Consider the following 72,089-nt stretch of genomic DNA (forward strand, 5'->3'; position numbering starts at 1 on the left):
AAAGCCGTTTGTAGGCAATTTGCTAATGTTTTTCTAGGTGTATACGCTCAGAAATACACCTGAACAAACTATGCGTAAACACACCCATATACCATAGCATTTGTCAGTCAGTGTAAACCTGACAGAAAAGCTATTAGGCTGTGCCTTTGGCGCAGCCTAATAAGAATACAGCCACATTAGGCCCCCTGCTGCTATGCCAAACCATGTAGAAAGGGTTCTGATGGGATGCCCACAGTATCTAATCACTTAGATACTGCAGTTGCTATGGATTATGGCATCTTAGGCTGGGTTCACCCAACCTATTTTCAGGCGTAATGGAGGCGTTTTACACCTCGAATTACGCCTGAAAACACAGCTCCAATACATCTGCAAACATCTGCCCACGATGTACTGTGCCGACGACCTGTAATTTTATGCGCCGCTGTCAAAAGACAGCGCGTAAAAAAACAGCCTCGTCAAAGAAGTGCAGGACACTTCTTGGGACGTAATTGGAGCAGTTTTTCATTGAATCCAATGAAGAACAGCTCCAAATTACGTCCGTAATTGACGCGTTGCAAAACACGAGTACGAGCAATGACGTCTGAAATGCAGGAGCCGTTTTCTCTTGAAAACCATTCCGTAGTTTCAGCCGTAATTGACGTTATCGTGTGCACATACCCTTAGGGGTTAAACAGCCAGGTTCAGAGACAACTGATTTTGGTAGTTGCAACAGGATTTCAGCTGTATATTACAGTTGACATTAGCTGCAGATGGCCTGGGCACAGCTTCTGTGCCCGTGCCCATGCCATGGACGTAACGGTGCACAAACCACCACTAAAATGGACGTACAATTACACCCCTTTGCAGGAAGGGATTAATGGAGAGAGATAGATAGAATGAATAAATATATATATCTCAAAATAAAAACGTATATCGGTCAGCTCTAGTAAATATTTGTATTCCCCACGAAATAACAGTGAAGTAGTATATTATCTGTTTTATATATTTTGTTATTCCTCCTGGAAATGTATGACTAAATTGACAACTGTGTTATTCCCCTTGTAAAGAAGGTGTGGCCTTACAATTTCACACTGTCAGAACTGATTGAATACTTAAATTTTTTGATAAATTTCCAGGAGGCATAACAATACAGAATAAAAATGATCCTCCTTGACTGTTTTTATTTCATGGTGAATGCAAGTATTTCCTGAAATAGACATGTCACTGATGGCTCCTCTTAAAATAATACGTCCATCTACAACCAAGCTCTCTACAGACATTGAGCTAGCAAGGACCACTTCGAGATTGCTGCAGAACTGTGAATGCAGCTCTTGGCTAGAATACAGGTTGCAACTCAGAATCCGTACAAGATACGTAAAGGAATGCATTTACAAAGTTACTCTTCATAGAAAAGGCAGAAACGACAGAAAAAGTTACTCTGCTTTTCTTCAGATTAGGATCCACCGGTTAACAAGACGTAAAACCGTAATATTGAAAATATGTAGCTTAATAATGTTAAATTTACATCTAATATTAATGGCAGCAAAGAAAGCAACCATGAATCAATGGATACTAAAAGCTCCCCTGGCATATTCCCATTTAAAAACTATTTTGAGAAAACATATGATGGTGGAATATATTTCCGATAAAAACAAAAAAAAAATAGGCGTTTCTTTAGGAGGTGAAAGGAGTTAAAGAGGCTCTGTCACCAGATTTTGCAGCCCCTATCTGCTATTGCAGCAGATCGGCGCTGCAATGTAGATTACAGTAACGTTTTTATTTTTAAAAAACGAGCATTTTTGGCCAAGTTATGACCATTTTTGTAGTTATGCAAATGAGGCTTGCAAAAGTACAACTGGGCGTGTTGAAAAGTAAAAGTACAACTGGGCGTGTATTATGTGCGTACATCGGGGCGTGTTTACTACTTTTACTAGCTGGGCGCTCTGATGAGAAGTATCATCCACTTCTCTTCAGAACGCCCAGCTTCTGGCAGTGCAGATCTGTGACGTCACTCACAGGTCCTGCATCGTGTCGGCCACATCGGCACCAGAGGCTACAGTTGATTCTGCAGCATCAGCGTTTGCAGGTAAGTAGCTACATCGATTTACCTGCAAACGCCGATGCTGCTGCAGAATCAATCATCTGTAGCCTCTGGTGCCGATGTGTCCTCGCTCGTCTGACACGATGCAGGACCTGTGAGTGACGACACAGCGTGATCTCTCGAGAACACGGCTGTGTCTGCACTGCCAGAAGCTGGGCGTTCTGAAGAGAAGTGGATGATACTTCTCGTCAGAACGCCCAGCTAGTAAAAGTAGTAAACACGCCCTGATGTAACACACATAATACACACCCAGTTGTACTTTTACTTTTCAACACGCCCAGTTGTACTTTTGCAAGCCTCATTTGCATAAATACAAAAATGGTCATAACTTGGCCAAAAATGCTCGTTTTTTTTAAATAAAAACGTTACTGTAATATACATTGCAGCGCCGATCTACTGCAATAGAAGATATGGGTTGCAAAATCTGGTGACAGAGCCTCTTTAAGAGATGTTTTACCCTGAAGAAAGCAATACTATCTTTAGGTCCCAGTATTAAAAAGATTAATTATGTAGATTTGAATGAGACCACGGGGAGTGTTGGGGTAGGGGCTTCTCTTTTGTTAGATCCCTATACTTAAATACATAGAGAACAGAGAAGCTGAAGAAACCTTGTAATGCTGTGTAAATGCAATACTTTGCAATATCTATGCTCAACTCATTTGTACAATCTCCATGAACTTCTGTTGAAAATAAAATGAAAACACAACAAGACCTATTAAAACAATTGACTATTGTTCACTTCCAAAGTTCCTATAAAGGATTGCCAATGTGTGCTCTCCTTTTTGATCAGCCTTCGGGTGCAATCACACATGGCAGATTTGGATGGAGAAAGTTCCATGCACCTGCTCCATTCAGGCTGCTCGTAAGTTTTCAGTCACCCCAGTGCTGGGCTCATCTACAGATTACAGGCTCATGCACACGGATGTAAAAACGCCCGTAATTACGGGCCCATAGACTTCTATTGGCCACGGATACCTTCCCGTTTGCTTACGGGAAGGTACCTGTGCCGTTGAAAAATATGGACCTTGTTCCATTTCAGGCCGTAATAACGGCACGGGCAGGCCCATAGAAGTCTATGGGGCTCCCGTAATTACGGATGGCTACGTGTGTGCACCCGTAAGTACGAGAGCGTTGCTAGGCGACGTCAGGGGATAGTCACTGTCCCGGGTGCTAAAAGAGTTAACAGATCGCAGTAACTCTCAGGACCCAGGACAGTGACTATCGCTGGAGTTAAAAGTTAACTAACCCAGAACTCCGCTTCTTCCTCCAGTCCCGCCTCCCGGGATGACGTTTCATCCCATGTGACGGCTGCAGCGGTCACATGGACTGCCGCGTCATCCAGAGAGGTCGGACTGGATGTCAAAAGAGGGACGCATCACCAAGACAACAGTACGTATGAACTTTTTACTTACAATCGCTGCGGAAACTCTGCCCGAAAGGGCAGCCCCTTCTCTCTTTCCAGAGAGAAGGGGCTGCCGATTAGTGCAGAGAAACCAGGTCCATAAATACAGGTGGAATACTGGTGACACCGGACCCGTATTTACAGGCACAGGCCCGTACATACGTGTGACAAAAGACCCGTATTTACTGGAGGAAAAAGAATACGTTTGTGTGCATGAGGCCAATTCTGTATAATAATCTCCAAATTGCTGCGGTGTGTAGGTGTACACCAAGAGGGAGCACCACTCAAATTTCAATTCCACAATGGCGTAGAGTGCAAGCAGGTAATCCCGATCCAAGGGATGTAGATAAATATAGAAGAAAGTCTTACAGCACTCAGTGAGTGTAGGGGGGGAAAAAAATGGTGGTTTATTAAGCCAGCACAAGTTACCAGCTTGGGCTGGCTTAATAAACCATTTTTTTTTCCCACTATCAGAGTGTGGTGGAACTTTCTTCTGTGATATAAATATATAGCAAAACTGCATTCACAAGTGCAGTTTGTTGCGATTTATGCATTTTTATAAAGTTATAGTAAAATATTACTGTGCTTTATATATATATATAAAAAAAAAAAACTTTCAACTTTAGAAGTTTCCAATTAAACAAGGAAATCCATGAAAACATTTGGATAAAACAGTAAAATCATAACATTAAAAACAGCAATCCCACCGATAACATGTATAAAAACTGCTGAGTAAAGAATAGTACAGTGTATAAAGGTTTATTCGGACATACTAACGAAGTCTATACTTCATTAACATAAAGAAGTTACTTTAATACCATTGAATGGCTTATCCAAACTCAATGGAAGCAGAAATTGTACTAGGATTATTGATCACTAAATAAGGTATTAATGTCAAAATAAATAAATCAGTTAAAAGACTCCACCACAATTGAAGAAATGGTCATGTTCTTACAAAGAGTAGCAAAAAGATGTCATCCTACCATTTAGTCTCCTTAAAGGGAAGGTGTCATGAATTTATTTTTTTATCATATTGCTTTTAATATGATATTAACATAAATTTTTATTTATGTGTTCTCATGTTCTACTTTTTACTTTGTTCTTACTTTCACTTCTCTATGGGGGCTGCCATTTTTTTCATCTCTGTATGTGTCGATTAACGACACATACAGAGATGGAACACGGCACATACAACCCCATAGAGAATGCGAACGGGAGCCGTTCCATTCTCTGAAGCGTATGCCATCTGTGTGGGAACGGCGCATTCGGCGCTCCCACACAGACCAAAACGAAGCTCGTTCGCAGAGCGAAATCCGGCACCATTTTCATGTGGACCGGAAGCCGCTGTCGGACAGTAAGATGACAACTTCCGGCCATATGTTCAAGGAAGCGAAGGCGCAAGGAATAGGAGCGGAGGCAGCGGGAGAAGGTAATTTATGTTCGTGTATGTGATGTGTGTATTATGTTCGTGTTATACTGTCTACTGAGCCCTGTATCTAATCCTCCTACACTGCGCAGTCGCTCAGAAAATGGCGGCACACAGTGTAGGAGGTTTGAAGATTCAAACCCCCTCCTTCTCCTGGCACTAGCTAGAAGAAGGGAGGGGGGATTGTGTGAGGACACTAGAGAGAGTGTCTACCGAAAATTTGCAGCATAAATCAATGAGGTTGCTTTACCACATTGACAATGCTGCAATTTTGGGAACTGCTCCCTCTAGTGGCCAGCACATGGAAATGTTATAAATTAGAATCTAATTTATAATATTTCCGGACTTGTGAAAAAATTAAAAACAATGTGTAATCACTCAAATAATAATTGTTTAAAAATTTCTAGCGACACATTCCCTTTAAACGACAAATTTTGCTGTAGCAGCAGTACCATGTTTTTCATGGATAATGATGAAAACAAAAACTGCCATTGTTTCAATGCTGCTAATGCATATCCACTGCCTAGCGGCTACAATGTAACAGCTGCATGTGTATATATTGCAAGATCAGCAGGTGGCCATCTATACATGCATCTATAATTTGAGGGAGATTCCTTGTACAGGTATCCGTTCTTGTTATTACATTTTAACTAGAGCAACAGAGTATTCGGCATGCCTCTATATATAAACATGAAACAATAACATTTATACCATGAGAGATAGGGGGGAGGGGAAGAGAAGAAAAAAAAAAAAAACCTTTAGGTGTAATAGAGCAGGACTAAACACACCAAGCTGAATAGGATCCCGATCCTTGTATAATTTGCAGGGACTCGATAAGATGCCACTAAATAAAAAGCACCAATCTACGTTGTTTACATCAGGTATGAACGTAATCATCTGAATGTGTATATTTCTAATCTTACAAATGCATTTAATTGTATAGATATACTTTGACTCTTCATAAGTTCCAGCAAAGACTGTTCAGTTATGTGCAAGAAAAAACAGTTTCCTGAATGTCAGCGGAAGAACCCCATTGTAGGTGAAGTTAATCAGGTTACAAGCAGGTTTAGATAGGCGAAAGGCATGAGATACAAGATACAAGTCATTTTATCTATCAGCCTATTACAGATGACAACTCATTGCAGCTGCATTTTACAACATTTACAACTTCACTATACCTATTACAGTGTACCAAAAGTAAAATAGACCTCAACAACCTTACAGAGTAATTACAAATCCTATATACACCATGGGTATCAATTTACATATTGACAATAAAAAAATGCTGTTGGTACTAAAGCCTTTACTGTAGGAAAACAAATATATTTACATTTTATACAAAAACTTGACCTTCAACAAAAAAAAAAAAAATACAAGAAAAAAAAAGAAAAAAAAAAGGCCAACATTTTAGGACATACAGGAGCTCGTATTTCAAGAAACTGGTAAATCACCTATCCTCAGGATCTGTGCCTCAGCACGAGTCACATTAAAAAAGGACATTAAGAACAAAAAAAATAAAAAATTCAGCAGACACATTAAGACATTTGATGTCCATCTTCTCTTGGTTTAAAATTGTTCCAAGCCGTTACTGAACCCACAATATATATGGATGCAAGTTCCTTTGTACGCTCTGTATACACAGGTATAGAGTTTAATATCCATGTTAAAAAGCCCATTCCTCTTTTCTTTTAGACACAAACAGATTTGGCCCAGATAGTCTTTCCAAAAACACAAATTCAGTCACTTTCAGTAGATCACTTCATAGACTGTGGCCTTCTTGTCCCCAGATCCAGTGACAATGTATTTGTCATCCACAGAGATGTCACAGCTCAGCACAGATGAGGATTCTTTGGACTGTGCAAAGGAATTAAGAAATGAATGAATACCCCTTTAAGATATTTTAGTGTTAAAGGATATGTAAAGCTTTGAGCACATTTTTCAATAAAACGTATTAGAGGATTTAAAGACCACTTTAATTGCTTTTTATAGAATAAAAATAGAGAAAAAGGCTTACATAACCTTTAAGTCGATCATCAATGTAAAAACACCTACCTGGAAAATACTGGCTCCATAAGGAGTTCTCCAAGCATTAAGGAGGTTGTCTTTTCCTGTACTTACAAACCATTTACCTGTATTAATAAAGAATAGCTAAATCAATACAAATCAGCAATGTAACATCTGTGAAATAGTTCTTTATTGCAAAACTGAAACTAGGATTTTTATTTGCCTATAAGCAGCACTTGGCATCAATGCAGAAAACTGATAAGAGCTGCAAAGATCATTCATATAGGATGTTTGTAAATTAATCTGGAGGATCTTTACCCCGTGATCCTTATTTTATCTTGGTCTGACATTTTTCTAGACTTCCCGAGAGCAATATCATTGAACACAGGTTTGTTCCTCTAATAGGTTGAAATGATTTGCTATATGTTAATCTATGGATTATAAGCAATGTCCGATGATGTAGTATGAAAGCAAGCTGGCAAAGGACCAAGAATACAATGCAAGCAACTTGACCAAGAAGGTTGGGCTGTTAGCCTGAACAAATGCCGTGTGAACATAGCCTGACAAATACGAGGCTGACAGAGAAAACAGCCTCTGAAAATTCAGCTCAAAAAGCCTGGATTCAAAGAGTTTTTGAAAGCGATTAAGAAAATTGTTAAATTTAATCCAAACCGTAATAAAATTAAATTTTTTTTTTAAAAAAAAAAAGGTACACTGTAATATCAGTAAGGCAAGCCAATAAAAGCAATTTTCGTAGGAGATATCTATGAAGCAAAATACAAAAACGTACTTCTGTTCTAAACAAGAAAAAGGAATACATAAGGAAAACTTGTGAGATCTAGTACAAGTCAGGTTCATTTACCTTTGTGTTGATAACTGAATACCTCTATGTTCATGAGTAAGTCATGCGATGTGCTCTGCCTATGGTGGTTCGAGAGTGTAAAAGTTGGGCAGATTCAGTGACTAAATTGTAAAATGCAGTTAAGTGTTTACAATATCATTGGAAGTTCCAGAACAATCACCATGGCTCCCAAATGGAAATAAAACTATTCCTTATGTGCGATTCCCAATGGGATATTTATTTGAATCTAAAGTTTTGATCTATTAAACCTATCCACACATCTACAGGGTGTGGGGGGGGGGGTAATTCTTCTGAAAGACAGTACCGTGGCAAGCGTAACCTGGCTGTATTCATCAGTGGTTGATAAAGGAGAGGTATTTTGTTCGAGCTATACTGGGTAAGAGAGAGTAGGAGCTATACAGGGTTAGAGAGAGTAGGAGCTATACAGGGTTAGAGAGAGTAGGAGCTATACAGGGTTAGAGAGAGTAGGAGCTATACAGAGTTAGAGAGAGTAGGAGCTATACAGAGTTAGAGAGAGTAGGAGCTATACAGGGTTAGAGAGAGTAGGAGCTATACAGGGTTAGAGAGAGTAGGAGCTATACAGGGTTAGAGAGAGTAGGAGCTATACAGGGTTAGAGAGAGTAGGAGCTATACAGGGTTAGAGAGAGTAGGAGCTATACAGGGTTAGAGAGAGTAGGAGCTATACAGGGTTAGAGAGAGTAGGAGCTATACAGGGTTAGAGAGAGTAGGAGCTATACAGGGTTAGAGAGAGTAGGAGCTATACAGGGTTAGAGAGAGTAGGAGCTATACAGGGTTAGAGAGAGTAGGAGCTATACTGGGTTAGAGAGAGTAGGAGCTATACTGGGTTAGAGAGAGTAGGAGCTATACTGGGTTAGAGAGAGTAGGAGCTATACTGGGTTAGAGAGAGTAGGAGCTATACTGGGTTAGAGAGAGTAGGAGCTATACTGGGTTAGAGAGAGTAGGAGCTATACTGGGTTAGAGAGAGTAGGAGCTATACTGGGTTAGAGAGTAGGAGCTATACTGGGTTAGAGAGTAGGAGCTATACTGGGTAAGAGAGAGTAGGAGCTATACTGGGTAAGAGAGAGTAGGAGCTATACTGGGTAAGAGAGAGTAGGAGCTATACTGGGTAAGAGAGAGTAGGAGCTATACTGGGTTGAGCTGAGGTTCTTGCAGACCAGTTACACCCATCAAAGACTTCTACCCACCAAGGCTGCAGTATCTTACAGGTCCACCAAATGTGAAAGTACCATCCTCCTCCAAACATCTCCAGCACCGTGTAGATTTTGCAAACAACGCTATTTTGGCCGTAGTTTTATACCACCGCATTGGGATTTTATAACCACTCTCCTGGATTCTAATGCATCTGGAGAACTTACGCAGGGCACGTTTACCATAGATCTTTTCTGTATAAGCAGGTTATTGTGGCAGTGTGCGCAGATAGTCAATTGGAGCATTGGTCTCCTGTAACACGTCCAGTTAGAGTAAAGTTCCAAACCATGAATGAACGGTTGAAAGAAGTTAATCTACTGAACACCTGCAAATGAAGAAATGTGAGGGGACCTGCTGGCTTGAGATGTTAAGCTTCTGTGCCAATTCTACAGAGGTCAGCAGGCAATGCTGCTCATCGACCATTTGAGTAATGGGTAGTTCTAGCATTCTCACCCGTTTAGGAGTAACTTTATTTCAATACCGTAGGGGCCCCTTCAATAACAACTCAAACCTGTGTTAAGGGGGAAGACTATGTGGGAGAGACATCATAGTCTACAAACCATCACCATGTGGCCAACGTGACTTTGGTTACAGAACTTACAAAGATCATGGGAGGGAATTGTTGCGGTGAAGTGAAAAGGGTAGCTCTTAAAATCAGAGTTTAGAGGGAGCACCTATTCTTCAATAGCAACCCTGGCTTTATAAACAAGCATTCTATACTATAGTCAACACAAGACAAATGAATAGCTCTTCAGTACAGTTCTGGCAGTTCAAAAGATATGCGTGGCATCAGCCTCCCAAATTTAGGTCTAGATAATGTGCTCTGTGCCATTGTAGCCCTTTTCTCTTGCCAGATAAATTAGGCAATAGATCTTCTTAAGAGTCTGCAAAAAGGATTTCGGTACAGGTATGGGAAGAACTTGTAATAAGTAGGTACGTATGGGAACTTTTAAGGACATAACCATATTTTTCCTGCCTAACCAGGAAAGAATAGGTATATCCAGTTTTTCAATGGAGTATTGTAGAGCTTGGAGCATAATTTAGGTCATATAGGTTGGATAAATTGCTACTAATCTCATCACCCAGGTATGTGAGCTGTTGTAATGTACAGTCACATGAGAAACTAGTAGTTGGTCTTATCCTACAATGCTAAGACAGGCCATAACCAACTGCTTGGGTTTGCTGGAATTCATTTTAAAATGGAGTACACCAAACTACTCTAGTAAGGTCAAAATTCCATGGAGAGCTACCTCTGGGTTCGATATCAAGATGAGCAAGTCATCAGAATATGCTACCAACTCGTAGCCTCTGCTGCCCGCTCAGACCCCATGGATAAGAGTATACTGCCTTATAGATTGCATTAGAGTTTCACTATTACAAAGTGCATTGGTGATAACGGGAAACCTTGTCTGGTCCCAGTGGAGATCAGGAATGGGACAGAAAAAAGGTTTTATCAACTTATTTTAAGGAGTATTTCCAAAGCAATTAGAAATGGGGAGAAAAAAAAAAAAGGCTTGTAAAACACAAGTGACTTATTTTTTACAAGGCTTTCTGGAATTCAGTAGCATAAAATTACACCTTGTAGGACCCTCTAAACAGCGATCAATGGTAGCAGTTTGCAGAAGTCTTTGAAGTTTTTTTTCAGAGCGTAATAAGTGTGTTTTATGCTTTGAAAAACACCTGAAAAACACTGTGTGAACATGGCTGTGCTAGACATGCATATTACACCAACGCTGTCTTTGGGGGAAATCCGCTCAGAAAAAAGTTGATAAAACAGAGATCCTTTCAAGTTAGGGTATGTTCACACGAGGGCGTCCGTAACGGCTGAAATTACGGGGATGTTTCAGCCTGAAAACATCCCCGTAATTTCAGCCGTACCGGCATGTGCAGGCGCTTGAACGCCGCGTCAATTACGGCCGTAATTGGCACTGCTATTCATTGGAGTGAATGAAGAACGGCTCCAATTACGGCCAAAGTAGTGACAGGTCACTTCTTTGACGCGGGCGTCTATTTACGCGCCGTCATTTGACAGCGGCGCGTAAATATACGCGTGTGAACAGACAAACGTCTGCCCATTGCTTTCAATGGGCAGATGTTTGTCAGCGCTATTGAGGCGCTATTTTCGGGCGTAATTCGGGGCAAAAACGCCCGAATTACGTCCGTAAATAGGCCGTGTGAACATACCCTTATAGTGACGGCTATAAATCCTCATACTGAACTGGCCAGCGAAACATACAGCCATGTGCAGGTAAATTCTCAACTTCAATATGGTTCACACAGCAGATCTTCATGTGGTTTTCAGCACAGGTAACACACGTATTCCACTTGAAAAACCGCTTGCAAACAGCATCAAATTAATTTTAATGGGAAACCACTCATTGTCCAGACGGGATGGATTTCGGCACGTTTAAAAGAAAAAACCATCTCGGTGAAAAAAAAAAAAAGTTGTAACATCAGAAAAGAGAAAAAAAAAAGTGGCTGTGCATGACCGTAGAAATCTCTTCCAAAAATGGATTATACAGCATTGGTTAGCCTCCCAACCTCACACGGAGAAAAAAAAAAGAAAGCGTGCTGGACGTTCTTCAGCAGAGGCTTAGCACAGGATTGTCCATGGCACTCATAGAATAACTTGCTAACATTAAAATGCGGTTGTTTGTGGCTTACAGCACACACTCATTGCGGCCTGTTTAACTAAAAATCAGCTAGGTCCTAAAAAGACAGTGTGGCCATGAGCTACAGTTTAAAGAGAAAGGCCATAAGGGAGGCACCATCAGACCTTCTGCTCTATAAGGCTGGACTCAAACGTGCAGCTTTTGTGACAGTTTGCGCCAAACACAGGAGTGGATGAAAAAAGAAGGAACTGTATAAAGAGCGAGGTATTCTCCCTTTTGTAAACACTCGCATGTTGGGTTGGAATCACATATGGTTTTTTTTTGAGCCAAAAGAAAACAACAAACTCCACACAAGCATGGAGAAACTGCCTTGTCATCTGCTGCTGCTGGGGAGATGCCCAAACTTATTCAGCTACTGTACTAAGCCTATGCCTCAGATGGAGTTCTAAGTTTCTCTTCCAATATACTTACCACAATAGGCAAACTTAAGAGACAACACACAGCTCTCGTGAAGGTGCAGCTGATATTTGTCAGGCTTATTAACATGCAGAACTTCCACATTACTGCTCTCCATTCCTACTGCAAGCCATTCACCAGTTGGACAGTATCCAAGAGAGAAGATCTAACCCCAAAAAATACAAACAAAAACGCATCAATATGTTAAATCAATTAAACAAATGTCTCAAAAGGGAATCTGTTGTAGGAACAGGCCACCTTGGGCATCTTATGTATTGATTAGCCCATACAGGGCCTAATAATCTGGAAAACCGATAACGTTTAGATGCACTTCCTCTGACAGCAGTCATTTAGTTCATGAAACCACATACCTAGCGATCAGCACCCTTAAAATGTTTTCCCCTAACTTTAATTTTAATACAGGACCATGAATGCATCACTACCTCCCCAATGAAACGAAAACCCAGATTATCTGGTTTTTCAAGTTCGTGAGTGTTCCAGATTCTAGACCGGTGCTGAAAAGTCCCCTTCCCAATTTCTTAACAGCGCCACATCTTCTCTCCTTGTTCCAGGTGTGGTGTTCATAGCACCTGGAGCAGTTTCTTTGGTGGTGGTTGTTCTATTTTAACCCCTTAATACTGAAAGCATTTTTAACCTTAATGACCAGCACCTTTAAGTTTTTCCAACATCACATTCAGAGCTAGAACTTATTTTTCCATCGACATAGCTGTAGGCGGACTTGCTATTAAGAAATACAACTTGTCCCGACAAAAAAACACAATTTAAGGCCTCATGCACACGACCGTATCCATGTGCAGGGCCGATTTCCAGGTCAGCCGGCCACAGAGTGACAGCCGCAAGCCGCCTGCAAATCGGGCTGTGCACATGGCCGCGGACATTATTTTGAATGAGCCCGGACCACAGAACACGGCCATAATAAGGCTTGCCCATTCTTTCTGCGGTCCGGGATCCGGGGCCATGCACGGACGAATAGGAATGAATGGGGCCGCAATACTCCCGAGGACTTTCGGCCGCAAAAGCACGTTCGTGTGCATGGGGCCTTAAGGTACATATAATTTATGGATTAACTCATGGTAACTTTTTTTTTTGGAAAAAGCACCTGAAATATTGCCATTCTTTGTGGGTCTTAAATTTTATGCCCGTTTAAGAGTGTGGTATAAACAGCTTTCTTCAGCGGGTTGTTACCAAATTCATATACTTTTTTTATGCTTTACTACTTTTATACTGTAAAAACACTTTTCTAAACGGTTTCTGTGTCGCCATATTTTAAGAGCTATAACTTTATTTTTCTGCTGACATAGCTGTATGATGGCTTTTTCTTTGCGGGACGACTTAGTCTTTATTGGTACCATTTTGGAGTACAACTTTTCGATCACTTATCACATATTTTGAAGGCAGAATTAACAGAAAACAGCAATTCTGGCATGGTTTATTTTATTTTTTACGGCGTTCACCGTGTGGGTTAAATAATGTAATAGTTTTACGGTTGGGGTCGTTACGGACAACGCGATACCAAACGTGTAACTTTTTTTGTTTTTTCCATAATAAAGTATTTTGTAAGGTGAAAAAGTGGGTTTTTCATATTTTGTTTTTTTACTTGGCATTACAAAGTTTATTCATTTTTTTTAGTCCCACTAGGGGACTTCACTATGCGATCATTTGATCGCTTTCATAATACAATGCAATACTTCTGTATTGCAGTGTATTGTGCCTGTCAGTGGAAAACTGACAGGCATCTGTTAAGGCATGGGTCTTTGTTAGACCCCTGGCTGCCATTAAAACCATCGGCACCCCGCGATCCCAACGTGGGGTGCGAGGTAGCCCGCTCCCTCTAAAACCACTCTGATGTGGCAGTCGCTATTGACTGCTGTTTGAGGGGTTAAACCATTGCTATTGAAGGCTCTTACCAATAGCCTGGACTCCAGGAGCACAGCACCCGATTTGGGAAAACATCTTCTGGAGTACCGCCGTGAAAAGGCAGAGCTTCAGAAGAACTACCCATAATAGCCACTGTAAAAACTCTACGTCGTTAAGGGGGTTAATGTACTTTCCCACAACAGAGTGGACAAGGGAGGTTGTAATAAGTTAGCCATGTCAACTAAAAGGGGAATGTAACAAAGCAAACAAGGCTTGCTCAGGTTGTAGAAGCCAATTGGAAAATTGTGTGTCAAATAAACACTATTAAACCAAGAATATTTGCCCAAAGCATGATTTGTAGGCCACGTTTAGCCGAAGCGGATTTGACCAGAAGTTGAACACACACAACAGTAGCACCAAGTATAAAAGCATAAATACAAGCAGAATAAAGGTATTTACCTGTGAAGTGAAATCATGTTGCTGGAGCTGTCGGCCTTCACGGAGATCCCAGGATCGTACTGTATTGTCCAAACCTCCAGTCCAGAGCTTGGTACCATCATTAGAAATGTCAATACAGCTGGCTCCATCTGTGTGGCCCTGGAATTGCCTGATAACACAAACAAGATTGAATAATGATTTCCTGCCAGTAGTCAAGGTAAACATTACTAGATTGTTAGCTTTGGACTTTCCCTACATGTGTCACCTCTTGTAAATCCAGTGAAATGGAACACCACTCCTCCCACTCTAACAAATCTAAACTACCGCAAGTTCAAACTACAGCCATTATTCTAGAAAGTTGAAAAGGCTACTAGTCTTAATACAGCACCTGACTGAGGCATTAGCTTTTGCCAGCAAGCCTCTAATATTAGTTCACAGAATTGGGAAAATACAGGAATTGTGGCTTAATTGAAAAGTTGATTCTACAACCATTTCCATAAACGCTTTGGCTATCCATCCCTTGGTAGAAAATGCCAGCCCATGCATAAAAAAAGGGTACATAAATGGATTTTTTAAAGAAAGAAGCTGCAAAAACGGAATATTAACCATTTTATGAGTTTGAAGTCTTCACTATAACAGTTCAAATTACTAATATTAATGGTTTTAATTTTTTTCTAAAGATTATCGAAGTTTGACATTTTAGGTCTCCCCCTTTTCTTCATGTAGGAGACACGTAAAAGTGTTGCAACCGATACACAGCACCCTGTAGGCCAGGGGGGGCGGGGTTGTGGTAAAGGAGGTTATGCCAAGAGGACACTGGCTGTGCTTTGCTTAAAATTACATCTGAAGGTTGGGAGGAGGATTATCAGTCCCAAATCTGTCATGTGCCTGCCAAACAGCCTGTAAAGCCTCATGGATTTATTCCAGACAGAATAGTTTGCTGGCCTTCTATACAAGCAGGTTTGCCAACCTAATAGGATTCAAAAAGATGTGAGCTACATACAACCTAGCTCTAAGAGCAATTAAATAAAAATCCCTGCTAAGCCTTGTTTAACCCTTTTGGCATTCACTGCTGGTATTAAGATACTCCAACTGCCAGGGTCATGGAACATAAAATACAAAAGGTCAGTTCAAGAACTGGGTGTCAGCATTTCTCTTTAAATAATGACAGATATATGTTGATGGCTTTCCTGGAGGGTAATGTCATTTTATTAAAGAGCTACCTGCCCTCCCTGGGAGTGATTCTACGTCTAACAAAAAACAACCACTGCAGATTCTTATCTAGCGATGCAATATATTACACGCTGGGTGTTAACAAGAGAATATCCCAACAAACCTCATAACACATATTGAGATTGATGTATGTGAAGCTTTTAAAACACTGGTCATATTGTACATACATCTAACGTCAGGAAGTTTAGTAGAACATTTCATTTTATGGAAGATTCAAGAATTTTCTCTTAACATTTTTATATTCAATGGTTAGCAAATACAAAAAAACAAACACAATTTGTAACTACTTCTGAAGAAAGGACATCTGGGAGGACCAAGTCATTCTCCATTACAAGTAAGAAACAGAACACTTGGCATCATCACCCATTGATGTCACTTACTAAGCAGTTACAAAATCAGTAATTGTTTAGAGAGTTCAACTGGCATTTTAACCCCTTCCCGACATTTGACATATCCATACACCAAAGTCGGGTAGGGGGAAGTATGGAGCGGGCTCACGCAGTAAGCTCGCTCCATACGATGCCGGTGTTGGCTGTATGTTACAGCCGACACTTCAGAGTAACTAGCGGCATCGCGGTTGAGCGAGATCCCGCTAGTTTAACTTGTTAAATGCTGCGGTCAATACTGACCATAGCATTTAAATAGTCAGAAAGAGGGGGCGACCCCCTCTAACAGCTCATCGCGCCCCCCGCGACGCAATCGCAGGGGGGGCGATGGTTGCTATGGCTGCCTGGGGGCTTAATGAACGTCCCCAGGTCCGCCATCTTTGTACACCTATTAAGCCCTGCCTCCGGCTTAATAGGTGCCTGTCAGAATCACGATATACTGCAATACATTAGTGCAAGCGCTCTAACGATTGCTGGTTGTAGTCCACTAGGGGGGATTAATAAAAAAAAAAAAGTAAAAATTAGTTAACGTTTTTTTTGTGTAAATAAAAAAAATTAAAAGTTCAAAAAAAAAAACCTTTTCCTATATCCCCCTAGAGCATAGTAAAAAAAAAAAAACAAACATAATTGGTATCGCCGCGTCCGTAAAAGTCTGAACTATTACAATATATCATTATTTAATCTGCACGGTGAACGCCGTAAAAAAAAAAAATTGTAAGCGCCAGAATCTCTATATTTTGGTCACCTAATCTCCCACAAAAAAATTTAATAAAAAGTGATCAAACCGTCGCATGTACACCAAAATGGTATTATTAAAATCTACAGCTTATCCCGCAAAAAATAAGCCCTCATACCACTTAATCGACGGAAAAATAAAAAACGTATGGCTCTCGGAATTTGGCGACGCAGAATAAATTCTTTTTTACACTTAGGTTTTTACTTGTAAAAGTAGTAAAATATAGAAAAAACTATATATATTTGGCATCACCGTAATCGTATTGACCCACAGAATAAAGTTAACATGTTGTTTTAATTGCACAGTGAATTCCGTAAAAACGGCACTCAAAAAAACATGGAGGAATCGCTGTTTTTTTCATTTTCTACCCCACAAATAATTTTCTTAGTACATTGTACTGCAAAATAAATGGTGCTACGAAAAACTACAACCTGTACCGCAAAAAAAATAATCAAGCCCTCATAGGACTATATAGACGGAAAAATAAAGACGTTACGGCTTCTGGAATGTGGGGAGCAAAAAACGAAGATGAAAATCTGAAAGTTGTTTACGACGGGAAGGGGTTAAAGAGTTTTCCCATGTTGCCTGCATTTTGTGTGCAGCGTCTCTATATAAATGCTGCAGAGTTAGCAGCCTCAGAACCGGGGAGCCAACTTCGTGAGTGCTGTATATACGTTACAGCAGGTGGCAGTGCTGTCGCCTGTTCTACATCTCAGTGATCATGCAACCACTGGAACTGGAAAAACCATGTGCCCAGTAACACGATCCATAGCTTGAACAATGAAACCAAAACAGGAGAAATCATTAGGATTAGATTTTAGCCCTATTAGGCCTCATTCACACGGCAGGGTTTCCCGGCCGGGTGCCGGCCGTTCATAAATCGGCCGGCACCCGGCTGCATTAGGAATAATAGACCCCTAATGGGGCTATTCACACGACAGATTTTTTTGACGGCCGGGAAATCCGGCCGTCAAAAAATAGGACATGCTCTATCTTTGCCCGGGTACCCGGCCGCCCGGCTCCCATAGAAGTCTATGGGGCCGGGTATTACACGGCCATCACCGGAATGTGTTCCGAGTGATGGCCGGGTTTCCCGGCGCTTGCGCTCTATCTCCTCCTCCTCACAGCGCAGAGTGCATGTGAGGAGGAGGAGTTGATGCCATTCTGACGAATGGCATCGCTGTACACGGTGTGGCAGGGCCGGGGTGTACAGCAGGTGGAAGGGAGCGCTGCGCTGGCTCCCGTCCCCTGCTTGTTTTCCTGGCCCGGCGACACCTTCGATGGCGCCGCTAGTAGCAGCAGCTGCTGCGGCTGCTACTACTACTGCAGCGACGCCACTATAGCAGAGCGGGGAGGTATCTCCCCGCTCTGCTATGTGCTAGCCGCACTTTAGCTCCTTGAAGGAGCGGAATCCCTGTGTTTTCGGGGATTCCGCTCCTGGACAGACACTTGATGTCTCTGTCAATATCTGGGCAGTGACATCAGGGGAAACTCCTGAAGCGGAATCCCCGAACACATGGGGATTCCCCTTCAGGAGTTGCCGCTGATGTCACTGTCCGGATCTGCCCGGCCCGGCACGGATGCAAAACTTTATGCAAACCGGCTGGGCAGAATGGCCGATTTTACCGGCCGGCACTCGGGCGCGACCTGTTCGTGTGAATCCCGCCTAAGAGAATTTTCTTTGTTATAACTTACCTTACAAGCGTCTGGTTGTGTAAGTCCCACACGGCGATGTTGCCATCGCTGCAGCAGGAGAAGCAGACTTTGGAATCGGGGCTGATGGCCAGAGCATAGCAGGCAGGAGCAGATGATGTCAGCTCCGCTTTTATACGTGGGGTAGGAGCTGCCAGGTCCCATATGGATAACGTGCTGGCTTCCCCTCCAACAATCAGAGTACATCCATCAGGAAGCAATTTACATGACCGGATATAGTTGTCTCTGTTCTATACGGGAAGAAAATAAAGTCTAAAATGATGATTTTTTCTTGTGTATTTATTCTACAAATACTATCTAAAGGGTGTATGACTATAGGGGACTTCAACTTGCGTAAAACCCTGGACTTCTAGACAAAACCTATACAGTAAAACGTGTGATGCAAAAAGAAAGTTAAACTGCTTATGATCAAGTTGACTAATATTTCTGAGATTATAAGAAAGTTAAATACTTTACTATGCTAATGTTATAAATAGTACATTATTATTTGCACCGGTACATTCCATCAAAACAATGACAAAGGCAGTCTGTATGAATGACTGGAGAAGCCTAGTTAAACACTCCTCATAGCAACGCCAAGTCCTACGATTATTTTTCATAACTGTCATCTAACAATTTCCAACCACCTACTTGGCAAACAGGCAGAGTAAACATACACACACAGTGGAGGCTCTGGCTACAAGGCATGAGAATCAATTCTTTCAACCATCACACAATGAAGTAGTACTTAGGTGGAGCTGAACATGAGATAGTGATCGTAAGCAGCTTGAATACGATACTTAGATGCCGGTGTGTGTATAAAGCGATGTACAGCGAAGCATACTATACTTTGTGGAGTATTTCAGGTATGGTCCTTGGGCAAAGAATTTTAAGAGGAAGCTCTGGCAAAAGCAATATTAACCAAGGGCATTACTTATAAAATACACATAACTGGAGGAAAAGCAACGTTAGCCTGTGCCAAAACAATTGTACTCTGACAACCCAGAGAACTTGTTCTGGCAGTATTCTAGGTATTGAGACAACACAGGCTAAAGACCAGAAAAGCATTTCCTTCTTCATCCTCCAAGGAGAAATTACCTAGAACACAAGTTCCTGTTCACTTACCAAGCAGTCCAGCTGAGACACAGGACTTTTGTTGCCCGGTTGGCTAATGTCCCAGACCTTGACACATCCCTTTCCACCCGTATACACGTGTCTTGTGGGGTTGCTGATGGTAACAGCACAAACCACTTCCCCGTGATTTAGTGTGTTTATCTGGCGCGCGTGCCGAGGGATTCCTGGGCCAATCAGAGCATCAGGAGGGAATGGAACCGGCTGCATCTGGCCATCTGCAGTAACGTGAAATGAATAAGCCCTGGGGGGGGATGGGAAATACATTAAACAATGATGCAAGGCAAGGAACACCTAGATTGCCGCACAAGCAGCGAGAATTGCATGATGCTTTTGAAGACAAACATGTAGTCGCTATGCAGCAGGCAGGAAAAACACTTAACATTGATTAAATATAGTTTCCGATTTGGCCTGAAGCATGGAAAACAATTAGAGGCTGAAACCTATAAACATCTAAGTATTTTCTCTCCTGACATACATCTTGTGTGACGACTAACAATGTAAATCAGAACATCTGTGCTTCCACTTATTGTACTTTAACCTGTGATACTGCAAGGACTTCTATCAGGATCGTCAGACAATTTACCCCCTCTACTGGGGAGCGATTTACATTGTACTCCAATACACTAAAGCAGTGCGCTTCTATCTAGTGTGGCATGATTTTAACTCACAGACTACATGTAGTAAGTATACTGGTAAAACTGAAAAAAACAACAAAAACAGCAAGTTCCTATGAGACCATTTCCATGTTTTACACTACAAAAGAATGTCAGTTGCACGAAAACATTCAATGAAATACATGGCAGAGAGAAACCATATAATCTGAACGCAGAGAGTAACCTTTGCAGCTCCAGTGAAGTAGACTCTGACCTGAGCATGGAGTCTTCCATGCTACAGTTTACTATGGTGGTTCATTTACTTGCAATGAGTACCCATCTTGGGTAACAAGATGCCTCAACACGATTTCTGATATTTCTCTTCTATGGAGACCCTACCACTTAAATGTGAACAAGACACATTCCCATAACCTATACTATAGAGGGTATGAATAGCACGACAATCCGACAACCAATGCAGCAAGGTAGAGTAATATCTCCAGGACCTTCATAAAACCTGCAGCATAGGGCAAAGCTGAGGTCTGACCACCAATCCCTGTCAAACATCAGATGCCAAGCAAATCAAGAAAAAGTACTCGGCAAATTTTGTACTGAACAGGTGGGGATGGAGTAGGAAACACCTTAGAAATTGCTCCAAACACTTCGCAAAACGGAGCAACAGTACCGGATTATAAAGTGTTCTTGAACCAGAAGAATGTGCTCAGGCAACAAGGACACTTTCTCCAAGGCCAGGATCACATGAAGCTTTGCCTGAGTTTTTGAGCCAAACGAGGGAGTGGACACAAAAGAACGGAGATGCATCAGTCTTTTCTTTAGACCTTTCATTTTTTTTGGATCCACTTCTGAAAACTCAGTCAAAAACTATACAGAAAACTGCATAAAAACAGTGTGTGATCCTGGCCTAAGCAACTAATTACGAGTTTAATTTTTGGATGCGCTATTAAAAGGCCTATCAAGAACAGATCCTAAAAAAGGGAGAACTATTAGGCATGGTATAGAAGTTTAATAAATGTATACATACGGCTTTCCTCCAGGGATTCCAGATAGGCTAGGAGGCATTCCTGGCACTCTCATATGAGGAGTATCAAAGCCAACCTGTACAAATTTAAAGAGGAAACTACAGTTAGCACTTTCACAAAAAGGAAAAACCCAGAGACTTTGTTAATGAGCATTTTCCTCTAAAATGTAGTCAGTTGCCTGGAAACTCTTAGCAGTCCTTGCATATAGTCTTTAAAGAGGCTCTGTCACCACATTATAAGTGGCCTATCTTCTACATAATGTGATTGGCGCTGTAATGTAGAATACAGCAGTGTTTTTTATTTAGAAAAACGATCATTTTTAACAGAGTTACGACCTATTTTAGCTTTATGCTAATGAGTTTCTTAATGGACAACTGGGCGTGTTTTAGTTTTTGACCAAGTGGGCGTTGTACAGAAGAGTGTATGACGCTGACCAATCAGTGACCAATCAGCGTTATACAATTCTCTCCATTCATTTACACAGCACTAGCGATATAGCTAAATCGCTATGTGCAGCCACAAACACTAACATTACTGCAGTGTCCTGATAATATACATTACCTCCACTCAGAGATGCTACAGAAGTGTCAGAATACACATCACGTCCTGAGTTACAGCATAGCAGGCGCAGTCTCACGAGATTACGATGTAACCTGTCATTTCAAACGAGATTACGCTTGCCTTGCTGTAAATATCAGAGACGCTACAGAAGGGTCAGGATTGTGAATAGACATCACGTCCTGGCTGGAGGTAATGTATATTCACTGTCAGGACACTTGAGTAACGTTATAGTGTGTTTATGTGGGAGCACATAGCGATATAGCAATATCGCTATGTGCTGTATAAATTAATGGAAAGAAGTGTATGATGCTGATTGGTCAGCGTCATACACTCTTCTGTACAACGCCCACTTGGTCAAAACCTAAAACACGCCCAGTTGTCCATTGAGAAACTCATTAGCATAAAGCGAATATAGGTCATAACGCCATCAAAAATGATAGTTTTTCTAAATAAAAAACACTGCTGTAATCTACATTACAGCGCCGATCAGATCATGTACAAGATAGGCCACTTATAATGTGGTGACAGAGCCTCTTTAATATTCATTCTTAGGAGTTATATTCATCTAACAAGATGCAACATTTACAAAGGTGACAACCACCACATTGGAAAAATTTGGCTTCCATAAAAAAAAAAAAAAAAAAAAAAAAAAAAAAAGCAGGCTGGCTGAACTCTTATACTTAGTATGGATTGCACACCAAAACCAAAAAACGGTTATAAGGCAATGCAAGTGAAACGGTTTTATAATAGCCATTCGCATGCAGGAGAAAATGTATCGGGTTGTAAGTATGCTTCAGATTTTCAAGTCTAACATTACGCATATGGGGCAGAATCTTAAAGGAGATTAGTATGCAGACTTCTCGCATTGCAATGCAAAGGGTGAAATCTGTGGCAAAATCTGCATTGAAAACAGTGGCAAAACTTGCATGGATTTTGCCAAGTATTTTCAGACTAGTTCCGCAGAGTGAACTGATTTTTGTAGGGTACCCCCTCCAACTTCCCAACAGCTCTACCCATGTACGTTTAAATGGCAGTTCTGTAGTTGGATCATTCTTTTCTACCCAGAAAGGTTAAGATGTACAGTGCTATATGCCTTTATTTAATAAAACGAGATCATAGATCAGTAGGAACTCTAGCATGTATAATATGGAGGTCTCCTTTTTATCTACTGTAAAATCAATGCAGGCCTTCCCAAATTATCTTTTAAGTAAACTAGAACAGTTTGCACTCACCATTGGTGACCTGCCATATGCCACCACGGCAGCTGCTGCAGCGGCTGCGCTCATCTGCGGGGACATATTGTGTAAACTTGCATACGCAGCTCCTGGACTGGTAAGTTCACCATTCATTCCAGCATGAGGTACCATTCCAAATGGAGTAGCATACGGGCCTGGAACTGCTAACGGTGTCCTCAAACCGGCAGCAGCTGGAAGAGAAGATCATATGCTTACTATAGGACGTAACAAATGACAAAACATAACAAACAGATTAATACTACATGTACTTCCAATATGGTGGCAATTTCTAGGCATGCATGGAGAAAAGAACGAGACCTGTAATACGGCAGCACTTCGTCTTTATTGCCATCCCCCTCTGCTAGGTTTTATAGATTTGCCTTTTACTGCAATGGAATTTCTCCCCTCTTACTTAAAAAAACAAAGCCTGATCTTTGTTTACAATATATTTGCCAGTGCCAAAGCTGAAAGATAAAGGCTGAGAGATCTGGAATTAATCTTATTCTAGGCCAGACTCCTGAATTTTAATAGTCGCTTCACAAAGGAAAATAGATTTCTTCAAGGATTTACATGAAAGGACTTGCCTGTGAAAGTAAACATTGCTGCGTTCATTTGCTGTATGCATATAGCAAATATTAACCAACTGGAACTGGGAATTATGGGTTTGAGAACAGCATTACACTGAGAATAAGTAGATGGATATCTTCTGCCTGCCTTTCTGAAAATTGGAGTATTTGGAATTAAAATAAAGCCAAGTGTAAACAGTCTGCCTGAAAGTGGTGCAGCTGCTGAAAATGGAGTGCAAACATCTGTTATACATCAGCCTTCTTTGATGGAAGGAAAGGGGAGAAAAACAGATTTAACATTCATAGGGTATTATGAACGTAACATATGCAATGTAAACAGCAAGGACGGAAAAGGGAATTCTTACCAGCTTGGTTAACCATCGGGTCCATGGAGGGAGGCTTGCCAAGTCCAGGACGAAGACCCGACGTAGCACTTGTGCCGGGAGTCGGTACATCACCACGAGGAGTTGGCGTGCTTGATTTCAGAACAGGCGTGCTGGCTTTTTCATGCTAGTATCGTTAAACAAATTAAATGAGTATTATTTTTAATCCAGGCCATATTATACAATTTATCACAATAGCAGCTGGGATACTGGGCATCTACTACCCGCTCCTTCAGCCAATTTTCATAAATCCACACAATGTTGACAGCATTAACTTGAGAAAGAAATGTTGACCTTTAATTCTACTGCCAAAACGAAATCTCAGATCTGTAGAAAGTGTTACTTTTTTTTTCCCGAGCTACAGCCGCATAGCGGAGATGGTTTAAAACTAATTTCTAAGCCTGCATATAATTTCCTCAATGTGGTCTTTTCACAGAGCTTGACAAATTAAGGACTATCTGGCACAAAATCATTCTACATCCAATACACTTACAATTGGCCTACTAAGCTCGTGGAAAATGTAGGTCTCATGAATTTGCCATCACTTAATGCAGGAAGCACAGCCAAACGCCATGTTCTGTGTGCGGTGTATTTCCACTGCAATGCTTTCAACGCACAAGCAGATTTCACACACATAAAATGTAAAGAGGATTTGTCAACTATCATTTCCCATACTAAACAATATAAAAGCTTGAAATAATGTATAACAAAACATTTAACAGTATTTTAGACGGTACAAATGTGACTGCTCTGAATGCTTGCCATAGCCTACTATTAGAAATCAAACTTGAACAAGAACCAAGGCCCTATCATGCTTATTCATTTGTGTATCAGAGTATTGAATAATCGATGCACATGTATATCTGGCTTGGTAGCGTTCCGATGAAATTGGGGAGATGCCTTGCAACAGGTCATGATCATGTTGGAGACTAGCCTGTTTACCTTCTATGTTACAGAAGTGTAGGTAGCGCATCCCGCTGGCCTTCCACCAGTACCGGTTGCTTGCATGTTGCCGGTAAAGATGGATTCTAGTAGTGGTCAGTATCAGTTAAGCATTTTGCGACATTTACTTACCATACTCATTTCTTTCGATTTTAATGACGTTGAGCTCCCTGATGATGCTGTAGATGCCGGACTGCTTGACGCATCTTTCTTCATTAATCTGTTTTTATCAATTCCATTTTCCCGAGGGGAATGAGCTGGACTTGCTCTTGGGGAAGAAGGGTCCTACAGATGTGCACAAATAAACGGTTTTACATTGTTGTAATATAATACAATGTTTACACGCTATAGCAAGCACTGTTGTATGTACACACATCAAACGGAGGCAACAAAAACTCTTAAGCCATCAGGGGCCAAGTAAAAATACAAAAAAAAAAAAAACCTCACCTCATTAGAAACATCCACAACCAAATTGTCATCACTTTTATCCCCATCACTATCCTGTAAAAGAAAAATAACTTGGGTAGTTAGTAGATTTCTATTTTCACAATAACAGAAATAAAACATAACAATCTGCTTAGTAGAAGTTGATAACTTCGTGACATCAGGAAAACATAACAGCTAGTCGAGTGAGTGGACAAACAAATTCTCACACACAAATTAAGTTTTTAACCACAGTGTGCGTTATTGACACGTAACAAGAAGAACTTGGACCATGCATAAGAGAGCGAATATTGAGGACATTTCAAAGGTTCCAGAAATGTGACCCTTATTGCTGCATGTTTTGTCATGTGCTAGACTTTGTGAAACTACTGGAAATGCTTTCCTTTCAAACCGGAAAACCAAGACGGTTAACGGTGTCTGGCTTTTTGAAAGACAAACAGGAAATAACTTTGCTTTGTGAGACAGGGTTATCAGAGGGTAGAGCACATCTCCTAAGTGCACACTATTTAGGTTTCCTTTTGCAGCTTTAGCTGGATTGCACAGTCAAACTTCTGCAGTGAAGAGCAACCAACTGCTTTCGGGATCTTATTACGAAGTAGAAATTAGGGTTTGCCTTACTTTAAAAGCAATAAAGTAGGTCCTAAAATTAGCAGTAAGGTCAACTTTATTTAAAAAAAAAGAAAAAAAAAAAAGTTTAAACAAACGGCTACATCTGGTATGCCATTTGTAAAAGTGGTTATTTAAAGAGGATTTTTATTTTTTTTGCAAAGTTTTGTGCATTTTTCTAAGTATGCTAGTGTGGCTCTAATACCCAAATAGGAGGTGACTTCACTCTGGGCAGTGTAATGTTTTGTGTATGGCGCTGTCCAATCAGCATACAGCTTCTCCCTCTCCCGTGCCCAGCAACACAGAGTGACCATAGAGTATACATCTTCCATTACCAACTGGCGATATCTCCAGTTGTGTCACAGCTAGTACTGCGATCCTGGTGTCATATGAAAGATTGGAATCTTAGATATGGGCGTTTGAAGGGATTCCCCTTCCCTCCAGTCTCTCACACTGTGTGAAGCAGCTTCATGCTGATAGGACAGCGTCCGAGGCTGTGAGGAAGCTCTACCTCAGGAGAGTCGCTGCTGTTGACACCCACTTTTGTAGTATAGCCTCATTTACATATTTAGAAAAAAAAAAAGCTTAGCTTAAAATAAACGTTTCAGGACGCAATTTTCACTAGTATTACGAGTGTGACAGCGCCTATTCGATTAGCTAGAAGATTGGGCATTACTAGACTAGTGACAGATCCTTTATGATTTTTCAAAGAATAATTCTACCACTACAGGATGGGATGGGTAATGGCTTGATGGGGCCAAGCTCCCACTCCTCTTCTGGAAGCACAATGCTAATTCAGCTATAATACGAACAGCTGAGACCAGGTCCAATAACCTGGCTAAAAGGCCTGCACACATTGCGGAATTTCCATGCAGAAGTTCGTTTTTTTTATTGTTTGTTTAAACAAATTGACATACTGCAGTTTCAGAATCCCCGCCGCAAGTCAATCGTTTGCCTTGTCTGGGCATTTCTTTCTGCAGTGTGTGAATGAGATTCGTTCAAATCTCATTCACTTTACGGCTACTATAATATGCTGCAGAATTTCTGCAATGAAAATCTAGATTGTATTTGCTATGGAAATCTTCAATGTGTGCAGGCGGTCTAAAAAAAAAAAAAAAAAAAAAAAAAAAAGTGGACACATACATTTAATAGCTGTCAGCCGACAGCTATTCCGCCCGATCTCCCCATGCACGCTTCGTGGCATTTTATCCCTCTTAAGAGCATAGAATCGGGAAAGATGAAATTCAACATGCATAATTTTTTTTGGGCTGAACATCTAATACACATTAGATGGTTGGCCCTGTGTGTTCAGCCAACGTTTGCCTAATATGCATGGCCACCTTTACAATCAGTCTTCTTATAGGAGTGGTCAGGTAGCACATGCCTAGCAACCAGCGAGTCACCCTTTTCTTTAGTTTATGGTAGAATAATCAGTGAACTAAGGGCAGAGATCAGCACATAGGCATGGGGATAGAGGCATAAATTTGTCTTTTGCCATATTTTTGTAAACTATAGTGAACTACTTTTATGAAGGAGTAATTGCTATATTAAATATGTCACATTTTCTTGTTTTTGGGATGTTTCTCATTGTCACATGGAAATGTAAGATCCATCAGGCACTCTCCAGTGGGAAAGGGTCATTAACTTACATAGTGGCTTGAATCCTTATCATCCACTTTCCTTTTTTTGTGGTCATTAGAATAATCTGGTCCATTTCTTCTTTTATCTGTTCCTCGCAGGCTATCAGAAACCAACAAAGAATTACTCTGTAAAAATAAGAAAAACATTTTTCTTAAGCGTTCAAAATAACTATTGCCATTATCTTTAAACTACAAATGTAATTTTGCACACAATTGACCAAATATTACAGCTTCCAAAACATGAAAATAAAAGTCAGCTGTGTTTATTCCAATTGGGTGGTAAATATTCAGAGATTGCATACCATGTTCATGAAGGGATACAGTGCAAGCCCACTACTAGAAATACAGAGCAGGCATTTCAACCATCTTCATACTCAAATACCAGATCATCCAGAGAAGACTGTCAAGAACCTAAACTGAAAATTGCAGTGCGACTGGCTGGGCTAAGCATCTAAACCGCAAGGTATTCAGCCATTAAACCAATAAGTCCAAAGGCACTTCCAAGATAGCGAGATCTTAATCACCAGAATAAAAGGAGTTCTAAAAACTAATTAAGTAGTGGTGGTTAAATGGTTCTACCTACAAAGCCATTTATCACTAGTTATGTGACACTGACCCGCTTTTAGGAGAAAGTCATAAAATAGTGTGATCAGCTACAAAATTAAGTAACCTCTGGAAAAGGGTTTTGTTCTTTGCAAGCATCTTTTTAATAGTGAATTAAACTGCACATGTATGTGATTAACACAGAGGCAACATTCGTTAAAAACTCTAGAAATCAATTTTTTACCGTTAGATTTAATTCCAAGCAGTAGCTTTTAATTTTATCTAATAGGTACAAGGAGGTAAAAGGTGTCCAAACAAATCTAACAAAAAAGGGTATTTCAGCCTGTCACCTATTCACTGGATATATGGATAGGATTTAGGTAAGCCTCAGACTATGTAGTGGCACCGCGCATGCCTGGCCTCCGCTGCATTCAAATTCCTCTTAGCTGCTTTCTTGTGGCTGACTATCAGTGGGGGTTCCAGCGGTCTGACCCATACAGATTTAGCATATTTCACCTGTCTAGTGGATAGGTGAAAAATGCCAACAGCAGGAATACCCCTTCAAGTCAGTGTTCGGCCAGATCAGTTTTGATGCAGTTTTTGTTTAGCCAAATCCAGAAGTGAATAAAAAAAAAAAAAAAAGTGTATAAAAGAACACTGATGAATCTCCCTTTTATGGCATCTATTCATGTTTGGCTCAAAAATCGTAGTCAAAAACTGAATAAAAACGGTGCGTGTGATCATGGCCTTAAGTGTATACCAACATTGCACACCAGAACACTACACTAAATAGTTTGACAGTACTCAATAGATTTTTTTTATTAAAATCTGAAAACACACACATTTAAACTTAGGCGGCCTTATAAAAAAATTTGTATGCCCAAGGGGGAACTAAAAAAAATAAAAAAAATTTATCAAGAACTTTATTGGGAACGTGGAGAGCAGAGTTTCCTATGAAGCTATGGAAGAATTTGTTCAATAAGTATCCAAGGGAAACCAGAACATTTACAACTATGAGGACAAACGGATAAAAGTTTACAACCCCTTTAAGTTTGAGGACTATCATCATAAAACAGGTGAATGAGTATCCCTAGTTTTCAGGCAACAGCAGTCTAAAATATGAAGGAAAACAAAGGAATCCCAAGTCAAAGGGAGACCAAATTCTGAAACCGGGACATGGGAGATCTATAAAAGTGTCAGCTTCCAAAAGCCCGCTTGCAAAGTATAATAAATTAAAAGTGCTATTCTGCAAGTCTTATTGTTCTGGCTTTCTCACCCATTTTTAACCCAATCTTTAAATCTCAGATTGATAATTCTTTAAAGGGAGCAGCTGTAACCTTTGAATGGAGCAGATAAAAAAAGAAAAAAAAAAAAAGAAAAAAAGGATATTTTTTTTTTTTTTTTTTTTTTTTTTTTTAAACATGGGAGTCTACGGGCTCCAGATGGCTGACTGATATCTGACAGAGGCAAACTTAACTTTTTTTTTTTTTTTTTTTTTTTTTGCGTTGAGAGTGAAAAAGTAAGGGAAGGTACATCTGTATAGAGAAAAAAAAATAATAAAACCAAACATTTATATGATAAGGAAAATGGCCTGTACAAGGCTGTGAAGTATTTGGAGCATGTTAGGTTGAAATCAGAGGAAGGAGACGTTTCTTTGATTTGTACAAAGTCTACACATGGTGGATGGTAGCAGACTACAATACATCCTGATAAGGCTGCAAGTCATTTTCCTAGTACTCTAAAATGTATTTTAGTTAAATAATGGTTGGACTATGGCAATTAAAATGCGTCTCAAGGCATTTTATATTGCTGGCCTATCCTTTGTATAGCCCATTAATATCAAAAGATGGGGGTCCGACTCCCGAAACCTCCGCCAATGGAATCACAGAGTTTGTCGCCACAGCCTTTTTACAGTTTACAGGTACAGCGTCAAATACTTCCATATCGGCTGTGCCTTGGATTGCAGTTCTGGTTCAATTTAAGCGAATGGGACCGATCTGCAATACCAGGCAAAGCCACTATGGATGTGTATGGTGTTGCACCTGGTGAACACTGTGGCCCCTTTAGTCAGCTGATTAGCAGTGGTGCCTGGAGTCCAATCCTTAAAATCATAAGTATAGGCCTTCAATTTAAAAATGTCCAGAGAACCCCTTTAAAAACCTTAGGGATGGAGGGGGTGAGAAGAAAATTGCAGTAAATGGGAGAATCCAGTTAGGCTGGATTCAGACTGCCCTAATGCGAAACTATCTGCACCCAGATGTAGTTCTACAGAATTGAACATGGTGATCTAATTTCTGTGCTGTAAAAGCCCAATGGGTCATGGTGTGGAGGCTGTAATATGGACATTGAAACGTGCCCGCATTACAGCTGCCTAAAACCAGCCCAATAATGTCCTGTGCTTTATTCCCAAGCTAGCAGTCCCTCCAATAATACGGATGTGTTGTATAAGTGTAATGTTAATGAAGCTATTATGACGTAGATACCCAGTTTAAATGACGAGGACTGGGCATGTAAGCATGAAGCACATTACTTACTGTTCCTGGCTCTCTCTCTGCTCATGAGGAAACCCAGAAATGCAGACATGTCCATTGTGGTAAAGAAGCAAAACGCAAACAAAAAGAAAATAAAAATGACAAATTAGAAGTCAGAAGTTTTTAAAGGGCGTTTTATTTTCCATTCATAATAAATCACATTTACATTTTACATAAACCAAAACAAGAATTAAAAGTGCAAATGTGCCAGTAAGCTGCAGACATGTTGTAGCCTTTGCTGCAGTTTAGATTGAAAAAGTTTGTATTACTTGTGATAGACAAAAACATTTTTTTTTATAAAGATTCAATGCAAACACATTTGCAGTTAAACAAATTTTGTTACAAGATTGATTATACAAACTGTTCATAGATCTATGGGAATACTACATTCTGTGTATATATATATCTTCCGGTCCAATTTTATCATTCTTATGGTAAAGCTACATGGCGCTTTACCTTTGAGTGCTATGGCATAATTAACTAGGATGGCATAGCTATAGACAATAATGGCAAAGCATGGTTACAGAGTGCTTATTAGGATTTTGCTTTTGAGCAATAACTTTCAAACATAAATAAATGGAAAAAAATGCAAATTGTAGTAGAAAAAAAAAAAAAAACGGATATATCCTACATCTGCTTGCCATGCCTCTCACCTCTATGGTGGTCGGAATCATGATGCTTCTTATCATCCTTTATGGCAAGGTGAGATTGCCCACCAAGTGCATTAGAGAGGGCAAGGAGGCCTGCACTGCTTCCTAGAGGTGGAATGCCAGGTGGCTGGAGTCCTGACGGGTGTGGAGTTAGAGGCACTGGTGGTCCATGACTATGTGACAAATGTTGAGCTTGTAACTGCTGCTGCTGTTGAGGATATTATAGTTGTCCAGAAAGGGTATTCCCAAGCAGAAATGGGGGAAGAGAGGAAAAAAAAAAAACATACAAGTTAGATGGAAAGGACAAAAATGCATTTATTTCAGTTTGTGGTCTATAATTTACACAAATTAAGAAGCAAGGTAGAACCTGTTAAATGTATTCCAAACACACTCTGCAGGTTATTTAACCCATAGTACTTAACTTATTTAAAGGGGTTATACGAGATTAGATAGACTTTGGTGCTTTCTTCCAGAAACCGTACTATTCTCATCCATCTTCTGTATCTGGCTTTGCAGCTGCAATACCAGATACAGCCCATGGACAAAAGCGGCACCGTTTCTGGAAGAAAGTAGCCATGTTTTTCTAATCTTGTACAAACCCTTTGACAGCAGAATAGCCGTTAGTTGCAATGGGTTACCATACTTTACACTCAACCAGAAAAGGAGGAGTGGGAATTGATATAACAAAGATAATTTAAAAAAAACAAAAAAAAACTACCAACTTGGCTGAGCCGGCTGAGATGTTGAGCAGACAGAACTTGTACATTTGCCACCTAAGTATACAGAAAAAAAAACCTATAAACCAGTGATTTGCTAAAAAAAAAAAAAAAATAAAGCTAAAAGTAGCAGGATAAAGTTGAACACGGTGTGCCTTAAAAATGTATAAACAAACATAGCAAACAGCACTAAACTCATGAGCACATACAACTTCAAACAGTGGAAATAAACACATACTCAAGAGGAGCAATATTAAATGATGGCAGCAAGCAGCAGCCATATATACTAAGTCTTCACACCAATAACCCTCTTGCAACACCTCCCGCCCACATACACCAGCAAGGCAGAGATCACATGGGAACTACAAGACGAAACATCCATATGCACCAGGGTACAGCATAGTTGCAGGGAGCAGATTATTGGGCTGAATTTAACACATGTAATACTACACCCAATATTGAGACAGCACTACGGAAGCAGTCTGCAGTGGATATTTGATACTAAATCTAGGGATTGGAAACTAAAGCCAACAGATTACAAACTGGAGAGGAGATCAAAGCAGACTAGGATTAATTTCAGATGACCACGACCATTTCAATCCTTCATTATTAATACAGACCTTCAAAAAAAAATACAAATCTGAGGAAAAGTCAATGCTAAAATTTGGGGAGAGTATTACTACACCTGCCATAAAATATGCCATGCCTCCTGCTGTATGACAATATACACAACCTCGTTATTTATAGGCTTTCCAAGGATTAACTAGATACTCACAAATAAGCCCTCAAGAGGTTAACCTCATCCTCTTAAGCTTCACACACTACCATCCAAAGATATAGCTGGCAACCACAGCCAAGGAGCAAAATAAACCAGCATCTTGCTAATCCTTTAGCCAATCACCTGATGCAAAGCGAGCCGGTTAGGAGACAGACAACTCAATCCACCGATGCTGGCTCAGAGCAGGCAAACAGACTTGAGAGAACGCTCAATCATAAAACACGATGTAAGAAATCAGAGCTGGTGTAAGGTCTTGTGCCAGCAAACCTATTCCACCCATTTGAAATGCAGATTGCCAGCTAACATGGTGAGACATGAGCATCTTATGTAAACAAACCACACAAAACCAGAATAAAAAAAAATTGGAACGAAAAAAAAAAAAAAACTAAAAAAACTCAAGCACCTTTTTATAATCATTTCTATTCCCCAAAAAAAAAAAAAAAGAAAAGATGAGCAGTGGAAGCCTTATTCACAAGAGCGGGTCCCGATGTCTGCAAAAAAAACCAGACCCTTTTTCACACAAAAAAGGTCTGTGTTGCATCATTGTGGTTTACGTGTTTTATCAGTTTTTCTCCTCTGCAAGCACTTAATGGTTTTACTTTTAGTGTGCCGTCATCCAATCGTGCGAATAAGGCCTTAAACGTCTCATAGCAACATTTATCTTAGTCCTATATAGGACATATGTTTGGGGGAGGAAGGATTACATTTAAAAAAACAAAACATGTTTAGTTTATTTCTTTACAGAAATATTTCACACACCGCCATCAGAAATGATCTGCTGCTGGGAAACGGAGCCAAACTTGATAGGGGGAGAATTAGGTCTGGCTTATTTGCATGAGAAAACGCATGATCTTTCACACTCCTAATAGGTGTCTAAACCGTTAAATTACTATTTCTTTTTGTCTGGTGTGAAAGACGCTGCTCCTCAGGAGCATGGCCCCCCTCCCTCTATTGTTCTGTCTACCAAGTCTGCCTGCTCAACAATACTGACAGCTGCTATCAAACCGGCCAGTGCATACTTCCAATGCAGCTGCCGCTCCTCAAATCTCCTCCCCTCCAGGGATACAGGTTGACACACTGCATTTTCAATGAAGGGGAGCAAAGGTCCAGCCAATTGTCAACTCAATTTTATGCTCCCGCGATTCCGCAGGATGCACAAAGGCTCTTTTAAGCAAGGAAAGAATATGCCGGAGAAGAGACTTATCGCACGGCTCTATATAGTTATTGATCACCCAAGGAAAAAACAAAAAACGACTGATACGATTTTTTTCAATTTGCATATGTTCAAAGAGGGCAAAGATGAAAAATGTACCCGTTTCAACAGCGGAAGATCAAAGACACCAATATACTAATGTTTGTGCACGACGACCTGTTTCATTTATCCTGCGTAGAGATTGGAGTACGTATATTGATTTACATTTGTTCAATTGCGGTTCAGATGTAAAATAAGCTCTCCATTTGGGGAGTGGGCGATGTAAATGAAGAGCCGTGTTTAGGGGGGAGGGTGGCAGAGTGAAGAAGGTTAGGGGAGGGAATGTTTATGCAAGGCTAAGCTGTCAAGTGTAATAAAGCGGCTTGAATAAAACGTAAGCTGAAAATCCACTGAAGCTCCCCATTTCAGGGAGGAAAAAGCTATTAAAAGGAAATGAAGGTCACCCTCCCAGTTTATTTCACCTAATTGACTGCCAATGGCTTACCACAGGCAAACCAACTGCAGATCTGCAATTGAGAAACTGATGAAAGGAGAGTTTTCAAGCTGAGACTCATTCTTTTATCAGCACTAATCCTCCCGCGTTTTTATGTTTTGTTTTTTTTCCCTCAGTCTCCAGTTGGGATGTAATTTTAAGCACAGATGGATTAACTGGTCCCATTGTCTGCAGACGTCACTGGACTATGGCACTGTTAATCCATACAGCAGCATGTCTAATTATCATTACAAAGTGTCTGAGGGAACCATAAAGACCAGCAGGGCATCTTCTCACAAGCAATTAACATAAATTGATAAATGAGTAATCTGAATCGGCTCAAGCCGCTCACATGAATAAAATCAGAAAGGACAGCTCCTTGACTCGGCTACTTCTGTCTGCCTGTGTTGGGAGGCCAGAAACCCGGCAGAAATACTCTAGACTTTATGTGGCGGGAATAATTAAATTCACACAGGGGGAGGAATGCACGGTTCAGCGAGTTCATTAATGCGTAACAAATAACTTGTGATTGACAGTCACACTGAGGCAGCATTAAGCAATAAACAGATTAAAGAGCATGGAGAGGGGAGGGGGCGATCCACTAAAACCTGCAAGACACCATCATGTCGAGCAATTAAGTATATAAGCCCAGACAAGCTGCTCAATCCAGCTCCATATTTCAGAAATGGACATTGATGAAATAGCCCCTTGGGGTATGGCAAACAATTTCTATCAGCAGTGAGGAACAATTTGCACCATGTCATTGAAAGGGGAGTTTTAACACCCTGCACCGTCACCTATACATAATAGGGTGCGCAAATGAGATGACAAAGATGTTTATTAGGTTCTTTGGATATCTCACTCAGTCACAACCCAGGAATTAGAACCAGGCTATTATAATCTGGTTCCCAGCGACTAGCAGTTATTATTCAAGCCAGTAATGGCCAGGATTTGAATGGTCTTACTATTAAACTTGTTCAGTAATAGTAAGATTCTTGACCAAAATACACATTTAGTAGAAATGTTTTAGGTTCATGAACAAATAGTAAAACCTAATGCCAAAACAAACCTAAAAATTCAGACGTTACAGCCATTGGCCCGAAAATCCCTCCCCCACGTCACTTGCAGCAAAGATATATAGAGTAGCTAGGAGGGGTCCCCACCCTGGAGAGCTGCATTAGCGGCCTTTGCTTGTGACTATGTTAGAGAGAATAGCGGTTACCAAGGCTTTCCTTGTGTATCAGCAGCCCGGCAGGGTAAATTATTATTATTTTTTTTAATAAATCCAAGACACGCCACTATGCACTTTATTTTTTTCTTTCTTTTGGGACTACCCACTGTTTCCCACGATTACTTTAATACTCAGCCAACCCCTTTAAAATATTTGTGTTTTTCACTGCCCATTGACTTGTCAATAACCGTTATTTCCAGGCTTTTTTGGGAGGCACTAAGAAGTCAGAGCTTATTCTCAGTGTCCACAGTATTGAAATAAAAAATAAAAATAGAAGAGTAGTCAAATAAAACGCATATGCAATAAATCATTTAAAATCACCAAAGCATTAATCTCTAACACATTGAAAAACAGTATGCAGTGCAAAATCTATCCAACACACAACCTAAAATGAGTTAACCTTCAGACCACTTAATTGTGCCACCCATTTAACCATAGGGGCCACTTAGCCAATTTGTGGGAGGTCTCAATTCTCCCATATTATCATCTACAAATTCCATTAATGGCCTTAATCCTCAGGCTCATTCATTAGCTCACTGCAATCCTCTTTGCCTCGCCACACAGTGCCGCCTTTGTAAACTAACCTACTGGATTCATCATTTAAGAAGCCGCCAAGCCTGGTACAAATCTTAAGGTGAAGCTGTGCAGCAAGAGGATAACTTAGAATTAGGTGACTACATCCCTATAATTACAGTTGGCACCCAATGTGAGTATGTGTTGAAGCCCAAGGAAGGAAACCAGTACATACAGGTAGGAAATAAAACCAATAAATTACAATTATTTACTGCTTTGGAATAACCTGGGAACAGCACAGGTCTTTATGGAAATTACAAAAATGTTCCTAAAAATTAAATTAAAATCTTTATCAGGTCTTGATATTTCAGTGCACAAATAAAGGCAGCGCAGTCTATTCCAGTAAGACTGGTGGGTTAGATAGTATAAAGGGTTAGGAAAGACAAACATTGAACATTATGTGAGACATTAAACAAGTAAAGAAAGCTGGTTATACACACTGTAGGAGGTAGACCTGGAAGGCCACGTACCCCGATGATGGCATTCAGCTCTGCCATTGTCACTTGTTTGGCACGCTCGACAGCTTGAGCCACTTGTTGTTGATGCTACAGGGGAAGAGAAATATTATTCATGCAGCTATTCTCAGAGAATAGACAAAAAAAAAAAAAGCATCCCTGAATGAAATGTCACATGTGGTAGTTCAGAGTGGTAACCCTGCTAACAAGGAGGCATTCTGAAAGCCTGTGTGTTCACCTTCCGAAATATACATGAATACCCTAGAAAGACGTCTAGTTCAGGCTCTTAAAAAAGGACTTTAGAATGAATAAAGATGGGGCACTTTGCAGAAAGAAAGGGTGTATCCAATGTGCTTCCATTAGAACCTTGACTGCTATAGTCTCCCTTTCTTCCCAACTGTATTATGTATAATCTAGTAGCTTCTGTTCAGTTGCGACCACCATCTTATATAAAAATTTTCCCATGTCCGGAGATTTGATGCCTGAACATTTGGGGCTAAAACATTGAGCGGTTTTGACCTATGGAGTCACAAATTGCTCTACCAGTTCTCCCAAGTGCCAAAGAGTAATCACAAAAGCTACAGTTGATATGGTCATTTCATTCAGATTTTAAAGAGATATAGGGGTTCTATAGAGATTATGGTTGTAAGAACTGCAGGTGGGTCAGAGTGATAAAAATCTGGTCTGTGGTGGTCTGACCACTGGGACTCCGACCAATCACAAGAACGGGCTTATCATGCCGTTCCTGGGAGTCTCATAGGAATGGTGCGCTAGTGCCCATGCTCTATTGCCACTTCATTCATTTCTATGGTGCTGCCGCTCCACTATCTCCACCAGCCCCATAGAGATGAATGGAGCGGTGGCTGGGCATGCATGCTACTGCTCCATTCTTATGGGGCTCCCAGGAACAGCAAGGTAAGCCCCTTCCTGTGATTGGTGGGGGTCCCAGTGGTTTTACCCCCACCGATCAGATATTTATCAATACCCTGTGGATAGGTGATAAATATTGATTATAGGGGGGGAGGAATGGTATATATAGTTTAAAAAAAAAACACACAACCCAAGTTTTCTATTCCTCATATGCAGAATTCAGATATTTTTGTAAAGTAATTAGAAAAGTGTACATGATATATGAAGCATGTGTATTTTCTATTGAGAGCCGGGTCTGCAATCTGTTATGTAAAGAAGCAGGGGGCTGCACACACCATATCTAGAACAGATGCTCTTCACACTTATGCAACGCGATAAAATTAACATTGTAAAGCTAACTAATTTGCTAACAGAAGTAGCATAATTGCACTTTAGCAGCCAGCATCGTACTTACTTCCTGAGAAAGAAATGGGATGACTTGTGCACAAATGGTGTTCAGTCTCTTGGCAATTTCGGTCTGTGATTGAGAGAAAGGGCAGAAAAAGCAAGTAAGTAAACAGAAAAAAAATAATAATCTCCATTGTCAAGTATCACAAAAAGACACTTCAGATTGGTTTTGGCTACAAAACATGAAACAGCAAGTCGAGTTTATCAATAGTCTTACGACTTTAAGAGCAAGGCTATTTTGGCACTTGCACAAAAAAAAAAAAAAAGTTTCAGATGAGAGAAGCGCAATTTCAACATCTTTAACAAACTTTCGGGCCAGCTGCAGACAGGAGATACCATGGCTATTGAACGCCGGGACTTGGCAGTGCGGACCACCAGGAAAGAGGTGCTGCATTGTGCGCTTGCCAAGAGATGCTCTTCCTGTGTTGAGCGCCACCAAGCGCACAACGGTGCTGGGTACAGGGAGGGAAGTGTGCCAGGAAACCATGCCCCACGTGCCAGTTGTGGCACAGAGGCCACAGTTTGCCGACCCCTATAGCGTGTCAAAGGTAGAAAGAAACTGCAACCTGCACATCTAGCAATTCGCAAAACAATTACTCAAGTACCCTTATGCTCAGTCCACATCTACGCTAAGTTTTTCCATTCAGTAATAGGAACAGAAAAGCACAAACATTAAAATGAGCCAGCATGTGCTAAAAAGGGACAAAATGCCGTGCTTAGCATGTGCAGCAAAAATATCGTCAAGTGCAGTGTTTCAGCAATTCTGTATCTGTTGCATTTTGAGTGCTTTTACAGCTAGAGAACAAATCCGTAACGTGTATATTCAGCCCCGCAAATCAAGATCAGCAGAAATAAACCAAATCCTTCATGCTTGAAGCAGCTCTGGCAGACAGAATAGTAATAATTGTCCAAGTTCTTTGGCACCATAAAGCACAGCCTACAATGTCAGGAAAAGACTCTTGTATCTGTATGGCAGCTCTCAGAACATCTCAAGAGCCCTTAATTGTTTATGTTCCTAATGCCGACTCTCTCAAGTGTGTTCATTTTTAATAGCTGGCTCAAGTGTACAGCCTATCAAAGGACAGCATCGCAACTTCACTCATTGGTTCCAGCTATCGGAACGATGATCAGGGTTTATTTGCAAACGACAAGCTTGTAGCAGTGCCCTCCATTCAAGAGCTGTCCTCCTATGTTAAGGACCATTGAAGTTAGTAGGAAGAAACCGCAGTATTCTGGAAGTTGAAGCAAGGAGCTTAGAGGAAAGTCTATTTGCCGCCTACTCTGAACACAAGCGAAGCAACAGGTCAATGTTTAAAGCATTACGTGAAAGCCTTCACATTTGACACTCATGACATTTAGAAGTGTGATATATTTGACAAAGCAGTGCAATAGTCAGATGACCATGGGGTGTATTCCTTATTTAGTTATTAATCCCCAAGTAACAAAAAGTAGTGTCATATTGAATTGGATTGTGCAGAGTTTTCGCCACCGGCAGCCTCATGCACATGGGCAGCTTATGGCTTCATACAACTTCCAAGCCATACTGAACATTGCTATACACAGATTTTATATAGAGGGACAACATTTTTTTTTTTTTTCCTATCATTCTGTATGAAGCAGCAAATAAGCTGAGGCATGCTCAGACTATAGTACTGTGGTTAAAAAAAACTGTAGTACAAAGTGATGCAGGATAGAATTACATGGGATGGAAATGCTGCGGCTTTTTCCGCAGCATTTCTTTAGCAAAATACACGTTTTATGTGCAAATTTTGCTGAAGATTTCACCCCTTCTACATTGAACAGGCTAAAATCTACAGTAAACACTCAGAACAGAAGGAGCATGGTGTGGTTTAAAAAAACTTCAACACGCTCCGACTTCTAGCCGGAAAATGTTTTGCAGCATTTATAAATCTCATCCAAATGACGGACTGTAATTCGCTGAGGATTTCTCACGCAAAATCCGCAGTATTTCTGTCTGTGAAACCAGCCTTACGGTTGTAGTTTTGAAAATAGTTGTTGGAACCCACAGATTGCAGCGAGTCCACCAACATAGTGTATGGAGGTGTTCAAACTGGCCTAACGTGCCAAACCTCTGTTTCCCAGGAGATAAGCTGCTGAGCGTGCAGTTTGTCTCCTTACGGCAATAAGACACAGGCTCCATCGAACCAAGTCTGCACGTTTATGGATAAGTCAGTGGATATAGCAGTCGGCTTAATAAACATTCGGCCAAAAGCTATATACCAGACTTGTGATGGGAGACCTCTGTACGTCAGCATATCGGCATAGTGCATGTGTTTCTGTGAAGAAGTTTCACAATGCCAAAGGATAAAGCGTGCCCCCACTTAAGCATCTATCTCTTGTTATATCTCCTGAAACAGCAAAACACACTGTCAAATGGGCTTTTGGGGTTCTAGAAAATTCTAAGGATTAACACAAATTCCCTGGATGGACGAAGGGGGGGGACAAAAAAAAAACAAAAAAACACCACCTACATTCACTATACTGGCACAGCAGGCCCTCAGTTACTGACATGGGGTTAAAAGGCTTGGCTCAATAGCTCAAAAGTCCTCCCAGACATAAAAATGGACTTCCTGCCATTTATACTATGCAACATAGTAAACCACAAAGGAATAAAAGGTCAATGTTGCACTTTTTGTCATTACTGAATCATTTGAGATAATCTGTGTGGCGGATGAGAGAAAAATCGAAGGCAGCGAGAACGCTGCAAATGGCTTATTGACCTCAGAGCAATTTTCATCTCCATCTGTCTAACAGCAGACATATGGGAAGGGGGGGGGGGGGGGGGGAATGGTCTGTGCAGAGCATTCCTCCTTTTTAAATCCACGCCACTCTTCTTAAATGCTTGGCACTCATTATGTAAACCAGGAATCCATTAATTGATTGGTTAAGAAGAAACCACACAAACACAGCAGTGCAGCCCCATCTCCAGTTTTTAAAAGGCAGGCCATTAATATTACAAGCAAAGTCAAATGTAATACATCATTGTAAACATTAACAGGAAAAAAAAAAACGGTTTTTATTTTGTGAAGTTTTTAAACAAACTTCCTTCTGCGTTAGACAAACGTGCTGAAAGTGAATGACAAGGTGTATTTGTGAATTTTTAATGGATCATTCCTTACCAAGTTAAATCCGATGGATCTGGAAGCCATAGTCCCTGCAGTATATCAATGTCAAACAGCATGTCAGGCTAAGAATCAATTCAGGTATATGCCACTGCCAAATTTCTCCGATCCCAAATGAGCTTTAAAATTATTTTATTGCTCAAAATTTAATTTGTTCCAACTCGTGTCTCCATGACAACGTTGGCTAACCCTGCAAATCATTTGGGTAATTGGATATCTTATCTCTCTATTGCTCTCAAAATCGAATGATTCTGCTGGAATTGTAGCAGCCAATCAAATTTACAGGTCTCCTGAGTAAAAGGCTTAGGAAAGTAGCCACATTCATCTCCTCTTTACTGCCATATTAACTGGGATATGACAAACTGCAGAGGTTGGTTCTTAAAGAGCATTTGGGATTAAGAACCGTTCTCTCCGCACGCCCTTCCTACATACTTTTGTTTCTTTCATTTATATACCAATATAGCTCAGCCGTAGTATCCACAGATATAAAGCTTCAACTATTGAATTAAAATACACAAGCTTCTCTAGCACCCATCACATTACGTTTTTTTATTCACCAATTAAGAGTATAAGCATTTCCCCTAAACCAATAAAACAATCAGTACACGTAAGAACTTCACTATTTCTGGAATACATTCCAATCTGTTCAGTTCAGGGGTTGGTGTCCAAGCCAAGATTAATGAAGGAGAAATAGGAGGAAAAAAAAAAAAAGGAGTTGTATTTTATTTTCGACTCTTGGCCATAGGCTGGTGCCGAGGCTCAGCCCCTCTCACCTGAATAGGGTGTGCGACAATATAGTCTCAATCGCGCAATCACTGGAGTCCTTTTTTGTAGTCTTGTACAGTCCCTTTGAAGAGGACCTGTCACCTCTCCTGACAAGTCTATTATAGTAAATACTAGTATTCCCAATATAACAATCCCAGGAATATATTTACTTAACACTGTTCCCTTCCGGTTATTCCTCCTTGACGTTTATGAATAAATTGACAACTGGTGTAACCATTCCCCTTGTCATAGGAGCGTATTTTTACACAATCTCATGGTCAGCACGGATTGGACATTGTCAGTTTGTAGAGACCCCCCCCCCCAATTGGTAACATCCAGTAGTGAATTTAGTCAGTTCTTGGAGGAATAACAGGAACTACACAGTTTTAAGAAAAGATGCTCGATAATTGTTATTTCATGGGGACTATGACTATTTACTGAAATAGACGTAACATGAGAGGTAATAGGCTCTCTTTAAAGGAACAGTGTCATCACAAATTATTTTTTTATATGTTAAAGATGTTAGTGCTTTATTAAAAACGTTTATATTCATTTGTGTGTTACTTTTTCTTATTTTTACACTTTTTCTTCCCTATGGGGGCTGCCATTTTTTGTTCCATTTCTGTGTGTGTCGATTAACGACACATACAGTCATGGAATACGGCAGCCACAGTCCCATAGGGACTGCGAACGGCTCCCGTCCCATTGACTGCAGTGTACGGCGTCTGTGTGGGAACTGCGCATGCGCCGCTCCCACACAGTCCTATTCGAAATTGGCGCCGTCCGGCGCCATTTTCCTGTGGACCGGAAGTCGCGGCCGAACAGTAATATTACTACTTCCGGTCGCGGCTTCCGGATTTGTGCACTTGCACCAGCGGCAGCAAACGGAGCGGACGGGCCGGAGGGAGCCGCGGCGGCAGGAGCAGGTAAGAGATTTCAATGTATGTTCGTGTTTGTGTGTGTTTACTACTGTATGTAAACCTACTACACTGTGGGTTAGCTCAAAAAATGGCGACACACAGTGTAGGAGGTTACATCGTTCAAACCCCTCGTTTATCCCGGCACTAGCCAGGATAAAGGAGGGGGGGATGCTGAGAGCTCACTAGAGCGAGGGCTTTTAACCCAATGTTGCAATGCTGCAATTTTGGGAACAGCTCCATCTAGTGACCAAAAATGGGTAGTATTATAAATTAGAAATAATTTATAATATTTCCTGGACTCGTGCAAAAAAATAAAAAAAATGTGAACAATGTTTAATCACCCACACACTAAATGTTTAATTTTTAAAAAAAATACATGTTTTTCTGGCAACACATTGCCTTTAAGGAGCAACACATCCCCCACTCATGCAACAAACTTAATAAAGGTAATATTGATAGTAAGCCAACTTTGCCAGTATTACGCCTCATGCACATGACAGTGTTTGCCGGCCGAGCCCCGTCAGCGATCCGAGGAAAGATAGGACATATTCTAGCTTTCCTCGGATCGGAGACTGATAATTTTTTACGAACCCGATTCACCCTCTAAAGTGAATGGGTCCGTGAAGACTATTGGGTGCCACTCAGATGCCGTCAAAATAGGCCCGAGTGGCACAACGGTCATGAGGTGTTAGATATTGCAGCAAAATTGCTGAATAGAAAATGTTCTCCAATACGAAATAAGAGAAAAACCATTGTCAGTCAATGAATGTTGTCCACTAACCCCAATGTCCTCTATAATACATCTCCCAGCAGTTCAAGCACAAACAGTAAATAATGTCTAGCTCACCAGCAGCTGTAAATGTTGCTGACATAAAGCCAATTGGCAGCAGAAGACCCTTGTCAAGATCTCAAGAGTTTTGCTCTTGTACATCTTTAGCATGTCAGAACTTTCAACCAAAGTTTGAAACATGATAACCCTTGAGTGCCTGACAAGTCTGAGACATCACATTGTTTTCACAATACAGAGAACAAACTTTGTGAGGGCTGAGGGAGAACAAAAATGCCAAACTGGCATTACTCAAAATACTTTCACTAACTGCGCATATGAAAATGTCAGCGATCAGGCAGGTGTCATGTGGTCTCAAAGTGATCCTTTGGCTCATAGACATCAGTCATGACATAAAAATACTACAGGCTACAATTAGTAACAGATGACATAGGACTACTTAAGCGGAAACCTATAGCAAGCAAATATCAGAATACTACCGTTAGTAAGTGACAGGCAATTTCTCAAAGACCTCAGTGACGGAGAAAATGGGACAAAAAGGCTGCAATACCTATGAATCGCCGCTAAATGCATGTTGAAGACTCAGTGAGCAAGTAGAAATGATGGGGAAGCAGTGCTCGTACAAGCGCTACAGCCCCATCAAAACAGCTGATCAGAGGGGGATCCCTGGAGTCGGACCCTGACCCAGCAACTACTGATGGCCTATCCTGAGGCTAGGCCATCAGCTTTTTAGGGACTGGACAACCTTTAATTCCAATTCTGGAACAACATTTTAGAACTCTGTTGTGCCATTGCACTTATTCCTCCTAGAAATGTACGAATAATCTAACAGGGTGTGACCACGCCTTGTCAAATGGGTGTGCCCCACTGCTGCCCTGCCAATACATAAGCAGAATACAGTCTGTTACAGTAAACAGGGCTGAGTTGCAGTACCAGATACCATCCATGCACAGAAGTGGTGTTTCTGGGAAAATAATTTCAAGCAACCAATTTAACTACCGCCAATACGCCTTTTAACGGCAGCCGTTAAAGTACTTATGCCAGAGTACCGCATTTTCACGGCGCTCTGAAATAAGCACGGCAGTCCTGTGCCGGCTAAAGCGGGTGCCGGGCGGTCTAAAGACAGCCGGACACCTGCACTAACTGGCGGAATCGATTTCAACATAGATCTCACCCGCTTAACCCCTTAGATGTTGCGCACAATAGCGAGTGCCGCATCCAAGTGGTTTTGGAGGGAGAGTGATCCCTCTCACCCCATGGGCACCATGCAATTGCAGGGTGCCAATGGCTTCTATGGCAGCCCGGGGGCCTAAAAAAGGCCCCCAGGTCTGCCTGTAGTGGATGCCTGCTAGGCCATGGTTGAGGCATGACCTAGCAGGTGCCTGTCAATTTTACACTGACGGGCGATAACATGATGCAACACAGAAGTATTACAGTGTACTATAAAAGCGATAAGATTACTTGTAGTCCCACTAGGGGACTTCACTATGTGAAGTTATCAAAAAGTTTGTTTATTAAAAACTTCACATACATTTGGTATCGCCGCATCCGTAACGACCACACCTATAAAGTGATCAGGTTATTAAACCCGCACGGTGAACGTCGTAAAAAAAAAAAATTAAATAAAAACATGCCAGAATTGCAGTTTTCTGTTCATCACTTATCACATTTTTTTTTAAGCCAGGATCAAAAAGTCGCATGTACTCCAAAATGGTACCAATAAAAACTAGAAGTTATCCCGCAAAAAACAAGCCCTCGTACAGCTGCATCGGTGTAAAAATCAAACAATCATTGCTCTTAAAACATGGCGACAAACAATTAATTTGGGGGAAAAAATAAGTGTTTTTACTTTGTAAAAGTAGTAAAACAGACAAAATCTGTATAAAATTGGTATCGCCACAAACGTAATGACCCACTGAAGTTGTTATTTATACCACACGGTAAAGAGCGCAAGTCTAAGAAGCAAAAAAAAAAAAAAAGAAAGTGGCAATATTTATGGGTTTTTATTCCATTACCCCAACAAAAAAAGTTAAATACATTTTATGTACCCCAAAATGGTGCTATTAAAAAATACAACTTGTCCCGCAAAGAGCAAGACCTTATACAGACAGGTCGATGCAAAAATAAAAATAAAACAGTTATAGCTCTTGGAATGAGATTGTGGAAAAACGCAAAAGATAGCTTGGTCATTAAGGTTTAAAATGTACTGTTCATTAAGGGGTTAAGCAATTAACCCGAATAGGCAAAAAGTGAAATAAATTCTTCAGGGCCTGTCCATACCAGAAAACAAAGCCCTCAAAATACAGTTGGCTAGAGGGTCAAAATTACAGGGACGTGTAAAATGTTCATTATAGGGCAGGTCCCAAACATTCTCCCTATTCACACACAGAAACAAAGACCTGACCTATCACTTCAGCAAGAGAATACAGTTTCCAAGGACAATTTCACGGTTCCTCAATAGACTCTGTAAGCAATCTCCCGGGGGTTAGTTGACCATGTGGGAGGGGGATCTCATCTTACACTAAAGCCTCTTTCAGGATAAGGCATCGCACATAATGAAAATGACAAAAGCACTACATAATACTGCAGGCATAAACACTATATACTACAGATGGAGAAACGCTAGCGTCACATGGGAAGAAAAGATTTCTGCGGTGTGTATAGGCATCATAAGGAATATTCAAACAGTCAAAGAAACCAGCTGGTAAAGAAGAAATCACCTGCACATATTTACCAAGAACATGTCCCATTCACGCATGGTAGTGCTAAGAGATGACAGTAGTCAGACGGCTTTCACAAGATGTACGTGAAGCCTCTACACAGCAGAAGAATGTGAACGCTGTCTCTATGGGTTTCCTCTGCCCCTCTTCCCATCTCCCCGTAACAAAGATGTTGTCAGAAATGACATTTTTTTGCATCCCCAGATGATTCCTTGCTACCATTTGGTTATAAGCCATAAAGCAGGAATAATTTCAGCCTGTCAGGAGTCTAGCTAATGCCCAGTTTCCCCTAGAGAGAATTCCTGTCAAACGTAATGAGTGCTCCAAAGGCCCTCTCTACAACATAATGAGCACTTAGGCCATGCTGGTGATCAGTCAGCAAAAAGCATCAATTTGAGCCTGCCCGCACCCTGGGGTTCACACGTCACCAGCTTTAATAAGAATTATTACTAGCTACCAAATGTCTCCTTACAATTATTAAGGGCTGCAACCGAAGAAAACATCTCAAGCTCGGTTTTGTGAAGGATAAAGAGGTGAAAGCTGCCACAATCGATGAGCGCCAAGTCAGAATCCTTCTTTTTAAGTCTTCGGCGTGCAGCATGTACCTGCAAAACTGTATAAATTACCTATAAAGAGGTTCATTTCTCCAGTAATGGACAAAGCAAGAGACCCCATTTAAACTCTTAACGTCACAAGGCCCGCTATTTCAAAGATAACCGCTACTTAGTTCCATTTTAGAGTTAGTTTTCTTTCAAGGCATTAAGAATATCACCAGTATAAAACCAGCACCAACCAAAATGTAGATTAAGAGGCCTATATGAAAACAAAGGGCAGACCCGTGTTACAGCGAGCGCACTCAGAAGAGAATCACAATTCATTTCCACGAGAACCCATGTGATCTTAATGAACAAAGCATCATTCTTAGAACCATTTACAGCAGATATGTGAATGCTAATGTCTACCCTACAGCCACATATAGACGAAGACAACCCCCCACGGAAGCTCAGCTCCTTACAATTGCTTGCTGAAGGTCTTTGAATATACTCAAGACCTGAAGGCTGAACTAATCAATTTCTCTGCTGCGCCCTGGCCGGTCAGCCATGCTCTTTAATTTAATGAAACAAGAATTTTAGACGGAGTAGCACATATACATCAAGCACGAAGTGTATTGTTGCACTTTGAAATGTGTCCAACTGTGCAACTTCATCTAATGATAATCTTTTTTAAGAGGCAATCGATTTCTTAAAGACTTATTGTACCATCATCTCGATGAAAAAAAGAGTCAGCATATCTGCGGAATACTTACACCCCGCTATTAATGCTTTCTTTGGCAGACAATACCAGCTCAATTGAGGGTCTTCTGGGTTGAGCAATCATTTAGCTGCTCTTCTCTTATGAGGCCCTTAGTGCCTTGTTCCAGTTCAATACTCTTTTTATTCACCATTATCGTGGTCATAAGTGAGAATTTTATGGGAACACGCAAACCAAACTCCCGTAGATCAAGTATCCAATACCAATGACCTATTTGTACCTCTCAAGTGCTGAGATTTTACAAGTTTACATGGTGAATTTGATACAGCAAGGAAAAAGTGGCTAAGTACTTACCATGTGAGCAATAAACATGAACAGGGGAGAGATGTTAGACACCTTCAGAGGTCAAGTCCATTCTACCTTCCCAGAACACATGAAGAATGGATTAACCAATACTCCCAACTACCTAAGGCATGTTTAATGTCACAAGTGCTTCTAACTCGTTTGACATTTTTACAGGAACATAAATGGCTCCTTCTAAAATTAGATAGCGAAGACTACCTCTAGTGAGCAACCCAGCCACAATTTAAATCAATCCCAAACAAACTTCACTACCTGCAGTTTACCATCAGATTATATAATTGCTGTACAACTCAAAAAGATTAGGCCATGCCATACTAAATAAAAACCTACCTGTTTGTGCATTTCAATGTTAAGTCCATAGGACATCTCATAATACTGTAGAGAAAAAAATAAAATAAAAAAAAGAAGGTGACTACATCAAACGAAGTAACAAAATAAAGAAAAATAAAGTAAGGGAAGGCAACGTACCATCACATAATGCCTCTGCATCTCTGTCTTCTCACTTGCCAGTTTTTCACATTCCAATTTAAGGCTGGTGAAGAAAAAAAATCATGTATAAATGAATCAAGTTTTAAACAAGAACATGTTTTCATATACATAAATTGAAGGACAGCTGAACTTCCCGAATCCTGAAAGTTACAGTACTTTAGAGAAGTGGCCAACAAATGCTCTTAAAGGAGTGGTCATCCATTATCACTGATAAGGTGCACAAGGGACTCCACTAGAAAGACATTGTAAGTACACAATCTCACTGTTGACATGTGGTGTAGAGGTTGTGCCTGAGAGGTACTAGTGAGGTAGCTCCTAAACGCTGCTATCCAGAACCATGAGATTAATACATAAAAACTTATGACTGCATTACAAAAGAACATTAAACTGAAGAAAGCGTTAGGCCCAAGTAACACTTCTAAGTGGTAAAAACAAATTGGAGGACAGTCTTAATTACATAGCACCACATGCCTGAAAGAAGCATATGCCAAGACTGACGCTACATGGGTCACGTTGCCCCCCACGTGGAAAGCTCCCTTAAAATATCTTTCTAGGAAACCGCAATAACTTGCCACCAGTCAGCATATGTTCAGAACTGGGTACAGTTGGGACAACCAAAACTCGAGCAGGTATCGTGTGGCCTTATGCAACACTACTGTATGCTCTGGCGTTGCACGCTGTCAGATAGTGCCATCTATAGCAATGTTGCTGGGTAGCCAGAGAACTTTGGTAGCTCAAAACTAAGCGGCAAATTGCAGACCTTCTAAAGCCAACATAGCATACTTAGAAAATATTAAAAAAGGGTCACGTAATTAGATCAAGGAACAAATATGAGATTCCTGATTAAGAACATGTGTTCACAGTAAGTTCACAGAGTGCTAGGATATAGAAGGTATTTCAACCCCCTCCCAAATAGTTTTTTTCAAAATGCCATGATACTAATTAAAATTAAAGTCCACCAAGGAAACCACTTTGGAAAAAAAAAAAATATATATAAAAATAAAAAAAAAAAAAAAAAGGAAATTGAGTCATTAAAACACTGCCAAGAGATGGCAGGACAATACTACGAGGCACGCCATTATTCATCAAAAAGGCCAATAAAAGAAATGGAGGAGAATTGTGAGATGATTGGAGACAGAGCTGCTATTTCCATCACTTACGTCTGCATCAGCCAGTTTTATAAACAGTAACTAATTTACTATCTAAACAAAGCCTTATTACTGCTAAGCAGACTCCTGTAGGTAAACAGCTTTGACTCATCTGGTGTTTTCAAGTCAAGATTTTGTTACAAAATGAAGAGCAAATATTGACAGTTCTCAGGCAGGTAGAAAACACAACACTGGGCGAAGGGAGACAAGTTTATTTGTACAGGACAAACCATTCTTAAAACAATAGTGCGGGATGAACAACAAACTTCTGCTGCGCAACGCCACCTACTGGTGATGCAGAAAAATGCAGCAGCCTAATGAACACGTAATGAATGAAATGGGTAAGGACTGCACAATTGTAAATCAAGAAGCAGCTTACAAACGGAGCATACCAGCCTGAACTGCTGATGTACACAGACAATCTCCTATCACAGTTACCGCTAGGATTGTATTATGGGACTCTAGGAATGTAGATCTGACTGTTGGACAAAATCTATGTAAACCCAGATCACCACAAAAGTAGGTGTAAATAGCAGGGGCGTAGGTTAAAGCTCCTCGGGCCTACCACCCAAAACCTTCACATTCAATGACTCAATAGTGTATAGAATGGAAGAGTGACATTTACATTCATATAGCTAGATAGATCTGTCTAGCATCAGAAGATTATTTTATTGGGTACTGTGGTCCTCATATGGCAGAGAGGTCTTTAGTCACTTCTAGGACCTTTAAATGACCAATGTCATTTATCCATGTTGCATTGTAGATACAATGTATAACTAATGACAACCTTATTACCTATACAATGACAGAATAGCCTTAAGTCCTGGACTGAAGATGCCTAATTTTGAGAGTTCTCTGATAATACTGAGAACTTGTAGGAAAAAAATCCTACAAGATATTCTTAAACGAACAGTGTCATCACAAATTTTTTTTTAATATGTTAAAGATGTTAGTGCTTTATTAAAAACGTTTATATTTATTTGTGTGTTTGACTTTCTTATTTTTACACTTTTTCTTCCCTATGGGGGCTGCCATTTTTTTTTCCATTTCTGTATGTGTCAATTAACGACACATACAGACATGGAATACGGCAGCCACAGTCCCATAGGGACTGCGAACGGGTCCCGTCCCATCCACTTCTGTGTACGCCGTCTGTGTGGGAACTGCGCATGCGCCGCTCCCACACAGTCCAATTTTAAATGCGCGCCGTCCGGCGCCATTTTCCTGTGGACCGGAAGTCGCGGCCGGACAGTAAGATTACTACTTCCGGTCGCGGCTTCCGGACTTGTGCACTTGGACCAGCGGCAGCAGACGGGCCGGAGGGAGCCGCGGCGGCAGGAGCAGGTAAGAGATTTCTATGTATGTTCGTGTTTGTGTGTGTTTACTACTGTATGTAAACCTACTACACTGTGTGTTAGCTCAAAAAATGGCGACACACAGTGTAGGAGGTTAGACCGTTAAAACCCCTCGTTTCTCCCGGCACTAGCCAGGATAAAGGAGGGGGGGATTCTCAGAGCTCACTAGAGCGAGTGCTTTTTTCCCAATTTTGCAGCAAAAAGCAATGTGGTTGCTTTACCACATGCAATGCTGCAATTTTGGGAATAGCTCAGCTCCATCTAGTGACCAGCAATGGGAAATATTATAAATTAGAATCTAATTTATACTATTTCCTGACTCGTGAAAAAAATAAAAAAAAATTGAACAATGTTTAATCACCTACACACTAAATGTTTAATTAAAAAAAAAAAAATCATGTTTTGCTGGCAACACATTCCCTTTAAATTTACCCACCCTCCAAATTGGTCACGCCCAATGCTGCCATAATCCCACTGTGCAGTGCTGTGGATGCAATGATGGTCGTGTCCTTCGGGTATGTTCAGTTTTTTGTAGGCAGAAAAGTCTGCCACAAAATTCCTTCGCTCAGGGGAAAAATGCCCGACTCCCATTGAAATCAATGGGAGGCAATTTTGGCCGGTTTTTGGCACTGTTTCCGCATTAAAAAAAAAACAACTCCGTGTGAACTAGCCCTTATAGTGATGTAAAACCACATGACCATGTTACGATAGAGGACATACCATTGTCCTAGTCATAGCACCAGTATGTGGCATGGTGTACGCATATATGGCCTCATTCACAATCACAGCCCGCAATTGCGGTCTCGGTCGGCCACAGACAGCCATCCGCATATGCGGGTCGTGCTCCCATACAAAAGTATGGGAGCACAGCCTGTAAAAAGCAAAAGAACAGACATGTCCTATCTTTTGCGGTAGACTTCTACAGCACGGACACCTACCCGTAAATATACGGGAAGGTGTCCGGTCAACAGAAGTGAATGGGTCCGTGTTTGGAGGCCGCAATTCCGGTCCACAATTATGGTAGATTTTTAGGGTCGTACGCATGGGGCCTAAGAAAGTTTTTTTTTTTTACCTAGAGGTTTCTGGGGGTCGTTTTAAAAAAGCCTTAATAATACAACAAAATCTTCCCTGCATTCCTCAGACGGGACCGGGTCTAGTTTTTGGCACAATATATACGTTCTCAAGCAGTCTTACAAAAGGTGTGAACGTTTTACCAAAAGGCTTACCCTAAAATGCTTCACATATTTAGAAGTACTTGACAACATTGATCCTTGAAAGTCTTAGTTATGGTGGAACAGCTATCAAACGGTGGACTTGATGGCCTAGATTACGTACACTCACGTGGGGTACTCATCTCATTCTAGATGCTCACCTGTGATACTGCGCTTGGAGAAACTGAAATTCCTCCTTTATCCGGTCCAAGGACTCTGGGATGGTGAATTTAAATGGCTGCCCTGCGGCCTGGTGCGGCGTCTGCGGAACCGAAAGACAGGAATGAGATTAAATATTAAAACAAAAACTTCAATACAGCTTCCACTTGAATGATACTAGAGGCAAAGCAGACATAATAGTCTCATAGAAGCCACCAAGAAATGTTTCCATATGACTTGCCAAGCAAAGCAGGAATGCAGATTAACTCATCCAACACCAGAATGAATGTATTACCAGCAAACACAGCCAATATTGTTCTCTGGACGGATACAGCAGGAATAAGTAACCCCCAGCAGAGACCTGCATGATATAAATAGCTGCCAGGACTCTCAATAACTCACCCTCATGTCCACGTGGTAGGACTAGAGTAAATCAGAGAGGTGTGCGCACGCATAATATATATACACACACACACACACATATATATATAACCAATAACATATTTACAACCAAATGCGCCTGTGTTGAAAAACACAAATCCACTTCTATTCATTAGGACTGAACTACCAGTAAGGAATCTGCCTGCTAGGCCTAAGTTCCCACAGCCGACAAGGACTTGTGAACATAGAAGTACATTCTCCTGTGATTTATCCATCATCCCCATGTTACAATGTGTGTTTGTATTCTAAGTCCTATAAATAATTATTTCATTGCATATTGTGTATCACAACAAACTTCAATGTAGTCTATTGTTCCCTGAAGGCAGCCAGTTCAGGCCTCGAGAGAATTAGTGTTAAAAGGAATGACAGATAGTCCACTAAAAAAAATATATATATAAAATAATATCTGCCCCTCCCAGGAATAAGAGGAGTACATGATCTGCCATGTGTGCACTTCTGAGAACCTCCAGATACATGTGTCTAAAGCCAGCCTGAATGAATGCGACGACAGCAGCTAGGGGGCGGTAAAGAGACAAGGGGCTGTGCTCTCCCCCACGTGGGGACAGACCACATTTTTTTTTCCTTCTCATCTTAGAAAAAAAACAAAAAACTACACACTGGCTCCATGCAGCAACCAGGAAGTTACAAGTAATTGGCAACCGCAAAACGCAACACAATAATAATAATCCTGCAGCTACACGAATGGCACAAATTTCAAGCGGTTTCATACGTTGGAGGACCATTAGTGAGTGGGTGGTATGCGGCATACATTAATAGTGCCCCCTCCTCACAGAACAGATGGCAGACATGTGGGCATGAGTTGTATGTAAAGCCAATGTCTGGGGGAGAGAACGCTTCACACAAAAAGACATTGCAGCCATAGTAGCAGTCCAAGCCCAGCCTGGGCCAGTCAGTAACACACACAACTCACCGGTTGTCTGCCTGGGCCAGTCAGTACCACACACACAACTCACCGGGTGTCTGCCTGGGCCAGTCAGTACCACACACACACACAACTCACCGGTTGTCTGCCTGGGCCAGTCAGTACCACACACACACAACTCACCGGGTGTCTGCCTGGGCCAGTCAGTACCACACACACACAACTCACCGGGTGTCTGCCTGGGCCAGTCAGTACCACACACACAACTCACCGGGTGTCTGCCTGGGCCAGTCAGTACCACACACACAACTCACCGGGTGTCTGCCTGGGCCAGTCAGTACCACACACACAACTCACCGGGTGTCTGCCTGGGCCAGTCAGTACCACACACACAACTCACCGGGTGTCTGCCTGGGCCAGTCAGTACCACACACACAACTCACCGGGTGTCTGCCTGGGCCAGTCAGTACCACACACACAACTCACCGGGTGTCTGCCTGGGCCAGTCAGTACCACACACACAACTCACCGGGTGTCTGCCTGGGCCAGTCAGTAACACACACACAACTCACCGGGTGTCTGCCTGGGCCAGTCAGTAACACACACACAACTCACCGGGTGTCTGCCTGGGCCAGTCAGTAACACACACACAACTCACCGGGTGTCTGCCTGGGCCAGTCAGTACCACACACACACAACTCACCGGGTGTCTGCTCTGGGGAAACATGGCTCTCCCAGCCGCCGCTTTGCCTCTTTGAAGCTCAATTCTCCTCGACTTCGCCTAAGTCCAATGCCAGTAGGTGAAATGGTCCAAGCAGAACGCCGGGCACCGAGCTAAATGCACCGAGCACTGCCACCCAGCATCCTACCGCCTCCTTTCTTCTGGGCGTCCTTTGTCTGCGGAGAACAAGGAGACAGCCTGCCAGCAGCCCGGACACTGGCGCTCCCAGCCGGGTGACTCTGCCTCCGGGGTGACCACAGATATTTACACCAAACTTTCCCGGCTAACTTTACACCGATCTCCGAGGAAATGCTCAGCCGTTAGATCCACAACTGTGCGTGCGTATCCGGGAATCCCCAACCAACAAGGGGGATCAGCAGCTGCAGCAGCCCCGGGGGCTCATAGCCGGAGGGAGGGGGCAGCGCACACGGCTGGGGGTTGGGTGGGATAGGATGCAGCCCCAGCAGCAATCCGTAAACATCCAGATGGAGGGAGGTGGTGGGAAGCAGAGATCCTGCGCGGCCGGCAAACAAACAACACAAAGACTCACAAGAACAGCCCGTAGTTCCGACGGCTAATTAGCAGCTCATCCCCCACCTTCCCGGGCACAGGAACAAAGTGCCGGCTGCGGAGAGCGCAAACTTCCCTCAAACCCCAACGGCTGCGCTTTCCCGGGCGCAGTGTAGAGTAGATGCCGGGCACGGGATCCAGGCCTCGGCGGAGACTCCCTCTAGCAGCACCGTACACGGGACACAGACAACTCGGGCCGCCCTCTCCTCTCCACAACTGGTTACATTAACACGCGGTTTCACACTCCTCCAGCTAACCAGAAACCAGCCCCGCCCAAACCATGCTAGGCTCGGCGCATCGCAACCAATAGCCGCGCTGCTGGACCAACGTGGGGTCATGACGTCTTCTACACACCACAACCAATAAGTACTCTCCCCTTGTCGTTCCTGGGGAAGCCTTCCACCCGGACTGCAGGGCGCAGCAAACAGCCAATTGTGTGATGGCATGGGAGGAGCTAACTGGCAGGCAGAGTGGGAAGGGCGGTAAGATGGAGAAGTAGCTGCTTGACTGTCAATCAAAGTAACGTGGGTCCAAAAGCGTCTAACAGCGTGTGTGTGTTTATAATACAAAAATATATGCTCGTGTATTTATGGGGATAGCATGCTTCTAACTTATACATAGATGAAGGGGGGACGACCAGTGTAGCCCTCCACCCCCAGCTTCAGGTGTGTGTGTGTGTATGTATATATATATATATATATATATATATATAATATATATATATATATATATATATACACAAATACCCATAGGTCCCTGTAATCCTATAGCTCAGTCTCGCACACTAGGGCCGATATCTGTGAAGCTTCTATCTTCTGACATGTGACTGAGAGGTGGGGGCAGATAGCACCCATGGGAGTCAGTGAACTGGGAAGTCAATGTAACATTTTCATAGACACATGCGCCTTCAGATGGGGGGCTGGGCTCACAGACCCCCGCCAATGCTATCCAAATATCGTTTGAATGGTGAATATGGAGGGTGGTCAGGGCTCCTAGTCAATAAGGCCGTGGCCCCATACCGACCGCTATAGTCATTAAGGGTTAACACAGTGGAGAAGATTTATCAGTATTATGAAAAAGCGCACAAATTTATGGCTTGATAAATTTGGCGCAACATGCTTTTCTCTTCCTCACCCCAACTCATGGCTTACTTTTCATCAGTATTTTGCACACATTGTTAATACATTTTACGTATGTAACTGCTATTCTTACCCCTTCTCTAGACACTTCCATAACGGCTGAGGTGTAAAAAGTGTCTAAAACACATAAGGCCTCATGCACACGGTCCGTAGCTGTGTACGTGGTCCGTGATTACGGCACAGACGGGCAGCAGAGTGTCATCCGCAGGCATTTGTTTTAATGAGCCCAGACCGTGTAATGGAATTAGCGATAAAAAACACTCCAAATCTCCCTACATTAACTTCATTGAGAGGAAGAGGTGTTTTTCCTCAGCGTTTTTTGTCCGCTCGCAGATAAAAAAGCTTAAAGGCTATGTACATCTTTGACATTGTTTTTGTTTTTTAAAATAAAATTGTGCATCAGTGTGGTTCGTGCAACTTCCTAAATACATTTTATTAAAAATGATCTTTACTTTTTGAGATACAGCTGCTTTGTGTTCTGTATACAGAGCAGCTGTATCGTTCGCTAAGGCCTGAATCCGTCAGGTCCGCGGGACTGACGGGTTCAGTGACAGCAAGTACTGCGTGTCAAAGGTGTACAAAGCCTTTAATGCCCTATCTTGGAGCGCTTCAAGAAATCAATGGGATGCGGAAAAACAAAATGTGCCAGTTGTCTAAAATGTTTTTTGACGCAGTTTTTGACTAAAAAAAGCACGTAAAAAAGCTACAAAAAATGCGTGCATTAAAAAATCTGTCTAAAAATCCCGGAAGCAAATTTCAAAGCAGATTTTTTCTACAAGATGACAAAAAATGTTGCTTGCTCATGCCCTTAAGAAGTCAATAATACGACTGAATTTTAGGCTACATTCACACGAGCTTGGCAGATTTTGTCACGTAAAAAAACGCGCATTAAATTTGTCCGTGTGTGTTGCGTTTTGACATCAGTGTGCTTTGCGTGTGGCATGTGTTTTTCACGAACATCTTTTTTCTCTTTTTCAATGTAAATGATAAGTAAAACAAGGACAGCACATGGATGCGCATGCGTGTGCTGTCCGTGGTTTTCACACACCCATTGACTATAATTGGCGGCTAGGTGCATGAAAACGCACCAATATAGGACATGCAGTGAGTCTCGCGCAACGGACACACGCTGTGTAAAAAATCTCACGCATGTGTGAATAGACCCATTGAAATCAATGGGGTCGTGTGATGTGCGTTGTTTCAATGCACATCACACGGACGATAATCACGCTCGTCTGAATGAGCCCTTAGGCCGTATTCAGACGAGCGTAGCAAACCTCGGATGTGAAAAACGGGGCGGGTTATAACAGATCCCCTCATAGATTAGAGATTATGGAGGGATGAATGACACAAAGTAAAATAGGACATGTTCTATTCTTTTACGGACCCTTTACACGCTCCGTTGAAACAACGGTCGTGTGAACGGCCCCATTGAAGTACATGAGTCATGTTTTAATGGCCGTCACACGGACTACATATACGCTCGTCTGAAGGAGCCCTTAGGGTCTGTATTATAGGTGCAATACTAGACACCACGCAGAGATCTAAGTTTTGTTCTATAGGACCACATGGAGTCTGGGTGTTGCGGCCATATTACGGAAGCTAAAATGTGGCCACATTTAGGCTGTCTATACCAAGAGGAAACCAACCCAAGCATGAGGAGAACATACACAAACTCTATAGATGTGTCCCTGGGTCAATTCAAACCCGAATAATAGAGGAGTACGAACTGCCGAATCGCTATCATCATTATGTGCCTGTAGAATAAGGCTACAATCACACGAGCGTATCTGGTCCGTTATGCATCAGTGTTCTTTGCGAGGGTATGCGTTATTCACGCACTCGCAAAGCACATCTTTTTTTTTTTCAATTGAATTGATGCGTAAATCACGCACAGCACACCAATATAGGACATGCGGTGAGTTTTACGCAACGGACACACGCTGCGTGAAAACTCCTGAATGTGTGAACAGCCCCATTGAGATCAATGGGTCCGCGTGCTGCGCGTGATTTTCCTGCGCAGCACACAGATGTTATTCACGTTCGTCTGAATGAGCCCTAAATGGATAAGTGACTCCAACTTCTTTTTGGGCCTATCATGTAATTGCAGTCACTTTGTCTGTAGGCTCTGCCAAACGGTGATGTAGTTCTCTGTAGGAAACATACATCTTCCTAGTACATTGCAAGCAGCCCACGTGAAATGTGGTGTGTGGCATCTAGTTTATGTGCTTTTAAATTACTGGAAGATCTCGGAGCGGAGCAGACTTATTTATAATAAGCGGACCATGATAAGCCCTCGTTTTTATTTTAGCTTCACATATAGAACTGCAATGAGGTTGTTACCATCAATTACAATCCTAAGTGTTTTTAAATATGGATACAGAGCTCTTTGCCGTCTTGAAATAAGGACATTAATTGCTTGGGAAATGCAACGTGAGCAAAAACATAACACTAAAAACTTAAAGACTAATTAAACCATATTTAGCTTCTAATTGTAATAATCCCCCAGAACTAGGGATAATATAGTGATTAATGCGCCTGCAGGCTTAAGGGCCTTCTGTAAGTCTTCAGGCCTTCAGCGCCTACAGTATGGCCATTAATAAAGTCACACATGAACCTGAGATCACTATGTGGCAATATAAATGAAGCGCCAGGCCTCTGTGCTGCCCTTATTAGCAGCATGCAAAGCAAGTAGCCGGTATTTACTGATAGCCTTGCTGCTGCCGTCCTATCGTCACAATAACGTGTGACATTACCAAGGTTCTGGGCTGTACTGAGAGATCATGCAAACAAAGGAGTACAAAGAGCCTTTGCATTCCCAGGCCAGGCAGCTTATCAAATGAGTTAAAGATTTGCATTATGTTTATTTTAGGGGAATTTTCAGTCATGGGTTTCATCTTATTACTAAATAACACATTTCCTCATTTCTCATTTATTATCCCCCTGGGGGGATCAGCAGTGCATATATCTACAAAGTAAAACATTTCCAGGTGTCAGCATAATAACACAACATGGTCAAGATTATAAAGATAAATACTTATTAGGTTACAGTGAATGTTATGTGAACTCACTGGCAGTGCATGCTCCACTTCATTAAATGTTTGAAGAATTGTAATACAAGACAGATAAATAGATGATGATAGATAGATAGATAGATAGATAGATAGATAGATAGATAGATAGATAGATAGATAGATAGATAGATAGATAGACAGATAGATAGATAGATAGATAGATAGATAGATAGATAAATATTTGAAGAAAAAAAGAAAGTGTTTTATTATTACAAGAGGTGGCTGGAGGCGATGTCTGGTCATTCTCCCATCGCCCTTCCGGTTGAAGGAACTGCGGGAGTAAGTGATGGCACAGCGTGATCTCGCGAGATCACGCTGTGCTGTGACTAAAGCTGGACATAAATGAAGAGAAGTGTATGATGCTGATTGGTCAGCGTCATACACTTTTTTTTACAACGCCCACTTGGTTAAAGTAAAAAAAACGCCCAGTTGGGCTTTTACAAAAAATTAGCATAAATGTTAAAATGCTCATAACTTTGTCACTAATAACCGTTTAAAAAGAAACAAAAAAAAACAACACAGTAGTTATCTACAACACAGCGCCTATTAGATTAGGTAGGAGATAGGGAAGTATGAAACTGAGGACAAAGCCTCTTTAAAGCTCCTGGGCCCCAATGCAAAAACATGTAGCTGGGCCCCCACCTACCATGTGCCATTTACAATACTGATGTCTTCTTATGTGGCAGTGGGGACTTTGTGCCCCCTCAGGTACCAGGGCCCAGATGCGGCTGCTGCCCCTGAACCCCCTATAGCTACACCTCTGCTGTATGGTATGGTTTTTTGTGCACTGTTTAGCTATAATATTTTGTGATTATATTGAACCCCCATATGGGGCGCTGTAACAGAAAGTACCACGCAAGGCACCATTCAATATAAAGATTGCCTTGATTCTAAACATTAATCTAGCAATAATCATTATTATTCATCATTTGTTTAACCAATTTTGAATAAAAGAACTGAATATTGCATTAAGGCCCGTTTACACACAACGACAACGGTGATGTAAAAAGTCACTGCTAAGTATCTGATGATCATTTCCACCAGGACGATCCTTACTGCCAGCGGGGAGAAAACGTATTCTTGTTGCCTATTGTAAATATAAATGTCGCTACAAGCAGCATTTACATTTACCAATTGTTCTGCCAATATCGATTTCAACATTTATCGTTGATTTTTCCTTGCATTCACACTGGCCAATTATTGTCACAATTGATTGAAAATAGGCACAATGTTACCTTAATTGTCAGTGCAGGTAGGTCTTCAGGGTATATTCACATATCACGGTCAAATCGTGAATATGCATCGTCTGAATATAGCCTGAGGGTATGTTCACACGACAGCGTCCGTAACGGCTGAAATTACGGGGATGTTTTCAGGAGGAAAAATCCCCGTAATTTCAGCCGTAACGGCATGTGCAGGCGCTTGCACGCCGCGTCCATTACGGACGTAATTGGCGCTGCTATTCATTGGAGTCAATGAATAACTGCTCCAATTACGCCCAAAGAAGTGACAGGTCACTTCTTTGACGCGGGCGTCTATTTACGCGCCGTCATTTGACAGCGGCGCGTAAATATACGCCTCATGTGAACAGACAAACGTCAGCCCATTGCTTTCAATGGGCAGATGTTTGTCAACGCTATCGAGGCGCATTTTTCGGACGTAATTCGGGGCAAAAACGCCCGAATTACGTTCGTAATTAGTGTGTGTGAACATACCCTCAGAGTTCTGCATAGAACTGGTAGGTAAAATTGTAGGATATTTTTTTACATTAACATGTGGCATTGTTTCTCTGCAATAAACTGTATGTAGTAATTGTTCATTAGGGAAATTATTTACGTGGTGATGCCACTATTTATACCAGTTATTATACCTAAAAGCCTAGAGAGCTGGAAACAATACAATCTATAAGTGTCCAGTTTAATATCCTGCCACAATATATATATATATATATATATATATATATATACACTACCGTTCAAAAGTTTGGGGTCACCCAGACAATTTTGTGTTTTCCATGAAAACTCACACTTATATTTATCAAATGAGTTGCTAAATGACTAGAAAATATAGTCAAGACATTGACAAGGTTAGAAATAATGATTTTTATTTGAAATAATAATTTTCTCCTTCAAACTTTGCTTTCGTCAAAGAATGCTCCATTTGCAGCAATTACAGCATTGCAGACCTTTGGCATTCTAGCTGTTAATTTGCTGAGGTAATCGGGAGAAATTTCACCCCATGCTTCCAGAAGCCCCTCCCACAAGTTGGATTGGCTTGATGGGCACTTCTTGCGTACCATACGGTCAAGCTGCTCCCACAACAGCTCTATGGGGTTGAGATCTGGTGACTGCGCTGGCCACTCCATTACAGATAGAATACCAGCTGCCTGCTTCTTCCCTAAATAGTTCTTGCATAATTTGGAGGTGTGCTTTGGGTCATTGTCCTGTTGTAGGATGAAATTGGCTCCAATCAAGCGCTGTCCACAGGGTATGGCATGGCGTTGCAAAATGGAGTGATAGCCTTCCTTATTCAACATCCCTTTTACCTTGTACAAATCTCCCACTTTACCAGCACCAAAACAACCCCAGACCATCACATTACCTCCACCATGCTTGACAGATGGCGTCAGGCACTCTTCCAGCATCTTTTCAGTTGTTCTGCGTCTCACAAATGTTCTTCTGTGTGATCCAAACACCTCAAACTTTGATTCGTCTGTACATAACACTTTTTTCCAATCTTCCTCTGTCCAATGTCTGTGTGCTTTTGCCCATATTAATCTTTTCCTTTTATTAGCCAGTCTCAGATATGGCTTTTTCTTTGCCACTCTGCCCTGAAGGCTGCATCTCGGAGTCGCCTCTTCACTGTAGACATTGACACTGGCGTTTTGCGGGTACTATTTAATGAAGCTGCCAGTTGAGGACCTGTGAGGCGTCTATTTCTCAAACTAGAGACTCTAATGTACTTGTCTTGTTGCTCAGTTGTGCAGCGGGGCCTCCCACTTCTCTTTCTACTCTGGTTAGAGCCTGTTTGTGCTGTCCTCTGAAGGGAGTAGTACACACCATTGTAGGAAATCTTCAGTTTCTTGGCAATTTCCCGCATGGAATAGCCTTCATTTCTAAGAACAAGAATAGACTGTCGAGTTTCACATGAAAGCTCTCTTTTTCTAGCCATTTTGAGAGTTTAATCGATCCCACAAATGTAATGCTCCAAATTCTCAACTAGCTCAAAGGAAGGTCAGTTTTATAGCTCCTCTAAACAGCAAAACTGTTTACAGCGGTGCTAACATAATTGCACAAGGGTTTTCAAGTGTTTTCTAATCATCCATTAGCCTTGTAACACAGTTAGCAAACACAATGTACCATTAGAACACTGGAGTGATGGTTGCTAGAAATGGGCCTCTATACACCTATGTAGATATTGCATTAAAAACCAGACGATTGCAGCTAGAATAGTCATTTAGCACATTAACAATGTATAGAGTGTATTTTTGATTAATTTAATGTTATCTTCATTGAAAAAAACTGTGCTTTTCTTTCAAAAATAAGGAAATTTCTAAGTGACCCTAAACTTTTGAACGGTAGTATATATATATATATATATATATATATATATATATATATATATATGCCCCTTTTCACAAGTAAATAGCATTTAATGAAGTCTATATGCACTAATACTTTCTCAGATCATTGCACCTAGAACATTGAAATTTCACGGTCACTTCCCACAACAGTTACACCCGCGTGGCATTTCTCATTCATTTTCTAATGATACTGTAGAAGACATAATATTCACAGCAATGCACTAATAACACATAACCATGGATCTCTGTTACCTTATAGTACTGGAGTTCAGCCAGGACAACATCTGCATGGAGTTTGTATGTTCTCCCAGTATTTGCATTGGTTTCCTCCAATGAAATTGGCTCATGTGGGTGATAGGAAAATAAGATTCAGAGTCCAACTGGAGACAGGGATGGATTTGAATGCACTGTTTCTACATGTTGGCGCTAGTAGGAAAAGGTATTATTGGTAAGTAAAGGTATAGTATAGTTATACTAAATGAAGAATGCGTTTTCTACTAAACTTTGTTGTCAGATAAAAGTAAATGTCTACATTTGACTGATCAGTGTGTTTCAGAATTTGCCATCCCTAAACCCCTAAAGGGCAAAAGGTAACCAAATACATCTTGTTATCTCAACTAACAGCTGGACTTTTGCAGGCGGCAGAGTTTGGTACAACAGAGCACTACAACAATTATTTAGTCTGACTGTCAATTAGTTTTCACTTTGTAAATGAATCAAATTGTAATCTACAGAGGATTCACTAACTATCTTCTCAATCTCCCCAAGAAGTCTGGATTTTATATCTCACCGTCAACAATTGACCTCTTTGATCTTGCACAGTGTGTTAATGATATTGCTGGTGTCACTTTCAGAAGGCGTCTTCTATTACAGCACTGTGCTAGTTACCTGGAAGAGCTTGTAACTAATACAGAGATGGGTGGTGACATTAGCAGAATTACAAAGCGTTCTGAGACTATTATGCCCATTTTATAACAACAATGGCAGGGTCATTTGAATACGTCGTCTATATATCAACAACAGTAGCTGTGAATGCTTGTACAGTGCTCTGAAATGCTTGTTTATTATGATAATGACCCATGGTCAATCTCATCCGCTGGGTTCTGTTGACCTAATTGCTTGCGCAAACACTTGAGACTGAACGCTTATTACAATAGCAGTTCAATGGGATGTTAAGAGCATTTCTAAAATCAGAAGATGATAATCATTTCTAAGTTATCCATAATAATGTTCTTCCAAATTTTTTTTAGAGAAATGATCTTATGCTTAAAAAGCATTTTCACTGAAAATATAAGTATGTTCCATAAATATAACTTCTTGAGCTGTCGCATTTTTTTCACATTATGTCCATCACTTGTCACCATGTCATTAAAAATTCTGTGCTGATTTATTTCTTTAAGCAGATCTGTCTTCTCAATATGCTGCCCTAGGTAAGGGCAAAAAAATATTGTGTCTGGCTAATTGGAGCAATCAAAGAATAAATGTGAATAATTATGAGCCCGGTGTAATCATGAGGATAGCGCCCCCCTGCCTCTTCTCGAAGATGCACAACAGCCACCTGTCAATCACTGTGAGGAGGCGAGAAGAGGGGGGGGGCGCTCACCTCATAACTATGAGTCTGGTATATTCTTTGTTTGTGGCGTTTTGGATAACAGTAGAACAGTCCTATCCCTATAATATGCTGTCCATACCTAGGGCAGCATATTCATCATATTTAGCTGACAGATCTGGGTTAATATATCTTTTATATACTTATTTCTATTACCCTTCATAGATATAACGTTAAAGGTAACCTGTCAGCATGTTCATGCTGTCCTAACCATGGGCAGCACGATATAGTGGCAATGCCCTGACTACACTTAACTATGTTTTACTCTAATGTATTTTAGGGAAATCATAGTTTACTGAGTACCGGGCTTGGGAAGGAGTGTCCGCTGCATGGCTCTTTCCAATTTTTCGCTGTCTGGCTCAACTTGACTGATAGACTTCTTCCTATACACAAAACACTGGAACCCATGTTAAAACTATGATATCTCAGTAACTGCAGCACCTTAGAGTAAAACATAGTTTGGTGCATTCAGGGCACCTGTTGCTATATCATGCTGTCCGCGGTTAGGTTAGCAAGAATAAGCTGACAGGTTCCCTTTAAAATATAAAATTCCTGCATCCACCACTGGAGGGAGCTTAGGAGGTACTGTATACTTTTTCATTATAGAGGTAAATGTATAAAGAGTATTCAGTAAGCTCCCTCTAGTGGTGGCTTCAGGCAGACAGAACTTTATTTCTGCAGCTGATGTGGAGCTCTGTATCAGAAAAAATGCTATAAAGTTATATTAAGAAATTAATCAGCACAGAATGGATCTATGTAGGGTAAATAGGAAACTGGCGTCCAAGGAGGGACATTCACTTTGCCTGTTTATACGTAGCAATTATTCAAACCACCAACGAATGAACGAACGAACGAACGAACGAACGAACGAACGAACGATCGGTGGCTTGATAATTCCATCATTACAATCATCATATATAGGCCTCCATTTTCGAACACAAGATATATCATAGTGGCATTTGTATTATAAATGTCTGACAAGCAACATTTACATTTAGTGATAACACTGATATCTAAAACAGACTTTTTTTTGTACGACATGTTTCAACACTGAACTAGTGTCTTTTTCAAGTTCAGGTACTTGAGAAAGATGCTAGGTCAGAGTCGAAACACATCAAACTAATAATCTCTGTTTGTAGATATCAACTTCTTCGTGTTAGGTGTCAAGCCCCAAACCACGTAATCCAATACAAAATTGTGAGGATTTTACGCGAATGAATCACCTGGTTACCACTGCCCAGCGGCGATGCACACAGGTTTTATCCTATGACCCTATAACTAGTGGTCTCGTACGGTACTGCACTACGGGCACCACTCATATTCTTGAATATATTCAAAATGGCACACATCAAACGAATAAAACAGACACAAGATCTGCTGGAAGTCTGACCTGCCGTATATATTTGCTCAGGTTTTGTAAGACAATATTAAGTGTTTAGACATTGATACTATACCCCACTATACACCAGCAAATGCAAATTACCCTTTTGAAAACAAGATGACACCCATTCCTGACTGCAGGAGGGAAGCAATTGTCGCTGTACTAAGCCTTGCAGTGTCTTAGCAAGAGTGATTAGTAATACATCACTCCAGCCACACAGACATCCTTCTCCGGTTCCATGGTTGGCATTATGTGGGTTATGGTAAGGTTACAATTAGCATTACTATGAGGCTGGCAGTATGACCACTTATGCCTATTGTCAGTATTGTTTTGAGGATATGAACAGGAGCTCACTAATGTTATACAAACTTCTCATCAGATACTTTGACAACCTGGGAAAGTCAAGGTCATAGCATTCAAAGGCTTAGAGGATGTCAGAAAGGATGATCTACCAGTAATATCTTCGGATGCCAACCTGGTACTGGAGAGGCTAGCGAGGCTTCAGTACCATACAAAACACCTCTAAAGATGTAATATTGCACAATGCATTTCTATGTAGAAAAGTAATAGATAATCTTATGGACCTGAAATAGGGACACCAGACTTGGTCACATCATAGACTTTCCGGACATGCAGCACTAAATCCTCTCTTTGAAAATATCGGAAACATGGCAGTTTCAAATAATAATAATTTGCCTTCCCATTTGACTCATGTTGACTTCCTTTAGTACTTTTACATTTTATGTATATTTACAGCGTTCTGCTTATGCCATACATCTTCTTGCATTCATCTTCAGAACTGACTTAAGGTGGCAATTCACATAAGATATATGCTGGCCAAACAATCATTCTGCCAACAATCTCCCACAACCTCCCTATTAACATGTGAACTCAGCCAAGCAGACGTGTAGATTTCAATGGTCAACGGAAGTCAAGCCACTGCCAGACACTTCTAGCAGAGACTTATCTCTCACAGAACAAAGGATCGAATATGTTAAAATCCCTTATGCCTGAACCTTGTTTCCCTTGGCAAAATCCTAAAACTAGCTAACATCAGGTTTCCTGACTTCTTTCACATCTAATTTTCATATAAAAAAAAAAAAACAAGGGACATCTTTATCCTAAAACACCATCAATTTCTATGGGAATTGATGGAATGTCAATTGGATGGCCTTGGTGGGATGAGAAATGTAATAGGTCAATTTATGACACATGAATATCCCACCGATCCCAAGAACAGAACTTCTGTGTTCTTTGCTTACCGAGGAGAGGTGACTGTGCAAACAGGGGCACTATTATACTTTATGAGAGTGTTCAAGCTCAGTTATTATCAACTATATCATAGAGAAGTATAATGGAGATTGACCACTTCTGCAAACAGGAGACACTGGACCTTAATACTCCAGATAGAGGGGGTCCCAACATCCTATAGATATGTTATAATGTTTGAGGAGTTTTCCTACCTTACTTTAACCGTCTGTACCCTAAATACCCTTTTACACGGGCCAATTATCGGGCAAACACTCATTTATAAAACTCTCGTTGCCGATAATTGCCCTGTGTAAACAGGGCAGCAATCAGCAGATGAACGAGCAAATGCTCGATCATCTGCGGGTCGTATCGTTTTAGCAGCCTAAAATATTATCGTTGTCGGCAGCGTTGTCGTGCTGCCGACATGATAATAATGTATGGGGACGAGCGCTTGTCCCCATACTAGCTCCTTGTGAAAGGAGCATAATAGCACAGATCAACGAACGAGCTGTCTCATCGATCACCGCTTGTTTACAGGCCGTTTAAGAGGACCTTTACTCTCTTGACAAAAATCAGTCTTGATATCACCACTGATGTGTTTATCCTAAATGTTTACCGTACGCTTTTTATGTATGCAGAGATTTTTCTTTCTCTGAATGCAGCCATCAATGTAAACAATGGATATTTTCTTTCAGGTTACGTCTAAGGACATCTTTGTTTTTTGTAGTTAATGTAAGTAGAAATATTTCCTTCAGTATTAGTACTAATCTACTAATATCAAATTATAATATAATATGTCAAACTGGGAGAGCCTTTCACAAGGTCATACTTGAGCAATAGGTTGCTGCAAAATGGGAGTTGCCTTTTTTGAGAGGAGTGGCTTATATAAAAGGCCATGACAAAATATACTCAGAACCCCTATATTAATATCAGAACCCAGACCAGACCTCTAAATTTATTTCAGACCTCAGACCACATCCCCTAAATATATTCATACCCCAGACCTAAATATATTCATAACCCAGGACACCAGACTGTACCCCCTACATATATATATATAAACTCCTAAATATATTCAAACCCCTTTCAGACCCATTACTTAATTCAGAACCCTAACTAAATTCAGACCCCAGATTAGACAGAAAAAATATTCAGACCCCAGGCCAAACTATATACACTCCTCGCTTCCACTACACTGGATCCTGATGCCGCCCAGTGTCAGGACATTGTGTAAGCCATTATGACATCTTGATGCATTATGGCCATTATCTATTGGATTTTTTATTTTTTTGCTGTGCATGTACCCTATTTTTATCCCCCCCCCCAGCAAACAGGTGAAAATTATTTATCACCAGGTGATGTGTGAGGCTAAAAATAGGATGACCCCTGGCAAAACTAGGAGATTTAACATGTCTGAATATTAAATTTGTAAAATTTAGTAAACTCACAGATTTTTATGAGAAAAAAGAAATATATCAGAACAACTATATATATATATATATATATATATATATATATATATATACATATAAAAAGCAAAATAAAAGCAGCACCGTTCCTTCAGTATCGGGTGCACAGATTCTTGTTCAGACACACGACCAGTGTCCCAAATAGCCAACGAAATCCAATACACAAGACAGCACTCCAAATTCAGTGAAAAAATCGGATCACTTTAATCACCACTTGCAATGTTTCAGCCCTGCTCCATGGGGCCTTTCTCAAGCAATACATCTCAGTGAACAGTGCACATATAAATACATGGTTTACAAAAACTGCATAATAAGGCAATAAAACGTCAATATTGCAAAATACTCTGACTTCAAATATGAACCGTGCAGTGAAAAACACCACCGTGTTAAATACTCTCTTATTAAATAGATTACATGCAATTGATTATGAGGACATATCGCCCATACTGTATAAACTTTAAAATACAATCTAATTGGCTAAGTGCCAATAGATAAAGTGCAGGTGTGAAACATTAAATATCTAAAAACTTTTAATCATATCTAAATGCGGCTCACCGTTCTGTGGATCCCCTTACATCCACCATGCTGGTTTGATTCCTTTTTTTATACAATTAAGAGGGATGGCAATGGGTGCCAATGTGGCACCCACCTATGCCAATATTTTTATGGCATCATTGGAGAGGGAGTTTGTCTATGTGTCCCACCACTTCGGACATGTACTGAAGTGGTGGAGATACATAGACGATATATTTTTTATCTGGTTAGGGACAGTTGAAGAATTGGATCTGTTCCACGAGTACATCAATCGCATTGATGCAGACATCAAATTTACTTTGGTACGGTCAAATAACTCTATAGAATTTTTGGACACCACGATAACTAAATCAGAACAAAAACTAACATCAGATATTTTTACCAAAACCACTGATAGGAATAATCTTTTAAGATTTGAAAGCAATCATCCTAGGGGCTTGATTAGGGCGCTCCCATACAGCCAGCTCCTGAGGGTGAAACGAATTGTGGACACCGAAGAGAAAAGCAATAGGAGGTTGGACGAAATGGGTGATAAATTCATCTCTCGTGGGTATCCAAAAAAATTAGTTCAACAACATAGGGATAAAGTATCTAAATCTGACAGAGAGGCACTTTTGTCCACACAAACGTCTACACAATCAAATAAGAAGAATTTTAATAAGCGGATACCGTTTGTGTCTACATATAACGAAACCAGCAATGATGTAGCTAGGATCATATACAAACATTGGTCGATACTGGGTAGTAACCTAAGACATGTTCCAGAATTTACAGCACCTCCTCTGATGTCCTATAAACGCCCAAAAAATCTTAAAGATAATTTGGTAAGAGCGGATGTAGGTTCTAATAGAAAAATGACAGACCTTTTTGGGCAGACAAAAATTGGGATGTTTCCCTTGCCTCAGCTGTGTAAATTGCAAATATATGATTAAAGGTGAATCTTTTATTCACCCTATTACCGGTTCTGAATATAAAATTAAACAATTTCTTACCTGTGCTTCGGAATATGTCATCTATATGTTGCAATGCCCCTGTGATCTCCTATATATAGGGGAGACATTATTGGACTGTAAAACGCGCATAAACAATCATAGGTTTACCATACGTTCTAAAAGACTGGATATACCAGTCTCAAAACATTTTGTGGAAGCTAACCACACAGAAAAGGACTTACGGTTTAGAATAATAGATCATATTACTAAACCAAGACGAGGTGGTGATAGAATATCTTTTTAAAAAAAAACGTGAGTTGGAATGGATATACAGATTGAATACATTACGTCCATTTGGGTTAAATGTCGACTTTAAATTGAGTGGTATAGGTTAGGAGGTGGTTTGCCCATAGCCTTGCTTTTTACTTTACATATTAGGGGAGTCTTTTGATTAGACAGAGTGTATATATTACCTGACTAACAAAAAAAAAATTTTCTCTGTCTATTTCAGATATTCTATGAAGCCTCACCCATTATGGATCCCCTCATCCCAATGCCATGTATATGTTACAATAATAAAAAATTCATATTTTTTTGACATCCTTAAATGCCAAAATCATATGGAATGCTTCTGTGCCTTGTGATTTGTACTAAGTGGTTAGACCCAGTAAATAAAATATAAAAAGTATGAATACATTCATTGTTTCTATTTTACTATTCCCCAAAATGTGGAGATAATGGTCCATATTAGATATAATGGACATGACCCGTGTATAACGGATTTTGCATTATTGTATATCTCATCGAGGGGTAGGTGCACCCATGAGTATGGGACCTCCCTTAAATAATGAGATCTCAAATAAGGAGACCTTGATCAATCCTGGCGATATAGTAAATTTGAAACTTATTTGGTTTCAATAAAACAAGAAAAAGATAAACTTACGATGGTAATCATTGTTCCGTTGTGGGACACATAGGGTTAACTCTTTTGTACAACTAAAGCGAGACTAAGTCAACAGAGCATGCGCGAGATGCGTGTCATTGTATCAGATGCGTTCCATGACTCATGCCCAAGTTCAGTGCATGAACAGCACTAGGTGTGACGTTTGGTTTAACGCATGCGCATTCATCCCCGGAAATCGCCGAGGAATCAAACCAGCATGGTGGATGTAAGGGGATCCACAGAACGGTGAGCCGCATTTAGATATGATTAAAAGTTTTCAGATATTTAATGTTTTACACCTGCACTTTATCTATTGGCACTTAGCCAATTAGATTGTATTTTAAAGTTTATACAGTATGGGCGATATGTCCTCATAATCAATTGCACGTAATCTATTTAATAAGAGAGTGTTTAACACGGTGGTGTTTTTCACTGCACGGTTCATATTTGAAGTCAGAGTATTTTGCAATATTGAAGTTTTATTGCCTTATTATGCAGTTTTTGTAAACCATGTATTTATATGTGCACTGTTCACTGAGATGTATTGCTTGAGAAAGGCCCCATGCAGCAGGGCTGAAACATTACAAGGGGTGATTAAAGTGATCCGATTTTTTTCACTGAATTTGGAGTGCTGTCTTGTGTATTGGATTTCGTGTTATATATATATATATATATATATATATATATATATATATATATATATGATACACAATCAAAGATATATCTAGCCTTGGCAACCAGAATAAACACATCCAGAGAACTGGAAATAAGATCTAAAGTACAAGGTGACAACTTTACAATATGCAATATTTGACTAAACAGCTTTATTTAAAAAAAAGTTTATTTACAGTTCTTATGGAGAGATTATATAGATTATACCTGCAATATTGTTACCTTAAGTAAACTTCTAATACACCTACAAAAATGGCTCACATGAATCATTGACCTGCTCCTGCAGCTGAGAATGCGTAACCAGTTAGTAAAGGTCCAGATCATTCCTAATAATTATTGCCCAGTGTTTATATACGAACATGAGCTGTTAGGAGCATGGGTAATGAACAGCTTGTCCATCGACAACCAGCAGAATTGTGATTGCAGCTCTGGAATATAATACAGACTTTAAATTAGAATCAGTGAAAATAAGTAATGACATGTATTTTTAAGGTTATTCATATTTTATGAATATATCTATATATAAACTGTAAATAGTT

General features: G+C 40.9%; 1 protein-coding gene across 9 annotated transcripts; it reads right to left on the minus strand.

The window, feature by feature from the left end:
- Positions 1-4,234: 4,234 nt before the first annotated feature.
- LOC142652732 (transducin-like enhancer protein 1) lies at positions 4,235-55,307 on the minus strand. 9 transcript variants are annotated; one of them, XM_075828413.1, is made up of 21 exons: positions 54,376-55,307; positions 52,351-52,451; positions 48,455-48,518; positions 48,317-48,361; positions 38,045-38,107; positions 36,706-36,810; positions 32,005-32,055; positions 31,286-31,487; positions 30,636-30,652; positions 27,568-27,684; positions 25,316-25,369; positions 25,001-25,153; positions 23,909-24,053; positions 22,975-23,168; positions 21,184-21,257; positions 19,540-19,789; positions 18,418-18,665; positions 14,389-14,536; positions 12,067-12,217; positions 6,961-7,037; positions 4,235-6,762 (listed from the first exon to the last, which is right to left on the minus strand). In XM_075828413.1, exons 1-21 carry the CDS (start codon positions 54,397-54,399, stop codon positions 6,655-6,657), a joined length of 2,391 nt encoding a protein of 796 aa, XP_075684528.1. In that variant the 5' UTR covers positions 54,400-55,307; the 3' UTR covers positions 4,235-6,654. The 9 variants fall into 9 exon arrangements, with proteins under 9 accessions (XP_075684528.1, XP_075684541.1, XP_075684535.1 ...); XM_075828426.1 differs by having other exon boundaries at positions 36,736-36,810; positions 54,376-55,306; XM_075828420.1 differs by having other exon boundaries at positions 31,286-31,490; positions 36,736-36,810; positions 54,376-55,306.
- Between the last annotated feature and the right edge of the window lie 16,782 nt (positions 55,308-72,089).

The sequence above is a fragment of the Rhinoderma darwinii genome, chromosome 1 (assembly GCF_050947455.1).
Source record: "Rhinoderma darwinii isolate aRhiDar2 chromosome 1, aRhiDar2.hap1, whole genome shotgun sequence".
Classification (NCBI taxonomy): domain Eukaryota; kingdom Metazoa; phylum Chordata; class Amphibia; order Anura; family Rhinodermatidae; genus Rhinoderma; species Rhinoderma darwinii.

Excerpts from the sequence above, each read along its gene's own strand:
- LOC142652732 (XM_075828407.1), bottom strand. The coding sequence starts at position 54,399 with ATGTTTCCCCAGAGCAGACACCCG. Across the intron at positions 52,452-54,375 it reads TTCCCCAGAGCAGACACCCG|ACGCCGCACCAGGCCGCAGG; the intron begins GTGAGTTGTGTG and ends TCGGTTCCGCAG. Across the intron at positions 48,362-48,454 it reads TGCAGAGGCATTATGTGATG|TATTATGAGATGTCCTATGG; the intron begins GTACGTTGCCTT and ends TTTTCTCTACAG.